This window comes from Quercus lobata, chromosome 2 (genome assembly GCF_001633185.2).
Source record: "Quercus lobata isolate SW786 chromosome 2, ValleyOak3.0 Primary Assembly, whole genome shotgun sequence".
Taxonomy (NCBI): Eukaryota; Viridiplantae; Streptophyta; class Magnoliopsida; order Fagales; family Fagaceae; genus Quercus; species Quercus lobata.
In genome coordinates this window covers 74,916,756-74,988,844 of record NC_044905.1, presented here as the reverse complement: position 1 = coordinate 74,988,844, position 72,089 = coordinate 74,916,756, and the positions used below count along the sequence as shown (strand labels likewise).

The 72,089-nt window shown below is 35.0% G+C and overlaps 2 protein-coding genes across 6 annotated transcripts; both read right to left on the bottom strand.

Annotated features, from left to right (window-relative positions):
- Positions 1-13,372: 13,372 nt before the first annotated feature.
- Positions 13,373-16,839, bottom strand: LOC115976602 (pentatricopeptide repeat-containing protein At5g40400-like). 2 transcript variants are annotated; one of them, XM_031097999.1, is made up of 3 exons: positions 14,346-16,839; positions 14,069-14,252; positions 13,373-13,964 (listed from the first exon to the last, which is right to left on the bottom strand). In XM_031097999.1, the coding sequence occupies exon 1, from the start codon at positions 16,364-16,366 to the stop codon at positions 14,453-14,455; it is 1,914 nt and encodes a 637-aa protein (XP_030953859.1). In that variant the 5' UTR covers positions 16,367-16,839; the 3' UTR covers positions 13,373-13,964; positions 14,069-14,252; positions 14,346-14,452. The 2 variants fall into 2 exon arrangements, with proteins under 2 accessions (XP_030953859.1, XP_030953857.1); XM_031097997.1 differs by having other exon boundaries at positions 13,373-14,252.
- Positions 16,840-26,163: 9,324 nt separating this feature from the next.
- Positions 26,164-50,081, bottom strand: LOC115976601 (protein RST1-like). 4 transcript variants are annotated; one of them, XM_031097995.1, is made up of 25 exons: positions 49,569-50,081; positions 48,255-48,539; positions 48,033-48,116; positions 47,552-47,831; positions 46,790-47,067; positions 46,333-46,516; positions 45,919-46,106; positions 45,692-45,792; positions 44,649-44,724; positions 44,280-44,411; positions 44,115-44,196; positions 35,044-35,116; positions 34,353-34,521; positions 34,031-34,161; positions 32,959-33,050; positions 32,462-32,553; positions 32,175-32,390; positions 31,984-32,061; positions 31,479-31,661; positions 29,533-30,432; positions 29,152-29,433; positions 27,974-28,600; positions 27,671-27,821; positions 27,318-27,436; positions 26,164-26,744 (listed from the first exon to the last, which is right to left on the bottom strand). In XM_031097995.1, exons 1-25 carry the CDS (start codon positions 49,959-49,961, stop codon positions 26,382-26,384), a joined length of 5,559 nt encoding a protein of 1,852 aa, XP_030953855.1. In that variant the 5' UTR covers positions 49,962-50,081; the 3' UTR covers positions 26,164-26,381. The 4 variants fall into 4 exon arrangements, with proteins under 4 accessions (XP_030953855.1, XP_030953854.1, XP_030953853.1 ...); XM_031097994.1 differs by having other exon boundaries at positions 32,486-32,553; positions 49,569-50,064; XM_031097993.1 differs by having other exon boundaries at positions 47,552-47,828; positions 49,569-50,064.
- Positions 50,082-72,089: the final 22,008 nt, after the last annotated feature.

Here is a 72,089-nt window from a genome sequence, read left to right as displayed (position 1 = left end):
AGGTCTAAATTTCTGGCTGAGGTTAAGTATTTCTTTTGGGATGATCCATACTTGTTTAAGTACTGTTTTGATCAAATAATTAGAAGATGCATATCTGAGAGTGACCAACAAAATGTTATATCTTTCTGTCATGATCATGCTTGTGGAGGCCACTTTAGTTCCAGAAAGACTGCTGCCAAGATTTTGCAATGTGGATTTTATTGGCCTTCCATTTTTCGTGATTCCCATGCATATTGTTCAGCCTGTGAGAGATGCCAAAAGTTGGGGAGTATTGGAAAAAGAAATATGATGCCATTGAACCCTATTTTGATTGTTGAGGTATTTGATGTTTGGGGTATTGATTTCATGGGTCATTTTCCTAATTCTTTTGATAACTTACACATCCTTGTTGCTGTTGATTATGTTTCTAAGTGGGTTGAGGCCATTGCATGTAGAACTAATGATCACAAGGTTGTAGTCAAGTTTTTGAGAGAGAATGTGTTTGCATGGTTTGGTACACCACGTGCCATTATTAGTGATGGAGGAAAGCACTTTTGCAATAGAGTTTTTGAGCATCTAATGAAGAAATATGGCATCACTCATAAGGTTTCAACACCTTATCACCCACAGACAAGTGGTCAAGTAGAGATATCTAATAGGGAAATCAAGAGAATATTGGAGAAAACAGTTAACCCTACTCGAAAAGATTGGTCTTTAAGACTCAATGATGCATTGTAGGCATACCGTACAGCATTTAAGACTCCCATTGGAATGTCTCCCTATCGAATTGTGTATGGTAAGGCTTGTCACCTCCCTGTTGAGTTAGAGCATAGAGCTTATTGGGCTATTAAGCGGTTGAATTTTGATCTTGACAAATCAGGTGCTGAAAGGAAACTCCAAATCAATGAATTGGAGGAAATTCGCAATGATGCATACAATTGTACCAAATCATATAAGGATCGAATGAAAAGGGTTCATGATAAAAACATCTTGAGAAAATCATTTGAACTTGGTCAGAAAGTTCTTCTTTATAATTCTCGTTTGCATCTCTTCCCAAGTAAGTTACGATCTTGATGGACTGGTCCGTTCATAGTTCGCACTGTTTATCCCCATGGTGCTATTGAGATTGAGAATCCTAAAAATGGTGATCTGTTTAAAGTTAATGGCCAACGTTTGAAACCTTTTTTTTTTTTTTTTTAAATAAATTTTAACTACAACTAGTAGAAGGAAAAATTCGATTAAGACCTAATTTATTTTCCTAACCAAGTCCCTGGCAACGGCGCCAAAAACTTCTTGTGAAATTTTAAAGTACTCGCAAGTGTACGAATCGTACCGAAGTATAGTTGGACAAGAACGAGGTTGAACCCACAGGGACTTGTATGAATGTAGGAAAATTAATTAAACCTTAACCAAATTAATCCTAATCTAGTTTAATAAAAATTGGTTTTTTTTTTTTTTTTTGAAATTAAATATACTAAACAAATAATAAAATTAAAAAAATAGTTAAATTAACCAAAAGATATAAAGTAATAAAAAGATGTAAACAATCAAGAGAAAGGAATTAAGGCTTTGGAATCCGCCTTGTAAGTCATATCAGCATATATTTATGATCATTAATTTTTCTCAACTTACTACATGATAATCTAGAAATCAATCTTGCTATCGTGGAATATATCATCATTTAAACCCTTATTTTAAAAATCAAAAGCATGTTCTTCTTCGCTTCTTAAGTATAAAATCAAATCATTAATTGTATCCGTAGCCAAACAAATTACAAGATATATCCAATTCTAAAAATCAAATCATAAATTGTATCCATTGACAGACAAATCACAAGCGATATCCAATTTTATAATCAAGAATTAATAAACCAAGTATTAAATTAATTAAGACGAATCCTAAATCATGAGAAAAACATGATTGAACTCATATCCAGAATTCCATCTTAATTAATTGATATGAAGCAAGAACAATTTAAATCATTAAAGAACAATTATTGTGGGAAAAATCAAATCACATAAATATTACTGATAATCCTTAACAAGGTTTCATCCTCAACTTTAATTATAAATTTAGCAACTCGTAATAATTGAAAGAAAACATAAAAATAAAATACTAATCATTAAACTAAACAAATAATATAGAGAAAGAAATAGTCACAGTGCTAGAGAAAAGCCATAGACAAAAAGAACACGTTTTGCTCCTACACACCGATCCTAGCCGCAGCCTCTATATGTTCAGTCCTCAGCCCTAGCACTAGCCTCCGCCGAATTTTGCCCTAAAGAGCCGTTAAATAGGTCAAGGAATCCTATTACAAGTTGAATTCCCGTTTGGAGAAAATCCCAGATTTTTAGGCTTCACTTAACCGACAGTTTTGGCCCATTTAGCATCAGAATTTGGACTTTTGGTAAACTACAAAGTTGTATCCCTTTAAGTTAACGTTCCAGCCCAACTTGAATCATCTTGATTGGACATCTGAGTCAAAAGTTATGCCAAAAATACTAACTGATGTGCAGTCTGGAATCCTAATCCGAATTGAACTTGGATTTGGTACAAATTTCCTTTGATTCCTTGCTCCAATTGGACTTAAATTTAATTTGGTTGGTCTTTTCTTGAATTCATGCCTGACTGGATGTAAGTTGGCTTGATTCAATTGGCCTAGCCCCACTTTGCATGTAAAGCCCTTGTTACCTACAACACAAAGATATTATATAATTAGTCACAAAATAACATAAAAGTAAGGCTAAATATGTAGATATGCGAGTACTTTATTGTATATATTTCATGCACATCAATGATCATATTATATCAACTAAAACTATGTATATAACAATAATGGTCACAACAGGATAAGACTAACATTTTTACTTATAACATATGAATAAATATATGTTTATACATTTATTTCTCTTACATTAAAACATTAGCTAAGGCTAGTTGCCAAGAGGCTAGTAGCTTATAGCTTAGTGGCATAACTTGATTTTATTGATAAATAATGATTGCATATTTACAAGATTTTGGTTCCAAGTACTATCAATAAAAGGAAAAGTGCAAGAATTTATTTTCCAGTTATATTCTAAGATGAATGCTTAAAAAAAAAAAAAAAAAAGAACTAATCTATGCCAATATTCTAACAACCAAGGCAGAAATTATAAAGTCAGAAATGCATGTGGAAAAAAGTTATAGATCTTCCAAACAAAAGAAACGATTGTATATGGGGGACGATGAAGAACGTATAATCACAAAAATACTTTTGTAACCTTCCTATCTAACTCCCACAGGTTTTCTAAATAAGCTCCTATGTACAACATTTCGACTAGAAAAGGGACTAATGGAAGTACAAACTCATTGCAACTATTATTACTTAGAAGGTAACTTGTGAAATGTGGAAAATGAGAGGCAAATATCGATTTACAACTTCAAAGATTGACATGGAAAGCTTATGGCATGGAGTGGGCCTTCATTTTGGAAGTCATGAATAGATTTTGATTTACTAAGGATTGGATAGAATGCATTTTAACTCTAACTCTCTCTATTTGAGTTCCCTCACTTGCTTTGTAAGCAAGTTAGAGTCGAACACTATCTTTCGCTATCAATTACAATTATGTTTTTATAACAACAACAACAATAATAATAATCACGACATGAGAAGATTCATATTGGTCGTCTTAACATATGCATATGCATATGTTTATTTCTTATACACTAAAGTATTAATTGAGGCTAGAAATGCAAAAAACATATCTTAATTCTTGGCTTTTGGTAGACATTTATTTTTTTAGAACCACCTACTCCAGCAACACCTAACATTTTGATTCTTTAATATATATATTCAAAGTTGAGAGAAACTCCAATTAGATTTCAAATTTGATTCTAATTTTGTGTCATGTATCCATCTAAATTTTTTAATTTTTGTGTCAATGTGAATAATGCATTAAGACCTAACGCGAAAGCTCAAAAAGAGCAAATTCTCCTCATTCACCTAAGCAAGAACATCTCACCTACACACTTTTATTGGTGGACAGTAAACTCAATAAAATCTCAAGCTCTATTAAAAAGAGACCACCATCTAACTTTTCTATTTAAAATAATTTTAAAAAGAAAAAAGAAAAAGAGAGAGAGAGTCTATAAGGCAAAGAGAGATACATGAGGGCGGCCACAATAATAGGCACTGCCCACCATTTGGCTTGTCTCTCACCAATGTTCGGCATCTCAACATCATTCAATATATATATGTTCAAGTTATACCTAGTGTAATTCTAAGTAATATTACCCCATCTAATAACTTTTTATATGATTAATATTTTAAAATCTCACCGTTAAATTATATGTTCTCCATCTTGTTAACATGCCTACTAAGTTTTGTGTTAATTAAATACTATTTACTATTCGATTTTAGAAAGACGCATCTTTTATGAATAATTTTAAATACAAAATTTTTATTATTTTTATATTTGATAGATGACATAGTTATTGATTTTAGATAGTCTTAAAATTTAGCAAGCATGTAGAGTACAAAAAGAGAATCTAATCCAATGGTGAATTTATAAAATTCACTTTGAATTAAAAAATATTAAGTAGTATAAATATTTCTCAATATTTAATCTTTTATGTTGACTATGGTCACTTGGCGTGGATGTTGACTATGGCTATGACTTGGCGTGGAGTTGCTAGGCCTTATGTCAATATTTAGCCATGGCATCAAGTCATCAATCGTTATTATAATGGTTTTTGTATCCTTGGAATGCTTCAAATGTTTAGAGCCATTGAATTTATTATTATTATTATTATTATTATTATTTTGGTGATCAAAGACTAAAATCTTTGAACCCTGTTTGGCTTCTCAGCTTGAGACTTTGGCTCAATGGTGGCTTGGCCATATTCCTTATTCCCACTTGGGAAATCATGATTTTTAAAAACACAAAAATGAAAAATAAAATCACACTAATGAGTCATCTCTTGTTGTGAAATTATAATGTACTCATAAGTGTACGAATTGTATTGAAGCATAGTTTGGCAAGAATGAGTTAAACTCACAATAACTTGTATGGATGTAGGAAAAATAATCAAACCCTAACTCAATAAATTCTAATCTAGTTCAATAAAATTTGATTACTTTGAAATTAAATAAAACTAAGAAACTGATTAATCTAAGAAAGGAGATACTAAAAAATAGTAAAAAGATTAAATAATCAAGAGAAAATAATTAAGGTTTTGAAAACTGCCTTGTTAATTCATATAAGCAAATATTTATGATCATTAATTTTTCTCAAATACTGCATGAAAATCTAGAAATTAATTTTGTTATCATCGAAAATATTCTCACTAAAATTCCTATTCTATAAATCTAAAGCATGCTCTTCTTCACTTTTTAGGTATAAAATCAAATCATCATTTGTATTTATTGACAAAAAAATCACAAGAGATATCCAATTTTAAAATTAAGAAATAATAAACCAACCATTCAATCAATTGAGATAAATCCTAAATCATGAGAAAAACATGATTGAACTCATATTAAGAATTCTATTATAGTTAATTAATATGAAGTAAGAATAATTAAATCATTAAAGAGCAACTACTATGGAAAAAAAAAAAATTAAATCTCATAAATAAAAATTGATAATCCTTAACAAAGTTTTATTCTCAAACTTAATTTAGCTACTCATGGTAATTGAAAGTAAGCATAAAAATAAAATATTAAACATTAAACTAAGCAAATAAATAAAATGGAGGAAAGCCACAGAAGCAGCTGTCACCTGCGACTATCTATTGCTCTATGCCTCTATGTTTACCTATTAAGAAACTATCAAGAAAAACAAAGATACAAAATTATTATTTCACAATGCATTACAATCATGTACCGATAATAATAATAATAATATTAATATTAACCATGATAAGTATAATTTTTTTTAAAGAGTACTATATTATTGGAGTAATGTACAGTATATGTAGGATAATTACTACATATATACTATTGTATTTTTTTTTTTTTTTTTTTTCAGTTAAACGACGAATTGTAGTAATATTATAATTTGCGGTTTGCACCTAGTTAAAGAAAAAATAAATAAAAATACAACACAGGAGGCCACGTGACCTATGAATGGGTGAAATGTGAACATAAAGATTAGTATTTTTCACTTCCCATCACTGATTACTGATCACAGTCCATAGATTTCAAAATTTGCATAGAAATTCACGGCGGATAAAACAAGGAAAATAGGGGGAGAGCAAAAAGGTGAAATAGGAAAAAATAATAAAAAGAATTAAGAAAGAAGAAAAAGAAGGAGAAATATAAACTGAGAACTGAGAAGAAGCAGTGGCTTGGTCAACCTGCAACGAAAACTACTAGTGCCTAGTGGTGAGCTAATTTTTCAAAGATTTACAAATGCCTCAACTGCTTCTTTTCTTTTTATTCTTCTTGTAAGTCCCTTCTTTCTTAGAATTTAGAAATCTATAAACCAATCCTCTCATTTCAAAAAAAAAAAAAAAAATTCAAATAAATCTAAATGCAATCGTCTACTAACAAAAACAAATACCATTGTTTTTCAATACATTACAATAAAATCATCTTTCGGTCTCTCTTAACTTGTGACTCTCTCTCTAAATTTTATTGTTTTGTTTTTAATTTGGTTTGTCGTTAATTGGTTTTCATTTTGTTAAATTTGTTTGTTTTGCTTTTTAATAAAGTTTTTGGACTAAGGACTGACATATTTGGGTTTGGGCTGGGATGGATTAATGATCTTGGAGGGGGCAAAAAACTTTGGAATAAGGGGCCCACATAAATTTATATTATTTTTGGGCTGAGATTATACCTACTTTTTTTTTTTTTTTTAAGGTCAGAGAGGCGGGGCGCACACCTAGATCCGTCCCTGATGTAAGACTATTATCACCTATAAAACAAAGATTATTTAAAATCAGTTACAAAATAGCAAAGAATTAAAGTTAAGTATGCAAATATTGTTGGGACATATGTGATTTGATGTTAGGAGCGTATATCAATATTTTATGTATTTGACCAATCTTTTAACAAAATGCATTTTACTTGTAATTAGGTAAATCTAAGATGTATTTAATACTTCAAGAAACAAGATTTCAAGTTCACGTGTTAAAGCCATGCAAGTCTGTCCAAGAATCAAGTAATGAAGTGCTAGATTTTAAAACTCGACAGCTAGCATTTATCGAGATTTAAAATCTACTGAAGCTCGTGACTCGATTTAAAATCTATCGAGGTTTATGAAATTCGGTTTTTCAGAGCTGTTTTTCATCCAATCTGTGGGTATATGTTTGAACTTTCTTTTCTTACAATCCTAAACATATATAAGGATTATTTTAAGGGCCATCAAAGTTTACACATAGTTGCAAAGTGTGGAGCAAAGTCTTGTTCATGAAAATTGTAACCAGAAACAGAATTTGTCCTAATTCATCTTTCTCTTGAAGAAGCTGCTGTGTTTGTACACCGTAGGGTTTTGTGACCAAGGAACTTCTTGATCTTCATCGTGTAATAAAATGAAGAACTTTGCAGCCAACATTCTTCTCAAGTTGGTGATTAAGTCGCGTACTAGGATTCGCGCATCTATTAGTTAGTCACGTACTGGGAGCCGTGTATCAAAATGAGAGATTATTACTACAGAACAAGTCCAATTGGGTATTGGGGTAAGGGTTCAACTGTAGGTTGGTATAAGGTACTGGGATTCATTTAGTTGTAACCGCTTGTTTTGATAATAGTGGATTCTCGGGAGTGGTAACTTTAAAATCACCCGGTGAGGTTTTTGTCATGTAGGTTTTCTCCATTCGTAAACAAATCACCTTGTCAATTTATTTTCCGCTGTATATTTAGTTTAATTGGTGATTTGTTTGTGCTACCACGCATCTTGTATGTTAATTTGATTAATTAATAAACTTGACTAATTAATCAATTAATTCATCACAATGGGTCAATATATTTTTGGCCTACCAAATATGAGAGTATTTTATTATATATATTTCTTACTCCTCGTCTCTCTCCTTAGATCTTTGATTCATGGCACTTGATGGAAGTCAGGCCTTAAAAAAGGGCATTCATTTTTTTCCTATTGGCTAATGATGGATCATATGGGATCTCATTTTTTACATAAAGGAGGAAATAAATTAAGGAACAAATAGGTTTATTGAATGAGTAAATATATCAAAGATAATAAGGAATATGCTTATAGTCTACGTACACAAGATAAGTCTTTATTCCATTGAACGCAAGACTCACATTATAAGTAATTTAGTGATGATCAGAAGTTAGAACCCCCAGTTGTACTTTGTAACTCTAATACTACCTCTGGCCTTGGAGCCTATTGATTCCAATGATTAGGCCTTTAAGAGTTTGGTTTCAGCGTGGAGAAAGTTCTAAAATGCATGGGTGAAGAAGTTATCCACATTTGATCAAAAGGAAAAGTTTGTAATTATCTTCATCTCCATACTAAAAGGAGCCAATGGGAGTCTGGTTTTTTCAAGCATCAAAATTTGGTTTTGTTGAGCACATTTGGTTTTTACACATGTTTCACATCTATCTTTTTTACATTTGTGTAAGTACACTTACAGGGATTTTTATATATCCTGATCTCAAAAATGGTAAGACTCTCATTCATAGAGAGTTACACGAGTTACTAGCACATATAATTAGAAATAAATTAAAAAGATGATTTAGGGGAGGGGAGGGGAGGGGAGGTGGAGGGGGGAGTGGGTTGGGTTTCAACCTAAGGTGTTCGCTTCAATGATTTTTGCTCTTTATCATCAGACCAAGTCACCAATCGGTTTTTGGTGTAGGTGGGGATTGAAATCTCAGATCTTTTATTCGATGATATTAAACTTTACTAGTTGACTTAATTGAAACTTGTGCTTGTGAACATGAGATTTAATTATATTGTATCATATTTTTATAGGTATACTTGTCAAAAAAATATATTTAAATAGACTTAAATTTAAATGTAAATTCATAAAATATCAAATTATTATTTGTATTTTATTGATAAAAACAAAAATCAATTAGTAGTAAAAATTCATAGATTTATGCATGGGTAAAAATTTTAGTCAAGATTTTACTATATATTGGAAAAATAAAAGTTAATCAAGTAGCTTGTGAACAAGCTTGAACTTGATTGACAAGAAAGTGAATCATGAACATGTAATCTTATTTGGTGATGAGCTCAAGATCAACTTGTGCTAAAAAAAAATATATATATATATATATATAATGAATAAGCCTAAACTTTTAATACTCAGCTTGGCTTGGCTCATTTATAGTCCTAAGAGAAATATAAACAACGATTTGAAAGAAGAAAAGAAAAGAAATGATGATGGTAGTAAGGTTTTAACAACAAAAGAGATTTTGGGATATTTTGTTAACTTCTTCAATAACTTATTCAAATCTAGCAACCTCGTAATATCTAAGGAAGTACGAAGTCTAATCTAACCATTGATAACCAATGTATAGACATACGAGGTTTCTTTGTAGGTTTATGATTATAAAGTCTATAACACAATTTGATAATTGAAGTGACTGAGTCACTTGTCAGTCTGCCAAAAAGCAAGGTAGGTAGGACAAAATGATCGACGTTTGCTAAAGAAAGCTCTAAATCTTCCAAATAAAAGAGAACAATGGCATATGATGGACATAAATTATATGGACAGGGAAATGCTTTTGTGTCTTATTCAATCTCCATTTACTTACAATATAGACTTCCACCAAATTTCCAATAAAAAAAATGGAGTAACGGGGATACTAAACCTTCACAATCATTATTGCTAGCATGAGATAACTCATGAAATGAAGAAAATGAGAAGTAAGTATCGATTTAAGACCCTAAAGATTGATATGGAGAGCTTATAACAAATTGAAGTGGTCCATCATTTGTGGAAGTCATGAATAGATTTAAATGTACTATGGATTGGATATCTATGGCAAAAGAATGCATTTCAACTCTAGCTTTCATACTACATAAGCTACAACTATTTTTTTCATATCAATAATGGTCACTATATGATAAGATTAACATTTATCCTTTTAACATATGAATAAACATTCTTCTAAAAAAAACCATATGAATATACATATGTTTATACATTTATTTCTTCTATATTAATAATTAGTTGAGTCTAGTTGCCAAGAGACTAGTAACTTAGTGGCATAACTTGATTTTATTGATATATGATGACTACATATTTATAAGGTTTTTTTTTTTTTTTTGGTCCTAAGTACTATCTATAAAAGGAAATGTGCAAGACTTTATTTCCTAGTTACATTCTAATATGAAAGTAATATATATATATATATATATATATATATATTACATGAAAAGGAAAACTAATAGAAATATACTTAATAAATCTTGCGTAAACATAATGAATCAAACAACCCTAGCACTTTGTGTCATGTGTCCCAAAATTAAATTTGCATGCTATGTATCACGGTAAGAAGATGCTATGTAGCAATCCTCCCTAGGTGAATTTAGTGTTACTTACCTACTTACCTACATAATTCCTAAATCTCTTTAATGAAAACCCTGAAGAATTCCTACCCAAAAAGGAAGTAATTAGATACAAACCCATTGCAACTGTTATTACTCAGGAGATAACTTGTAAAATGAGGAAAATATTGATTTATTACCTTAAATATGGACATGGAAAACTTAGGACAAGGAGTGACTCTTCATTTTTGAAGTCATAAATAGATTTGGATTTATCAAGGATTGGATAGAATGCATTTTAAATCCTACTTTCTCTCTATTTGATTTACGAATTTACAAAGGATTGGATAGAATTCATTTTAATTCCAACATTCTCTCTATTTAAGTCCCCTTGATAGCTTTGTAAGCAGTTTAGAATCAAAGACTGTCTTTCTATATCAACTATAATAATAATAATAATAATAATAATAAGACAAGATTCATATTGGGTCTCTTAACATATGCATTTACATATGTTTATACATTTATTTCTTCTACACTAAAGCATTAATCGAGGCTAGTAGTGCTAATTAAAAACATCATCTTGATTATTGGGGGAAATTACACTTTACCACCCCATATTACACTTTGCATCCTAAAATTTTCAAATACACGTTTTGCACCTTAAGTTATGATTCTTGTTACACTTTGCACCCTAACGTTAAGTTTGCAATTAACTTAAACATAAATTTAAAGTTTAGAGTGTAAAGTGTAATTAAGAGAATAGTTTAGGGTGGTAAAATATAATTTATCTTTTATTTTTAAAGAATCGAGAAGAGGGCAATTAAGTCTTTTTACGTGGTGCCATATTTTTCCATCCAAGTTAACAGAAAACTTGATGTCGGGTTATAAAGTGTAATAAGAATCATAGTTTAGGGAGCAAAACATGCATTCGAAAAGTTTAGAGAGCAAAATGTATTTGGGAGTATAGTTTAGGGTAGTAAAGAATAATTTCCCCCAATTCTTGACATTCGGTCCCAACACCACTTAACATTTTTCTTTAATATATCAGAGCTAATATGTATAATATTCAGATTATATTTGCATAAAACTACTAATTGAAAGATCAATCATTATACATTATTACATAGTACTATCCTAGATGATTTAAACTTGAATAAATAAAAAAATCCTGATGTTTTTTAGAATGAATAAATTTTTTCCAATGGACTCTAATTAGGATGACACCTTCACTGGTAAAGGAAAGGTGGAGTGTAAATTCAAGTTTTTTATTTTTTATAATTTGATAATTAAAATCCCTATTGAATGTCTTCATTAAAAACATTATGAAACTAAACCACAAGGCTCTTGACTAAGTGTAAATTCAAGAACTTCCTTTATAAGAGCAAGATAAAGTGTAAATTTAAGATCTACCTAATGCATATTTAATTATTTATTAACTGAAAAAAAGAGTGAATTAGACTTTTTGTTCCTAAAATTTGGTATAAGTTTGATTTTGGTTCTCAAATTTAAAAAATATCATTATCTGCTATTTGGTCCATGAAATTTAAAAAACGGAACAAGCTAATCAATGCATCTATTTTTGGGTTTACAACTTTACATGATCAACCTAAGGCACCCTATTTTTCAGGAGACCAAATCAAACCAATTACGTATGTAAGGGACCACAATCACCCTAACCTTATTTAAAGAACTAAAATCAAAGCATCCTCATTTTTAAGAGAAAAAAAAAATCCAATTAACTCCATCGACTATTCCCTTTTTGAAATTGCAGGAATTAAATCTTAACTTTTTCATATCTTAAGAACCAAAACCAAACTTATATAAAAATTCAAGAACCGAAAGTATAATCACCTAAAAAAAGAATGAAGAGTGATTGCAAATTTGCACTACTCTGCCACAGTTCCGTAAAGAATGATAGGGCATCTACATTTCCCCAATAATTGCAGTACTCTAAACAACTTGTAGTTGTAGCATATCTCAATCCAATCCCACTTGTCTGTTTTTCAATTTTGGCCTGCTTTTATAATCCCTTCACTGAAGCTACTCGAATTCGTTAATGTCAAACAAAAGTACTACTTTTTTCGTGAAAAGAAAAAAAGAAAAAAGGCTGAGATGGATTTTCAAGAAGTTTATCAATCAAGGTAACACAGGAATTTCTCAAAAAAAAAAAAAGGTAACACAGGAAAATTTATACACTTGCCAATTTGATGAATTTCTTCATTTTGTTTGTACGATTTAGGTTCAAGTTGACTTTTAATTATGCAACGTGAAAGAACTGATAATTCCTGTTCTAACATATACAACAAGTCAAACGATGCCAGATATTATTTAGTTCTCAAAATATTGAATTCGAAAGAAAGCAGATAAAGCTGAATATAATGTGAACCAGTACAAGTTTCTCAGCTATCAGTGTTTCTGCCACTATGAATGCACAAGTTTATGGTCTCCATTGGCCTTTGGCCACCTATATTTGTCAATTTTCAGCAATACATGTAATACTGGCTGCTAGCTGGTGTAACCTGTTAGATTAATATGTTTTAAATTCACTATTTCTTAATGACTTACACTTTGGGACAACCAGTAATTTATCATAGTATCAAAGCAAGTGACCTAGGTCTTATCTCCACCATTTACCATACCTCCCATTTAAAATTTTTTGCATGTGTTAGGCTTCACTTAATAAGGGCAGTTTGGGCACACAAGTGAAATGAGAGTGTTAATTTATATGATTAAATTCATCATTTCTTAATATTTAGAGCTTTCAGAATAATTGGTAATTGATCACAACCCAAGGTCGGACTTCGTCTTTAAGATATAAATCTTGCATGTAGCTACTTCAACATATTTGCATCTTGATCTCCAAATTTGTTTAGTAAGTTGGTGATTCTGAATCCTGAATGTGTTTTGTGAATTGGGACATAGTGATCATGATAAGGACACAGATAAGCTAAAATAGAAATCAAAATAATTTATTCTGGATTTATAGGAGTGGCAAGTACAAGCAATTCCTTAGAACTAAGGTAAGACACCAGATACCACTAAAACACTTGACCGGAAAAATAAATGAAAAAGAAACACACCCACAAATAACAAAACCATTTCCATGGACAATCATGAAATCAGAACTAGTAAATTCTAACTGAGATATTTTTCTTATCGCTATCCTTTGAGCTATCATCATCGCTTTTGAGATCTTCTTCATCATCATCTCAATCCTTTGAGCTATCATCATTGCTTTTGGTATCTTCATCATCATCACAATTGGAGAATGATTCTCTACTTTCTTCATCTTGTGTTCTTCCTTGTTTGCCTTGCACTTCTTTTTCCCTAACACCATCTAGAGCTCGAATCAGGCTTTGCAGCGTCACCATCCAGTCTTTGGCATCAAACTTTTCAGCAGCATCTGCAGAAGTCATATTCACCTCTTCCAACAAGTGGCGGTCTTTTAAGTGGGTGCAAATGTCCAAATAGTTCTTAGCCAACACTTTAAAAGCTTCATATTTGCAACACGATCACTCAATGTGCTTGTACATCCTTCCTCTTGGAATGAGAACCAAGTCGAGTTTGTCAGAAGAATCTTTTGACAACATAATTATGGGCGTGTGTGTGAGAGAGAAATGCAAAGACATGTTTCCATCACATACCACCATGTAGAACACAATGTTAGGAAGGAATCAGAAGTCCATTCTTAGATTTCAACCACACAGAGAGAAATTCTGATGGTCATCAGAATTCTGTACAACCAGAAATATTTCTTGCACCAATGATGTAAAATTTGGCTGACAAACAGGGCTTTGAAAGTAGCGGACCTCTGATATAGCAAGGTTCCTGTTCAGCAAACAAATAAAATTTGTCTGTATGCATAACCAAATAAGAATAAGGAAATCAGAGAAAAAAATCCAGTAAAAAACAGCAAAGTACCTTTTGCTCATAATCAGTCTGCATTGTGGAGGTTAGATGATTTATATACAAAATCCCAGATCATCTAGTTAGGGAACACAAGGCATTTTCCGCTGTAATTCCAATTCCTACATGCATTCCAGATTAAGCTTGTTCTTGTCCAGTGTCGTAGCTTTCCATAATCCATCAATCACAAACTTGCATGTTAGGTTATTTGGTGCAAAGCCTACTTTTTGCATCCTATCCTGAAGTTCCATCAAAGTAGCCACATCAGCATTCTCAGAGAGGACTTTCACAAGTGCATTGTAACTTTCAGTATCAAAGATTTGAAATTCCCTGGCAAAGAAGCCCAATAGTGATTCAGCTCTATTGATATCCATTTCCTTGCAATATCCATTTATTAATGCCTTGCATATTGCCGTATCAGGTGGCACACCAAATTTAACCATTTCTTTCATTACATATTCACCCTCCATACTTTTGTCTATTTTACACAAGCAGTCTATAAGAGCTCTATATGTAACAATATTGGGTTTTATGTTTTTATTCACCATCTCAGCTTTCAAAGCTAATGCCTCTGCCACATAATTACATTTGCAAAGGGATAGAAGCAGCTCATTATAGACATCAATATCAGGCACATAACCATACTGAGAGATTCTTTCCAGAAGACTTTTAGCGGCAAATGGCCGATTCTCTTCACACAGTTTGACCACTAGATATTCATAAATGTCAGGAGAAATAGGAATTTCGAATCTCTCAAGCTCTGACAGCAAATTCAAAGCTGAAAGCAACTTACTCTCCTTTCCATATCCTTCCACAACAACTCGACAAGTAAAACTATCTGGGCGAACCCCATTTCCTATCATCTCATACAACAATGACCTTGACTCTTTCATTTTTCCCTCCTTGCAATAACCACAAATAAGAGTATTATAAGACATAGTGTCTGGACTTAACCCTCTGTGAACCATTCGATGAAAAAGCTGATGAGCCTCCCTAACCTTCCCTTCTTTACAAAGTCCATTCATCAAGGCAGTATATGAAAACAAATCCGGCAATGCACCCCTCCTATACATAATCTTATACAAATAAAATGCATCCCCCAACCTTCCTTTCCTACAATAACTATTAATCAATGTATTGTACGTCACCACATCAGGATCAAACCCTTCCTCTTCCATCTTCTCTATGAATTCATTCACCTTATCCACATCTTGATCCTTGCATAAAACATTAATCAACATGTTAAACGTATAAGCATTCGGGTGTATCCCAATTCTCCCCATTTCTTCATATACCTCCCAACACCGATCAACACATCTCAGCTTCACCAACCCATTCAAAAGATAATTACAAGCAACTACACTAGGAACAAAACCAACCTCCACAGACCTCCTAAAAGTCCCAAAACCTTGTTCAATCATGTTGGCTTTCACATAAGCCTTAATAAGCATATCAAAGACAACTGGATCCCAATTACAATCTTCACCGCACAAAACCAAACTTCCAAAAACATCACCATCATCTGGTGAAACAACCTTAACCATTTCTATCAATTCACACAACAAGTTCATGGCTTGAGAAAATTTTCTAGACCAAGTCAGAATATGAACAATAATACTATAATTCTGGATAGTGGGTCTGAGACTTAAATCATTCTTGACCCAATTGAAGAAAGTGAGAGCTGATGAGGAATCAGATTGAAACCTCAACAGAACTCTTGAAATTTCATGAGAACCCAGATGAGGAAGAAGCCCTTTAAGCTCATTTTGAAAAAGAGGTAAATGGGTATTTTGTTTAAGGTTTGAACAAATGAGATTGACAATGTTGTTGGGGTTTTGGGTTTGTGGGAGCAAATGGTAAAGTGGGTTTGAGATGGATTTGGATTCTGAATCCTGTATGGTCTGTAGTGATGAAGAAGAGAAAGTTGAAATGGGTATGAAATTATTAAGGTTGAGGAATGGTTTTGAATGAAAGGCAGAGTTTTTGTGTGATAAAATGAGGATTTGGTTAATGGAATATATTGAAGTTCGAGGCATCACTAACAGACACAGTAAGCTATAAATATCGAAAAAAGCATTCTTTTGGTGATTCTGAAGCTTATTCTTTTGGATTATTTTCTTTGTAATCCCTTTTCAAGCAAAAGAATGAAGTGAGGTTTGGACAAAGAAATTTTACCGTTTGGCAGAGGAATTCATGGAAGATGCACCAACGTTCAACCATGAAAGAATGAAGGTCCTGGACTCCAAATTAAATCTTTTTTTTTTTTTTTTTTTTAATTTCACTCTCTGTCTCTCACTCATATTAACACAGTGAACTCTCTGGCAAAGCTCATCACCTGATGATTGATCTGTGTGGACTCAAAGGGAGGAGGAAAGTAGCGGAGCTACAGCGGCGGAGCGTCAAAGGCGTAGCCATCACGGCGGAGCTATCGGTGAGGCTTTGGGTTTATCTGAGTTGCGCGATGTGGATTGATTTGGGGAAGGAGAGTGAAGGGTAAAAAAAACATACTAGTTTTGTTGTGAGGCTTTGCTTTTTATTTTATTTTTTTGGGGTAAATTTAAAGAATGAGATTATTTAGATTTTAAAAAATTTTCAAAAACAATTTGGAGTTTTATTTAGGGGTGTTTGGATTTTATAATACTAAAATTTGGAAATATTTAAATTTTACACTCTAATTTCATAATTTGGAGTGTAAAATCCAAACATCTTCAAACTCTAAGGAGTAAAATTCAAATTCTGTGGTGGACAATGATAATAATGCTTGAGAGTTGAGAGTGCCTCTTGATTCAAAGTTCATACTCTCATATTATAACTTCCTTTCTTCACAGGGATACTATCAATGGAGTGTGAGTTTGCGTCTCGTGAGTGGTTTGGTGAAGAGGATCCGGAGTTACAGCGCAGTACAAAAAAAAGTTAAGGAGGATCAGCCTCTCGAATCCTCGCAAAGGGGTGGAGGTGTTGGCGGGACTTCATCCTATAAAGCCAAACTAGTTGGAGACATCCCTAGTGCCTATGCCCAAGCTTTTAAGTTTCATGTTGATGAAGAAGAGGAGCCCTACTCTGATGAAGAGGTGGACGACCCCCCTGAGGGCACCGTTGCCATTAAGCTATCCAAAAGGACCAAGATGAACATCCGGGCTAAATGGAATCACCCCCTTATTGTGAAAGTCTTCGGGAGAATTGTAGGCTTCCATTTCCTACACTCCAAGATCATGCAAATCTGGAAATTAGCGGGGAGACTTGATTGTATCGACTTGGAAAATGACTTCTACTTAATCAAGTTTGGGTTGGTGGAGGATTTTGAGAAAGTCCTAAAGGGGGGACTGTGGTTTATAGGAGAACATTATCTCACTATACGTGCATGGGAACCATACTTTAAACCCACAACGGTGGCATGCTCCAAGGTCGCCATTTGGGCTCGCCTTCCTGGACTTCTGATTGAGCTGTATGAATTGGAGGTTTTAAAGGATATCAGACAAGCCATAGGACCAGTGCTTTGGATTAATGCCAATATGGCAGCGGGCACAAGAGGTCGCTACACTCGGCTCTGTGTTCAGGTAGATTTGGATTCGCCACTTCCAAGAAACATTCTTATTGGAAGATTCAAACAAGACATTTTATATGAGGGCTTTGGTGCTCTTTGTTTTTCCTGCGGCGGATTGGGTCACTGGAAAAGTCACTATCCTTACACAGTCAAGGGGTTGGTGGTGGATACTGATAATGCCGGCGAGAGTGACCAAGGTGGAAAAGATGTTGAGGTAGAAGCTATCTCCAATCTCTAGGAGATCGAGGCGGGAAAAGATAGAGGAGATTATGGCCCTTGGATGCTTGTGGAGCGTAAGAAACACGCTTCCAAAACTCGGGCAGCCCATCCTCACACTCTTAAGCCAAACCTGGAGCAAATCCCTGCATTAAATGCAAAAAGATTTGGGCCGACTAAGAAGGCTTATTCTTGAAGCCAAGCCACCAACTAGTCCTCCTACTGTGTCACCAGATGGGAAGCGCAAAAGCAGGAGATTTGACAACATAGACCATTTGGACCCCACCTGTCCATTTAGCCATGATCCAACGGCCCGTAAGGTAGCCTAAAACGCGCTGCCCAAGGCAAACCACAGGCTTTTGGCTCAGAAGATAAGTGACCCCATAGGTAATGTCCTTTCACCAATTTCAAATTCATATAGGACTGAAGCTCCCACGTCTACCCAAAAAACAAATAGCAAGTCCAAGTCCAAGCCTGGTTTTTATCAGGGAAGCCATGGAAGACAGAATGAAAAGGCAATGGGCAATAAGCCTCTAAGGAAAAATCATGCCCTTGTCCCTATCGTTAATCCAGTAGATCTGAGCATCCCCCACCATGATCTAGGGGTGGTTCGACCTGGAGCAAATGCAAGCATGGAGTCATATTTTTCCTCTAACTCCAGAGAGTCAAAAACTAGGTTTTCTTCCGCTGGCCAACCCAACATGGATAGAATGGGACAACCCCTGGTGAAGATTCCCAACGGACGCTCCAACAATGGCAGAAGGGAAGATAATGGGGTGAAGAGCACTATCGCTAACTTCGTTAGACGTCTTTTGCCCAAATCAAACCTCTTGGAGGAGGTCCAAATAAGGAAAATCTCAGTGGACAGTCCATCAACAACAAGTTTAATGGCGTCTTCAGAAGCAATCAAGTTGATTCAGATTTACAGGAGTTACCCACAAATAAATCTGCTGATCAGCTCGAGGGAGTAGCTATTAGGGATTTTGGAGCATGCGATATGCATCTCAAAGAACAAGGAGATATCAAAGTTCAAGCTAAGGGAGCTGGGTTGGAATTTGTTGAACTAAGTTAGGAATCGGTTTTAGGTCAGTAGGGACCCACCTTTTATCCACCCAATGTCCATGAATATTATTTGCTGGAACTGTAGGGGACTCTAAACCCTCGATTTTGAAATACCTTGGATAGTCTGATGAGTAAGTTTAATCCTTCAATTGTCATTGTGACGAAGACCTGCATTGGTGGCCTGAGGGCAAAAGACATCACTGATAGACTCCCTTTCGACAGAGCCATTCACATAGATACTATTGGGTATGTAAGAGACCTCTGGCTACTCTGGAATTGAGATGTTGTGGAAGTCACCCAATTGGCAAAGACAAAATGGGAAATTCACGTCATTGTTAAGGTACTTTCCTCAAACCTATCTTGGATTCTTTCTTGTATATATGCTAGCCTTAGATTTGCTACGAAGATTACTTTGGGAGAACTTAGCTAAAGTGGCTGGGCTGCACAATTTAGCTTGGACTATGCTAGGGGATTTTAATGAGATTTTATCTAGTGAGGATAAGTGTGGTGGCAACCCAATTAATTTGAGAAGAGCCTAGATTTTTAAGGATTGTTTAGATGCATGCAATTTGATTGACCTAGGGTTCCAAGGCTCGAAATACACTTGGGTCAATAAACAGGACATTGGTCACTCATCCAAGAATGCCTGGACAAAGCTTTTGCAAACCAGGAGTGGATTAATCTTTATCTAGAGGCATCAGTTCCTCACCTCACAAGGGTGCATTCAAATCGCTGCCCCATTCTTCTTAGTCTTAACAAGGCTCCTTCACTTAGGCTGACCAGACCATTCAAGTTCCAGCCAGTCTGGATGTCTCACCTCCTTTTTGTAAATGTGCTTGCTCACAATTAGGCTAGTGTTCTCAGGCTCAGCACAAACATCTTAAAATTTATTGAGGCAATTAAACTTTGGAATAATGAGGTTTTTGGGAATATTTTCCATAGGAAGAGGAGGGTGGAGGCTCAGCTTGCAGGCATCCAAAATGCCCTGGCCAATGGGCCAAATGCCCACCTTTTAGCTTTGGAGAGAGAGCTGAGGGACGATTTTTGGGTAATAAACTAGCAGGAAGAGGATTTCTAGTCGGTAAAATCCAGGTATAACTGGCTGATTCAGGGAGATAGAAATACAAATTTTTTCCATACCTCAACTCTGATCAAAAGAAAAAGAAATAGGATACCGTGCTTCAAGGATAGCTCGTGAAATTTGATACACAATGAGGAGGTTATTGCGTCAATTATTAGAGAGGGCTACATTTCCTTGTTCACAACAAGCAAGAATTGTGCTCCTATCTCTTTCTGGAATGTCACAAGCTAGCCTAATAGATTATCTAGAGCGGAAGGTGAGTTGCTTAATTGCCCAGTCACAGAGAATGAGGTAAAAGATGGGCTTTGGAGAATGAAGCCTTTCAAGGTTCCTGGCTAGGATGGTATGCATACGGGTTTCTATCAGAGAAATTGGAATACTGTGTAGGAGGTGGTGGTGAGGGAAGTGTGCTCAATCTTTAACTCTGGGGTCATGCCGAGCAATCTGAACTAGACACTGATTACCCTTATATCTAAATGTCCAGGAGCTGATTGCCTCAACTTATTCAGACCAATTAGCCTTTGCAACACTATTTACAAGATCGTGACAAAAATCATAGTCCAGAGATTTCGACCTCTCCTAGATAAATTGGTTTCTTCCTTGCAGACAGCTTTTGTTCCAGGTAGGAAAGGGCTTGATAATATGATCATTGTGTAAGAGCTCATTCACACTATGAGCACAAAGAAAGGCAGCCAAGGGTATATGGCAATAAAAATAGATCTTGAGAAAGCTTATGATAGACTTGAGTGGCATTTTATTAAAGATGTGCTCAACCTCTACAACCTCTCTCAGGACACGGTAAAGCTTATAATGACCTGCATTTCCGGCTCTTCCATTTCAGTCCTATTTAATGTTGGTAAACTTGATTTGTTCCTACCTTCAAGGGGATTCAGATAGGGCAACTTGCTATCTCCCTATCTATTTATCTTGTGCGTGGAAGTTTTGGGGTTTCTGATTGATGATCAGTGCTCTTCCCACCTTTGGGACCCGCTCAAATCCTCCCAAAGTGGGCCATCTTTCTCGCATCTCTTCTTTGCGGACAACCTGGTCCTATTTGCCAAAGCAGATATGAAGAACTGCCAGAGCATTCGTGACACTCTTGATACCTTTTGTGAGCTATCGGGTCTGAAAGTCAATATGACCAAGTCGAAGGTTTTCTTTTCACCAAATGTTGGCTATGAGGCCCGTGACTCTCTTTGCAATACCCTTGGATTCAGATCAACTCCTAACTTGGGAAAATATCTTGGATTCCCATTCAGCACAAGAGATCTTCTTCTCGAGACTTTGACTTCATCCTGGAAAGAGTTTTGAATAAACTCCAGGGGTAGAAAGCAAATCTGCTTTCCATGGCTAGTAGATTAACTCTTACTAAAGCAGTGCTATCGGCCATTCCTTCCTACACCATGCAAGGGTGCATTTTGCCAAGTAGAATCCATGCAAATTTGGATAAAGTGTGCAGGAATTTCTTATGGGGGTCCACTGATGAGAAGAAAAAACTCAATATGGTAGGTTGGAATAAAGTTACTAAGCTAAAGAACAGAGGAGGGTTAGGTTTACATGCTGCTAAGGAGAGGAATACCACTCTAGCAGCCAAACTTTGCTGGAGAATGAAGGAAGAGAGTGATGAGCTCTGGTCTAGAGTGCTGAAATTCAAATACAAAAGGAGGGCAATTGGGAGTAAGGCTCCTAAATCTAGATCCTGGAAGGCTATTCTCCAGGGTGTAGCTGTTTGTGAACAGGGCTCAAAATGGTCTATTGGCAATAATAGTCAACTGTCCTTTTGGGATGACAAGTGATTGGACTTGGGTACAGTAAGGGAATGCATTGAGGGCCCACTTCAGAAGGGTGAGACTAATATTTCGAGTTTGTAACATTCACACAAACGGCATGTGGGAGCTGCATAAGTTATCTTTTGTCTCTCCTCCCACTCTTAGCCAATCCATCAAGGCCACACTGATAAGGACAGCCTCTTCCAGCCAGGACCATTTATCCTGGATTGCTAGCCCGAGAGGGGAGTTTGATCCCAAAAGCGCCTACCTCATTGCTTGTGGAGCAAATACCAGTGATGGATGTTTTCAGGGTGCCTGGATTTGGAAACTTAAAATTCTGCCCAAAATCCACATGTTTTTGTGGAAATGCTATCACAATAGCATACCTGTCAAGAACATCCTAGCTTAGAGAGGCATTCAGATACCACCATATTGTGACATGTGCCACGATAAGCCAGAAACCATTGGTCATGTTTTAAGGGACTGCACGGTAACTCAGGAGTTTTGGGCTGAGTCTAATCGGCTTGATGAAATGCACTACACTTTGGGTATGGAAGTTCTAGACTGGATTAAAGAGAATGCCCGCTGTAAGGTGCTTGCAAAGGGGAAAAGCGACTCCTGGGCACATTTCTTCCTTTTTGGCATTTGGCACTTATGGCTTAGTAGGAATAAAAGGTTGTTTCAACCCCCTCAAACCCCTTGGAGCTTGTTTAAAATTGTGGAGGCTCAGGTCTATGAGTTTTGGTTTTGTGTTCTGGATCATATAAGTTCCCGGTCAACTTCTATTGTTGCTGTTGGTTGGGTGAAACCCCCTGTGAGTTGGGTAAAACTGAACATGGACAGCTTGGCACAAGGAAACTCGGGATTGGCAAGGTGTGGTGGACTTCTAAGATGATCGGGTTTTGCAAGGGCAATTGGTCTCACTTCGAGCTTAGCTGCGGAACTTTAGGCTATACGGGATGGCTTAACTTGGTGTTGTGCTCTATCACTTGAGGCGGTGCAAGTGGAGGTTGATGCCTTGGTAGTGATATCATTATTATCGCAAGCTAGCCATACTAATGGGGAGTTTTCTTCTCTTGTTGATGACTACAGGAATCTAATGATGAACATCCCTCAGGTCTGGCTAATTCACTACTTTAGGGAGGCAAATCGATGTGCGGACGCCCTCACAAATTTTGGAACAAACATGGAGGATGACTTTACTGTATTTGAGTCTCCTCCTCCTTTTATTGTTAATCTTTTGCTTTCAGACAAGTTGGGCTTGACTTTACTGTATTTGAGTCTCCTCCTCCTTTTATTGTTAATCTTTTGCTTTCGCACAAGTTGGGCTTGACCCAAGACTGTATTTGTAATATTGTTGTGAATACCACTTAGTTTGTTTAATATACTATCCAATTTACCAAAAAAAAAAATTTTCAAATTTTGTAACGTCAATGTGTAAAATCCAAACAATCCCAACTTTAAGAATGTAATTTACAATTTACCATTTTTTTTAATTAGAAATTAAATATTAAAATAAATATTAAAAATTAAAATTAGGCCAAAACGGCAACGTTTTTGGCCTAATAATGAAAACTATAAATAAAAAAACAGCCGACTAAGCACGACTATATTATATATCGTTAGAGATATAATCATGGGTGTGACCAATTAATTAACCATACACTGAGTAGAAAACAAAAACCATAGCAAGCTAATCATTCTATTGTTCTTAATGCAAATTACAAAAAACCCTAAGCAAATGAAGTAGAGTATCTAATTAAATAATTGAAAGTTCGCACAAGAATCCTAGCCAGTAAACTTTACATTCTTCAAGTAAGTGTAGGTGTGAACCAAATTGGATCTTCCAGATTAGCCATTCGAGGTGGCAATGATTTAATGCTTCCATCTTTGAGTGAAAAAACAACTTTGTAATGACCAAAGTAGGAGCCACTACAATATATATGATTCCCTTTTAGTCCCGGAGGAGAATTTTGTGATGCAAGAGATAAAGAATAACCATAACCCAAAAACAACACTTGATCATGCAAATCTTTAATCTTAATGTATCGCCCTTGGCTACCATTCACTTCTAACTTGAAAACATCAAATCCAGTTTGTCTGTGTCTACTAGTCACCATCAATAAATCCCCACAAGACTCCACCAAGTATATCGATGTATCGAGGTATGTGCTGAGGCTGAATCTCGCGAAACCTATACAAAAATCAGACTCTGGCACCAAACTAACACTAAACCTGTCATAATCATTTTTTACTAAAAACACTGAAGCATGCTTGGTAATCATGGTCGATATACGTTGCATATAACTTTCCCTTGTAAAATATGATATCGTCGTAATTTATAGAAGTGGAGGTATTTCTCCATATCTGCTCTCCTACTTTGCAAATGGCCAAATTTCCCAGGCAAAAAAGCACTGCAACAAAAGTGTCTGGACCATGCAACATGATGGCTTTCTTGATTTTGCAAACATCTGGGACATATGTAAACTGAAAATGATGTGGGAGTTGAAATTGAACGTTAGATATGAGATTTAAGAGGTGCAACTCGCTGTCTTTTGTTGTGACCAACCAGCCTTTAGAGCATCCTTTGATGGACTCATGTTGTGGAAACTAGTACATCTTGTAAACCCTTTTATCTGTGAGGCTTAAAAACTCGTATGGTTCTTTATGGTTGCCTCTCCTTGTCATCAACCATGGATGCTCGGGTGCTGGGGGATAAGGTTTTTTGTTGGCTACCAGAAGCCATGACTTGCAAACTAAACCAAATCGAAGTTGATCAGTAAGGTGTATGTGTTTGTAGACAGGTTGAAGGAGTTCTGAGGGAAGTTCAGACCAGATTGGCATGATTTGGTTTTCACTGTCTTTCAATATTGATCTTTTTCCATCCTTGACAACCTTCTTTTACCTTAGAAAAAGAGAGATATCCTATTCACTGACATAAAAGAAGGGGAAAACTTTTAAGAATATTAGAAATCAACCGATGGAATGGCCAAAAGAGGGCTTAGAAGCCTTGTTTTATAGTCATTCTTCATGCTTGTCCGAGTCCAATTCGGTAAGGAAGTGAAAACCATATGAATTTCTAACAAAATAACAAACTTTAAAACATTGTAGAGTCATATTTTTAAAAGACTTCTTTATAACACGTAAGACACAAATCAATTCCTTTTTTCTTTTTCTATTTTTAAAATTTAGGGGAAAAAAAAAAGAGATATATAATTACGTTCAGGTAATTCTCCAAAAAAAAAAAAAAAATCACGTTTAGGTGATTTAAGAATGAGATTACTTTTTGTATTTTCATTGAAACAAAACACATTTAAAAAATTTTTTAAAAAAAAAACCCAAAACCAACTACTAGTCTCCAACAAGAAGTCTATAAGGACTAAAAGTTTCTTATCTTTAGATCCCCAATTCACTCTTATCACTTGGCCGACTCTTTAAATAAATAAATAAATAATGCTCGATCACCTAAAGCTTCCCTCTTAATTAATTAAGGTGAGAAAAACATTGACTTTTAATTTGAAAACCCTAAATTCAATTTTATTGATATTTGGCGGACTCCATCACTAAATCCCCATCCCCAAAAACTACTTGAAATATATCCTCATGCACAAGATACATGATAATCATGCCCAAGGTGAGGAAATAATGCTCATTGATTAAGAAAAATAATAATAATTCGAGGACACTGGACTGCAATTCAATTTTGGTCACATAACTAACATGTTTGAAAAATTAGTGTAACGGGCAAAAAACCCCGATGTCAAAATCTAAATGGAACTTTACAAAATAGTCTGTCTTCTGTCATGGATGTTTTTGGCTTGAATCTTGATGAGCTAGAGATGTCCGAGTCAAAGTCTAATTGACTTTTACTCTATATATATAATTCTAAGTGGTTTCCATTATTTTTTTAATTTAAATTTTAGGTTTTATATATTGTTCAATACCAGACTTTGTAGCATTACTCATTCAACAATACACTTTTTCTCATTTTTCCTAAGCGCAAACCTAACCTAAGCTAACCTACTACTTTGAGGCCGTGGATGTAGCTTTAATTTGTCATCCAATGAATCCAAACAGGACTTGTTCATGATTTTTTGAAAAGTTACGATGTAAAGATCATTATGGTCCAATTCCAAACTCTTCCAAACTCAGGCAGACCTATTAAAAGAGAATGGAGGAAGATATGGCTGTCCGTTCGTCCTATGAATATATGCAAGATTTTTCATTATCATTATCTGAAATTTACAATGTTGAAGTTAAAAAAGAATTTAAATGCAAATTTAGCAGGCCTCAACTGACCATCTCATGAGAAACCATAAATTGTCTTATAGATTTTCATACTAACCATCTGAATGCGCCATTGCAGAGACAAGTGCTTGTTAGTTGACAACCATGTTTGCAAGCTTCAGCTGCTTCTCTAGAGGCAAATGATCTTTCAAAGATACACAGGCACGATGCATCACACGCAATAGGAAAGCACCCATATCATTCTCACTTTCATCAATAGGTTGAATGCCTGGTGTATCATCACTGCTTACGTTTAGAGTAGCCCAATTGTAAATGCGTTCCGTTGATACCCAAAGATAAGAAACAATGGATTCTGCTACAACTTCCCAACTGGGGTCTGACATAAGAGAAGTCAGGGTAACTGGTAGATCGCTCAACACGGTAAGACGGTCCAGAATTAGAAGAGGCATGTATTTGCAGCTGATACCGCATAGCAGACCAAGAAACTGCAGTGCCTGGATTCAGTAAAAAGAAAGGGCACAAAGAAATGTAAGTTAGCAATAAAAAATTCTCCCCTTTAATGTTTCATTTAATCCCCAGTTCTGGCAAGCCACTACACTGTCCAGAAGAACATGCAAATCACTTCACCAGCCGAGAGGAATCCTAAAATACAATAGCCCTTCACCAAAATGACTTTAAGACACACTGTTTTAAGGCAAAAGGAAGGACCATAGGACAAGTAAACAGGCTCCAAGATGTCAACGTTAACAGCATTTAAATTAAATAAACTGTGACACTGCCATTGAACTGAATGTCAAACAAAATGGTTTCTCATATAGCAGGCCCTACCAACAAAATTATGTGGAATCTTCGTCCACACAGATTTCTATTCTTTTCTTTTTCTTTTTCTTTTTTTTAATTTTTGGGGTTACCTCATTTCTACTAACATAGGTCAGCAATAACATGGATTTTTGTCTTCCATTCCCATACAGGTGCAGGGGAGGATTATATCTGTTTTAATAATGGTCCCATATATAATTCTTATCCTAATCATTCAACATTAAAGTAATTTCATGCCTAGTCCCTACCGTGGAAGGATAACTTGATATACAGCTAATTTCCAATGCATCAACAACCCACTGTCTTCTAACACTTCCCTCTGCATGTTGTAGAGTTGCTACAACTTCAATGAGCAAATCCCAGACACCTACAAATAAAAAAGTTTATATGTCACAAGATTTAGACGCTTTGAAGTAAAAGCACTGCACAGTACTACTCATTCTTTTTTTTTTTTGATAGGTAACGTAAAATATTATTAAAAATTATAGCCAATCTCTGTTTAGCATTGTGGCAAAATACTATCGTTCTAAAAAATTTAATTTTACTGACTCATAAATATCTACCCAAACTTTTTTTATTGTCTTTGTGTATAGAAACTAACCACGTGATTCGGAGTTCAGTATGTAAGCTTTGAGTCTTCCCAGCTCAGTCAATGGGAGGGAACCAATCCTGACTAGCTTGGCTTTCACTTGAATCTTTTTTACTACATCAATAAACTGACCAGCTCCATGGACTAGGTCTTCCTGTGAAACCTGTGAGGTGCACAAGGCAATTAAAGGTATAGAGCATATAGTGTAGTCAAAGGTTCTCATGCCATATGTGTATCTTAATAAAATTCAATGTAAATGAATATTTATTCACAAGTTAATGGTGTCAATCATGAGGACAAGAATTTAAGGTATACCTGCAAAAAATCCAATAACCAACCCCGCCGAGCCTTTCCTAAGCATTTAATAGCCTCAGACCACTCCTCTACAAAACTTAGCTGATCCACTTCCATGACGGAGGCAGATTGCATTGGCAACAAAGAAAATAGCACCTCCATGCACTTCTCAATGTGGTATATGTAGTCTACAGAGTCGAGAGAAGCTTCATCTAGGCACTGATACAGACCTTTCCAGCATGAAATTCGTAATATTGAAGTAACTGAAGACAAGTAATGAGTTATGTCATTGAGCAGTTTCTCAACCCTGGAACCTGAGAATACTTTTATCAGGTCTGCCAGATGAATGAGCAGACATGTTTGTAAATTCAGCTCAAGTGTCTTAAATCTGGACAGGTCAGAGAGCTCATCAAGGAAAGTTAGGAGCGGATCAAATTGGTTTGCATGAGATATAGAAAACTGCACACATTCCTCCCTGAGGATTCCTTTCTTGAGAGCTGAATCTGGTGGCAATAACTCAGCAACTTGATCCTCGTATCTCATGCAGCGTCTTATGATTGCACCCCAATCCATGACTGGCAACCTAGAAGCACGTGAAAGGCACCTTAACACAGTGGCTACAGTGCCAACATGTGCAATGATACCTTTCTGAAGTTAAGAAAGTTAAGAAATTAGAAATTTTGATCAGAAGAATGCGTGCATGTTTGTGTGTGTGAGAGAGAGAGAGGGAAACTCAAGGATTGGTTTATATGTATATATATATATATATATATTCGAACATGTCATACTTGATTGCTCAACCTTTTTCGCAAGACTCATTTCTTTCATGTAAGTAAATATACTATGCAGCATAAATGAGCCTGGCACCCTATGGGGGGAGGGGGGAACCAAAAGATTTTGCATGAACATACAATACTAAATACTTTATGTCCACCACCCAACTGAAGTACCAAAGAGATTTTATCAACATAAATCAAGATAAATGAGAAAAAATATGTAATAATCATAACAAGGATGAATACAAAAATGGCACTTTTGATAAGCATACTGTATCAAAACGCATCTTATTTTCAGAGAAAGTACCTGAGAAAAATAAGCTATGGAATAACATCAATGCATTGTCTAGACACACAAGTTAGCCCCCCAAAAAAAAAAATCAATTCATTGTGAAACCACAGAACTTGTAGTAACAGACCTACCTCAGAAACACTCAGATGCATTAACCACAAACAAAGCCTCATAATTACAGTGTCATCAGGAAAACTATGAGAGACAGATTTTGAACCAGTCATATCATCACTGTCAAGGACTTCCTTGGACCACATATGATGTCGAAGAAATGAAACAGCCCATGCTGCATATTGTTGCAGCTGATGCTCATCGGAATTCTGTGCAACCAGAAATATATCTTGCATCAATGATGTCAAATCTGGCAGACAAACAGGACTTGAAAGTAGAGGACCCCTGAGATAGCGAGACTCCTGTGCAGAAAACAAAGAATATTTAATTGTATATACACATGCAAATAGGAAAAAGGAAATCAGAACTAAAAGGACCTAACAAGAACAGCAAAAAAGTACCTTTTGCTCATAACCAGTCTGCATTGAGGAGGTTAGATGATTTATATGAACCAAAATCCCAGCACTAGCTCCCATAGCATTAACAACCCCAAGCATCCCACCCAAATGAATGAGAGGAGGGTAAGGATCAGAATAACATTTTCTAAACAATTCTAGTAAACCTTTGACACATTCAACTTCAATAGAATGCACCCCTTCATTCAAAATACAGGCAAGAAGGCTTCCGGCTCCAATGCATGATGCCATTAACAAACTCTGATGAAAGCTGCCAGATTTTTTAACAGAAACTAATTCAGAAATGAGCTCCATATAGCCATTCAATAGATGATCTAGCTCATTATCATCCATCAATTCTACTCTCTGGCAGAATGTCACTACAATGGGAAGTGCAAGACAGGATCCTACGGACATAAGAATCTCAGCTCCTTCACTGCAAGAACCATAATTTTGAACTAACGAATTGACATGTGGAATCCATGATAGGATTAAGCCTTTTATCTTGAGCACAGCATCATGTGCCCCAGCTCGGTATATTGCACCAACAGAGCTCGCCAAACCAAGAACAAGTCCCGCAACACCCCAGATATCTTCCTCCAAGTCATCACTGTTCTCACATGGCAGGTTAGCAGTTCTAATACTATCAAGATCATACATGTCTGGTGTGAAATACGCAGAAAGACTTTCCACAATATCAGATGAAGATTGAGTAAGCTGACATATCATCAGAGATAAGGTCCTCACAATATTTCCAAGCAGGTGCTCTTCCTGAATCTTGCTAGTTTCTTTGTCCAAGTCAGAGTTATCAGCAACTTCAACCCTGGTAAGAAGATCTTGGCAAGAAAATCCCAAGCCAACCCCACAGGCTCCTTTGACAAGGGTGCTTTTGCTACCGCATAAAACCTGAAAGCAAGCAGAGAAATCAGAAAACCTTTTTTAATGCATATTAAGTAGGTACAAAATTAATGGTGTTCCGTGTTCAAATTTCATCCATGCATACATATATAGATAAGGTTGTACCCAATGCACAAAGCACCCACTTCTGTGAGGTCTAGGAGTGATAATTGGTAGGCAACCTTACCCTCCCTCACCCCCCCCTCTCTCTCTCTCTCTCTCTCTCTCTCTCTCTCTTTTGAAGAGGCTGTGTGTGTGTGTGTGTGTAGGTCAACTCCTTCTTCAATGAGTTTTAACTCTCATGAAATCTCCTATTCTTGTAAGAACAAGATGAAGCCATTTAGGGACATGTCTGATGTAAGGGGAAAAACTAGAACCTTGACCATAATTTAAGGGCAAAAATAAAACCTTAAAACTATATTCTTTTCATCCTAGAATTGCAGTCTAGGTTCAATTTTTGTCCTTAAAACATATATTACGTTAGACACACTGGCAAAAAACTTAATGAAAGTGGATGGAAGTACAAAAAGAGGGACATATAAATTTTGAAGGACAGAAATAAAACTATATTTCAAGGACGAAAATAGTGTTTTTACCTAAAATTAAAAAGAGCAGGTCCTTCACCAGAGTGGTACTAGTACATTTAACCGTTTTAGTTAAGAAGAGGGAACATTAAGTAAATTGCATAAGAAAATATAAATTAACAGTATCTGGGAATTCCTCCTTAAGGATTTAAGGCAATAAGTAGGCATCTAATTGAAACCATATGGTGAGACAAAGTGAAAAATGACACCAAAATTAATTAAAATGTCCAACACATGTAACATAAGATCATAACTACTTGCTTATCTTAAGTAAAAATATGACAAATTATTTCGCTCTATACAAGGCACCTGGAGGGTCTTGAACCCATGACCTCACCCTCCATCTTTCTCTTACCAGGGGAGAATGTGTCATTTGAGTTAGAGGCCTTAGAAATATTTGAAATATGCTACGCTATTTAATTAAAAGTTAAAAAATAAATCCAAAACAGTCAAAACCAGAACTGTGCCCACCTCAACAAGTCCCGTGATATTCTCATATTTCTGCTTATGATCGGTTACATGTAGGCAACTTGAGATCAATCCAAGGGAAATTGCAGCCGACCATTGGCGGTGTTCATGTTCATGCTGAAACAACCAATTAAGCAGGAACTTTGAAGCTGTTGATTTAACAGTGTGGGCAGATGGAGGCAAGACCTGACAAAAGCAATCAAAGCCCCTTGAGACCCTTGAGAGGATCAATTGGAGAACTAAAGATATTAAGGAAGAGGTATGCTAAGATACTTTGAAAAAGTGGGAAATGCCAACTGACACATCTATACTGCAAAAATGACCACAATTGAGGCCTATGAGGCAGTGTTTATTCCCACAATAAAGATATTAATACCAGATGTTATAAATAGGATTGAAATATCTAACAACGGTTCCATTGATCTATGTATTTTTCCTTTCACTGTTAACTAAAAATATGCACAGATTATGAATTCTAGAGAACTTTACAATCACACAAAACTCTTACCAAACAAAGTGCACCAATGGCTAGAGCAACATTTTCCGAAGATCTAGGGATAGCTTCTTCTGCTATTCGTATCATACTCTGCATGATAAAATTAAAAAGGAATTACAACACCAAATAATCTCTTTGAAATTGATGCAGCCAAATACTAGAGTGTGAAAGGAGTATTATGAAAGCCAAAGGTGATAGACAACCTTCAGAATATCATTAGCAGCTTTGGAAGATTTGTCCAGGATGATGGTTGATGATTTAGCATCAAAATACAAGATATCAGCTCTTATCCAACGTCGCATGAAGGGTTTCCATGACTGCAGTGCAAGAAGTGCAACAAAAATATTTCTTGAGAGCTGGAGAGATGCTGCTATTTCCACCATTGCATTCTCATATTCAGCATGTGGATCTCGTAATCCCTGTACAACATAAAGTCAGAGTAAATCCTACAGAGGGAAAAAGAAGATCTTGTCAATTATGATTATCTTACTCTTGAAGCCCCTTGGTTGCTCACATCTTTAGGAGTAAATGAAAGACATAAAAGAGCTGCACCAGGTAAATCTCTAGCCTTACTTCTTTCCCCTGCGAATGTAACTCTTAGAAGGTCAGAACAAAAACCTGGGGGAAAAAGAGAGAGGAGGATATGCTGTCACAGAAAATAAAGGGAATTCATACAGTAAAAAATTTTTGACTAATTATCATCAATAAAATCCACCATTATCACTCTACTAAAGAACTAATCTTTTGCAACATGTCACTTTATACCCATACCTTTCTCTTATTTTTCAAAAGAACTTGTAATAATAGTAGAATAATTTGGATAGTTTGGTATGCCGCACAGGTGGGAGTAGTTAAACAGTTTCTCACAACTTGGTAGAAAGAATAATCATTCAGACCTTTTATTTTTAATCAACAAGCAGGAATAAAAAGTAACTCACAATTGTTTAGGTCACAAGCAACACTATATGGACACTAAGTTCATGATACCTGAAGAGAAGACAACCTGAGGAAATACATCCAGAAGCTTCTCAATCTTACTTCCTACAACTCTTTTCTCCTTGACCAGTCTTCGCCGATTGCTGAAGCATATTGACAAAAGCTAATTGGTATAATATGCATATCATGTACAAAAAGATCATAAGGGTGTATCAAAAGTGCTCATAAATCATAATGCATAGATGCATATCGTAGAATCCTATGTATCATATGATACATAGGCACGAGGATTTAAAATGAGTTTTTTCTTAAAAAATTCTCTTTTATTTGAGTCTTGTTAAACTTGTTTTTAACACACAATTATTGGGTTACTTAATTGAGCCCAATAAAATAACATGTCCATGAATTTTTATTCTATTTTCTCCCCTCTTTTTCTACAAAATTTGGACTACACAAAAAATCACCTTCATATTTGCTAATTTCTTTTCTATACCATGAATAAGGTATTAAATGACTATAATTAGTTTCTTTTTTTGTTATTATTTTTTTAATTCTAAGAAGCTAGAATCCCAAGAAGAAATAGAGGAAACTATTAAAATAAAAGAACTAGAAAAGATAGTAAATGTTGATGATGATGAAGAAAATGTCAATGAATAAATAATTTTGCAAGATAATGGACATGATAACAACATTGGCTTAGATGTAATTGATTTCGCAAGATGATGAATATGATGAAAAGAAATTATTATTTGGGCTCATATGTCATGTATAATCACTTTTGAGTTTAATCAATTTGAATGTGTATTTTATAAACATATGTTAATTTGATTTATTTAGTTAGCTCTATTAAATTTTATTACATAAAGTGATGATTACTTAGTCATTAGTTGAATATATTATGAATTTATAATGAAATACCTTTTATGAACATATATTTATAATTTTATATATATATATATTTGATTAAGTGTTTGTGTATCTTACAATACACGATACGATACAATAGAAGATACAAAAAAATCAAAGATCAATTCACGATACGATTCATGTTTTGACAACTATGATCATATATATCTCCAGCATGTGCAGTAGTAAAAAAGTTAAAAGCAAATTCATGCTTTACATGTGCTCATATGTTAAGATCTTGACTTGAAATTCTTCCATGGCCTTGAGTACATTAGGGTTTGACTCAGAAAAAAGCAATTCCGTGCTCCTTTTCTTGAAATCTGGAGTATTCTTTTCAATATGTGATACCTGGGCAAATATTATTTAAAAGAATAATTAAGACAACTACATCAAAAAGAAAGTAATTAAATGGCAAGAAATCAGACAATGTCACCAGCCAAAAAAATAATAATAATGCAGGATTTATTATAGTGCACCAATTAGAGGCATAAAGTAACGAAAATTGGGGGAAGATTACTGCAACCATTTTTAGATGTTACCTCATATTGGGTCAATGCCTCAAAAGCAGAAGTCCTTGCCATTGCCCATTGTAACCCATGACTAGGGTGGACACAGGTAACAATGCCCCACAAAATCTGTAAAACATTCTCTGAAGCTTCTGGGTATGCTTCAGCGTCCATTGCACCCCACCTTAGCAGAAGGCAAATGCTGCCAAGAAGCAAAATTAAGAGGTACTTAAGTATCCCTGGATTGAAAGACATGAAAACAAAATTTGATATGAAATATCAGAACAATTGAACAAATGCTGTATTGAAGAAGCGACTCTCATGTTAAATAAAAATGCCAAAGAGAATGTTGCAGAAAGCCGCAGATAACTGAACAACAGAAAGGCTAAAAGTAATCAACTTTAATAATTCCAGTGAGCAGAGGTGTATGGAGACATGTCCCTAAAATTACATGGAGGATTTCCAGCAACATTCGGCATGTTATCAAATCACTCCATGACCCAAGTTATTTTCTTCAAATTTATTTTATTTTTCCAGGAAGACGTCACCTACTATTAATGATAGTTGTTAGTTCCCATAGGTTGTGAATGGCAAGGGATTCCACAATAACTTGAATCCAACCTGACCCAACTTTCTAGAAAATTTTTCCAGCATTAATAAGGTATCAGTGCCAGTTGAACAGATAAATAATCCAAAATAGAGGATCATACTCAGAAATACTTACCTGTGTGCAAGAATTGGGTCAGCAGAGTAATCCAACACATGCTTTGCAATGACATCCCAGGCTGTATAAAAATCTGGACACAAACAATTTATTGAATATACTTTCAAAAAATGCTTCAAATATGTGAAATAAGCTAGTAAAAATTCATATGAGTGACAGAAAATATTAGAATATAAATTTCTTAGAATCAATTACAACAATAGCATTGAGAAAAGTCAACATATCCTTAAACAATGATACTGTCTTTCCCAAATAACTTTTCTTTTCTTTTCTTTTATTTTTTCTTTTTTTTTCTTTTATATATATATATATATATATATATATATTTGAAGTATCACTTCAGGTCGCACAAATATTGTCAAGAGTTATTATCAAAGGCACTTGAACAGGTCTGGCTCTTAGGCTGTTGCCTAGGGTCCCCTATTATTAAAAGACCCCCAAAAGTTAGGTTAATAATTAGTTTTACTTGAAAAAATAATTTAAAAAAAACCTAGATGGGTTGTGTGCTCTCTTCCCCACTCCAATATGGGGCCCAAAATTGCATGCCAATAGAATTCCAGCTGAATTGAAACTATAAAATTTTTGTGCCAAATCATCATTGATGATCAATTTTCCATAACAACTCGAGGTTTCAATTTTTGTAACCAAATATCCCACCCAATACACAGTAGATTGTCAACTTTAGTCACCCGATCGCCCATATAGCCACACACCAAACAATGTTTTTGCTCTTATCACCAAAATCAAAATCAGAAATTAGATTTTAGCTTTCCTTCATCAAAATTAGAACAAATGATTCACCTTACCCCCCAAAGTAAATTAAAACTCTTTTCTACAATTAAATTTTTTTTTTTCTTTTTTGTTGAATTTTACATTGAACCATAATATTTGGTTTTCATATAAATTAACCTAGGTGTTGACGATATTAATTCATACAGATATATGTTAAATCCGAATTTGTTCAGGCAGGTTGACAATGTTGGGATATTCTTTGATAAATTAGATTCTATTATTCTACACTTTAAAATTTAGTTTATTCTTGTCATATTATAGTTTTATATTGTAGATAGTGTTTCTTTTTATTTGAAATTTTTTAACAATAATAATAATAATGCTTAAAATATCATAATTGATATGAAAAATATAAGAAAAAATGATAGAAGTATAGGAAAATTAACTGAATCCCTTGAAAAAGATATTACTAGGGAAAAAAAATATATATATATATATATATATATGAAATCGCATAATTCAACAAGAAATTCATTAAAAAGACTTAGGAAAATAAAGAGATATTTAGGTTGCGTTTGGGATAAGCTTATATTGGGCAGCTTTTTTTACCATCTAGCTTATTTTTGGTACTATTCATGAGTCCCATTGCACTTTTTAGTACTATTCATGGATTCCACTATACTATTTCAGCTAACTTTTAGCTTTATCTACAATACTTTCAACAAAAAGTTTTCAGTTTTAACTAAATAAGTTGTTCCCAAATTGATCCTTATTATTATTGTTTAACGTCACGAGTTCAATTCTCACAACAGCCCTATCTCTTTTACCTATCAAAAAAATAAAATAAAGACTTAGAAAAAAATGAAATAAAACAAAGGAAAGATAACAAGGAAAATAATCAGAATAATGTTCAAAACATTTTTTTTTTTTTTGATAAGTAAAAGATATATTGATAAAAAAGGGGACACCCTAGTGCACAGGGAGTGTACAAGGGAAAAGAAATCAAATACAAAAATTACAAGAGTCTAGGAAATCAATAAAAGAGGGGAAAGATTTATCTTGCAAAGCAAACAACCAATCCCTTAAAGTTCTAAAAAAGAGAAGCTTGAGGTCAGGAATAGATTTCTCAGTATCTTCAAAACATCTACTATTCCTTTCCCTCCAAAGACACCACAATAAGCAATGAGGAATGATGGACCAAATATAACCATTTCGATGACGACCAAAGCTGCCTTGCCAACACCATAACAGCCCCAAAACAGAGTGCGGCATAACCCAAGAAACTCCAAAAAGGCCCAAAACCATAGACCATAGATCCGAAGCAAAAGGACAATGAAGAAATAGATGGTCAACCGATTCACCATTTCTCTTACACATGTAGCACCAATCCAGAATCCACACTTTCCTTTTACGTAAATTATCAATCGTCAAGCATTTCCCTAAAGCAGCAGTCCAAACAAAGAAAGCTACTCTAGAGGGAATCTTTTGCTTCCAAATACTTTTCCAAGGAAACCCAATGGAAGCGGTGCCAGCTAAAATTCTATAATAACCACTAACCAAGAAACCCTTAACTTTGTTAGGAATCCAACACATTTTATCCTCACCTCGCCCCCTTATATGCGAACCATAAATAGATGCCAAGAAGTCGGACATAGACTCTAGATCCCGAGCATGCACACTCCTAATGAATCTCACATCCCAAAAGAGGACACCATGAGCGGACATCATAAGCTCAGCCACACTGGCATCCTTATTCCTACAAAATCTGAACAAGTCTGGAAATCTAACAGCAAGAGAAGTCTCTCCACACCACCGGTCTTGCCAAAACTTCACTCTAGATCCATCACCAATATCATACAGAATATGGTGAGAGAAAGAAGGCCATCCCTGACTGATATTTTTCCATAAACCAACACCATAAGGGCCAATCACAGCTCTGGAAAACCAGCCCCCCCACATACAACCATACTTTGTCTCTATCACTTGCCTCCAAAGGGCATCTTCCTCAACCCCAAATCTCCAAAGCCACTTTCCAAGTAAAGCTTCATTGAAAAGTCTAATCTTCCTTATCCCTAAGCCACCCGAAGAAATAGGAGGACAAACAGTAGCCCATTTAACCAAATGGATTTTAGGATCATCTCCAAGACTACCCCACAAGAAATTCCGCTGGAGCTTCTCAATTCGGTTAGCCACACTAGCAGGAATAGGAAATAAAGAAAGAAAATAAGTGGGAAGATTAGATAGGGTGCTTTTGATAAGGGTGACTCTACCTCCCTTGGATAAGTATAAACGTTTCCAACCCACCAATCTCCTCTCCATTTTCTCTAGAATAGGATTCCATATAGACTTATCCTTGAATTTAGCTCCCAAAGGAAGACCTAGATATTTCATAGGGAGACAGCCCTGCTTGCAGCCAAGAACAACCAAGAAAAGGTCAAAATCATTGACTACCCCAACCGGAACCAATTCTGACTTGCCCAAGTTGATCTTAAGGCCAGACACCGCCTCAAACCAAATAAGAATCATGCGAAGGATCAAAATCTGATCTAAATCAGCCTTACAGAAAATAAGCGTGTCATCTGCAAAGAGGAGATGAGACACCGCCATGGATCTTCCCTCCAAGTTACCTACACTAAAGCCCGACATGCGACCTTCAAGAACTGCTTTGTCCAACATTCGACCAAGAGCTTCCATCACCAAAACAAACAACAAAGGAGACAACGGATCACCTTGCCTCAAGCCTCTGGTGCTACCAAAAAAACCACAAGGAGAGCCATTGATCAAGATGGAGAAGCAGACAGTAGAAAGACAAAAGCGAATCTATTGTCTCCATTTGGTAGAGAATCCACTTCTTTCTAACATCTGTAGCAGAAAATTCCAGTTTACATGGTCAAAAGCCTTCTCAACATCCAGCTTACAAATCAGCCCCGGCAACCCAGACTTCAATCTACTGTCAAGGCATTCATTAGCAATAAGAACAAGGTCAAGGATTTGTCTGCCCCTCACAAAAGCATTCTGAGATGCTGAGATTATATCCCCCATCACCAAGTGGAGACGATTAGCCAAAACTTTAGCAATAATTTTGTAAACCCCCCCAACCAAGCTAATGGGCCGAAAATCTCCAATCTCATTAGCTGCATGTTTTTTAGGAATAAGAGTAACAAAAGTTGTGTTTAAGCTTTTCTCAAACTGACCATTGGCAAAAAAATGATGAAAAACAGCCATGAGATCCGGCTTAACAATCCCCCAGCAAGCTTGGAAAAAAGCCATAGGGAAGCCATCAGGACCAGGGGATTTATCACCATGAAAACTTTGAATAACATCAAAGATTTCTGCCTCTTCAAAAGGCCTCTCTAACCAATCCGCATTCTCCCCAGATATCATTGGAAAAACCAACGAATCCGGAAACGTCCGCTCAACCTGCTGCTCAGAGTACAAATTCATGAAGAAATGAGAAACGTAGTCTGCAATTATACCCTGATCCGACGACAAAGTACCATTAACCATAAGGCTTTCGATGGCATTATTTTTCCTGTTGGAATTAGCCATTCTATGAAAGAATTTGGTATTGGCATCCCCTTCTTTCAAATGCAACACCCTAGACTTTTGTCTCCAACTTGTCTCTTCCATAAGAGTCAACTTTTCAATATCTGAACGAAGATTAGTTTGAGCTAACTTCTCCTCAGCAGATAGACTATGAATCTCCTCTTTAGCATCCAAATCAATCAACTTACTCCAAAGGACCTGTTTCTTAAAAGTGACATTGCCAGACTCAGTTTCATTCCACTTTTTTAAGTCCGACTTCAATGCAGCCAACTTCTTAGCAAGAATAAAACTAGGGGTACCATGGAACAAATAGGAAGCCCACCACTCCTTCACTTTGTCTACAAAGTTATCCACCCTTAACCACATATTTTCAAAACGGAAGGGAATTCTGCCTCTTCGCTGACACCCACCCTCCAACGAAATAGGAAAATGGTCAGAAAGAACTCTAGGCATCCTTTTTTGGGTGAACTGAGAGAAGTGATCAGCCAAAAGAGGGGAGAAAAGGAACCGGTCAAGCCTAGAAGCTGAGGAAGTATTAGACCAGGTATAAAGGCCCCCTTCCATATGAATATCCAACAACCCATGCAAAGAAACAAAGTCAGAAAATCCAAACATAGCCCTGGAGAAGCTGGCAGCCCCCAAACGCTCAGAAGGAAAGCGGATAATATTAAAGTCCCCTCCAAGGCACCAAGGCAAATCCCACCAACTGATCAGCCCGGTTAGTTCCTCCCACATCAACCTACGCCTATTGTTCAAATTAGGCCCATATACACCTGTGAAAGCCCACTCAAATTGGTCGCCTACATTTTTAAACTTGCAAGAAACTGAAAAATGCCCCACCGCTTTCTCCACCTTTTCCACAACCCGGCTATCCCACATCAATAAAATTCCTCCAGAAGCACCTTCAGAGCCCAGGTACAACCAATTGACATAAGGACAACTCCAAATACTTCGAACAGTACCTCTAGTAATCCACTCTAGTTTGGTCTCTTGCAAACACACAATATCAGCCTTCCAGGATTGCAACAAGTTACGAATCTAAAGCCTCTTGTCAACTTCATTCAGACCTCTGACATTCCAGGAAATAAGCTTTAAATTCATTGAGCAACGGAAAGAACCCGATTCCTATTAATACCACATCGCCTAGCAGATGAAGAGCCATAATTAATGGAACTAAACAACCCTTTCAACTCTCTTAAACCTTTCACCCCCGAACCTTTTGAACCACACGATTTCTTGTTCACCTCAGCCCTCCGATATAATTCAACTTCAATAGCCAATAAAAATTCTGTTGCTTGATCTTCTAAACCCACAAGTGACGTGCCAAGGAAGCTATCAAAGTTATTGAATCTCTTTTGAAACCAATCGGAGTAAGGTTCCTGACTCCTTGAAGTGTCCACACCCATAACACTATCCTCATCTACAAGAGACTGCTTCTCCTTGGCCAAGGGTAGAGAAAAAGCAATTGGATCAACAACTAGGGGCTGATTAGCTTCCTCCGAGAAGGAATCCGAAGCCCAATCCTCCACCAATACATCATCTTCTTCGAAAAGAGCCAATGACATGTTCGTGACTTCAGAAAATTCCAATGTAACAAGCTGTTGTTGCTTTTCCAAAACCTCTGTAGCTTCACAAGGAGGCAAAGCAATCTGCACCGAAACCGCAACCCTCCTCCCATCGCATAATTCAAGAACCCACTGCTCCGAGTTTCCCCATTTCTTGTCAAAATTGCCGGAATGCTCCTGGAGAAACAGTCGGGGGTCAAGCACTAAGCTCTCATCGTGAATTGTGGAGCAAGCCGACCCATTCCTGGCCTCCTCGGGCTCGTCGGAGCTCAGACTCGGCTACATCGGAAACTAGATTCGAGTCCGTCGTCGCCGGTGACTCTTAAAATTGCTGACTCTCCTTTCTCGCTAGAAGTTTCTTTACATTTGGTACATGGGCTGAATGGCAAGTGGGACATTAAGTGTTCAAACATTAAGGAAGTGGGCTGTTCTGGTGTTGGGCCCTTGAAAGATGTCTTTAAGCCCAATGCTCTTGCTGAAGCCCCCCCAGTTAACCCACCTCATGTTCCCAAACTTAAGCCCAAGCTTTCGTTGGTCTGGCAGCCCAAAAGAACAGCTTGTAAAGAACTGAGTCACCTGACCACCACGAGTTGCCCGTCGTGAGAGACCCATTCTCCAGGTTTGTTAAGTCCAGGCGCGAGACTTTGACTCTGAGGTCGTCGGTGGCGCCTGGACTTAACAAACCTGGAGAATGGGTCTCTCGCGACGGGCAACTCGTGGTGGTCAGGTGACTCAGTTCTTTACAAGCTGTTCTTTTGGGCTGCCAGACCAACAAAAGCTTGGGCTTAAGTTTGGGAACATGAGGTGGGTTAAGTGGGGGGGCTTCAGCAAGAGCATTGGGCTTAAAGACATCTTTCAAGGGCCCAACACCAGAACAACCCACTTCCTTAATGTTTGAACACTTAATGTCCCACTTGCCATTCAGCCCACGTACCAAATGTAAAGAAACTTCTAGCGAGAAAGGAGAGTCAGCAATTTTAAGATCGTCATCCTGAAGTTCAAGCGTGACTTCAGCCTCAGGAACCGTGCTTACCTGCCCAGCACCCCTATCGCGCAAATCCAAGCTCTGAGACTTCTGACTGCTCAATCTAGACTTGGGAGCTAGATTTGATTTGATAGAATTTTGAATATTGGGCATTGCAAGCTTTCCTGTTCTACTACCACCATAGGATTTCCGATCACCTTCCACCGCTGCCGCCAGAAAGGACTTATGATTTCTTAACTTTTGCATTAACGGAAACAGGGCAGAATGAGATGGCGATTTGACGCTAGGAGAGACGGGAGCAATGGCCTTGCGAAGATGAAAGCCAAAACCTCTCCACACACTACCCAGCTTTCCTTCTGGAACAATGATGAGGCCCTTCCGACGACCATGAAGAAGCTCAGAGATCATAAGAAAGCTTCCATGTGCATTGAATCCCATTTGCAAAATCAAAACCTTATTACCATCCCTGAAGGTTCTAGCAAAGTTATCAGGACGGGTATTTGACAAGTGATCCTCAATATACGTAAGCAACCGTAAAGCACTCTCTTTTCCCATGAAAACCGATCGGAGAGAATCCTTATATCTTTCAAAAATGCGTAACAAGAAGAAAGTACCACCCTCTTCCACAGAAAATTCAAACGATTTGGATTCGAGAAAAACGAAAATGGAACCACCCATAGTTTCAGTTCTCTAATACAGATGATCACAAAGAAAGAGTTTGATAACACATGCAGTCTAAAATTTCTCTAAGCAGAACAAGCAAAACAAAACATGGTGAGCAAAACAGAGCGTGATTTCATTGTCATATGATCAATTGATGAGAAAGTGTAAGAACGAAGGGTATGTGTGTGTGTTAAGGATATGTACATCTTTGACAGCCTGTAACCTATAGAGTTTACCAGATTTCCAGATAGGACCTTCTGCCTTAAACGCCAGCTTTATTTGGGGGCCTTTTTTGACATATGTTCAAAACATAATGTAACAAATATTAATTATATAAAAAGACTAAATTATTTTCTTCTTTTCTAAATATATGTATCTCTTACAAATTTTTACCAACAATCTTGTTACAGAGGTTATTGCAAAAAGAAGTTTCTCGAAATTAAAATTATAAAAAATAATATATCCTACTTATTATCAATTATGTCATGAGAGCGTTAAGTGAACTAGTCATATTATCAATTGAAAAGTAGATAAACCTAAATGCAAAACTTAATTGGTAATTTTGCATCTCAAAAAACAAGAAAAATGAGTTTTAAACTACACACACATATATATGGATTTTTCTTTTTTTTGGGGGGGGGGGGGGGGGGGGGTGTGGGGGGGAGGGGGGAGAGTCCCACTTAAAATTGTTGTTTAGGCCTCAAGCTATATCGAACCAGGCTTGCACTTGAAGTGCTTCTACACTTTAAGTAAAGATGCCACAACGTCAATTATGCAATTATAGAACACCTTATGTCCAACCACACATGCATGCATGTGATGCACATAGTTTCACATATTCTGAAGCAAGCATTTGGGCAAGCTACACAAGTTAACATTGGCAGGCACCCTCTTCCAAACAGATTTAGAAACCCTTAAGAAAAGAAAATTTGACCATAATATTGATAATTATGGATGGACAACCACGGCTATTTGTTTATAATGCTTGATTTATAAATGATTCTCTTAAGGATTCCACATAAGCAATCTGTGCAGTGAAAACAACACTCCAACCAACTAGTAGTAGTAGATGAACCGAAATTAGCGCATGCTAGTGCACTCAGGAGAGTGCCTGCTTGATGCCAAGTAAATCTGGCAATCAAGGATTATAGGACCCCGGCACCTTTCTTTTTTTCCATAGGGCCAAGCTTAGAGTTGAGACAACCATGACATGTGAACTGCCTTAATGATTTTTTTTTTTCCTTAAAAAAAATTAAGAGAAAAACTAACACACATATAGTTCACATGAAAATTTTCAAATTAAAAACCAAGTAGTATTCTATGTCAGATTAATTTTTTATAACACAAAAAATCATAATTTATTAGTATATCTTGACCAGTCACAGTAAACATTAGAAAGATCAACTTAGAGAGATCTCACTTTTTATAATGTTCTCCATAGTTGCTGAAGGTTGCTGAAGATATGATGAGGTTTTCAGACATTCAGAAATATGAAGAAACCACATTTTTAAATTTAAGCTTCTTAAGGAATAAATGGGAAATAGAAAAAATATTTTAAGTTTAAACACAATTAAGATTACCGATTACATCAGCTTCACAAAGATGGGCAAGACTTTGAAGACCAATAGCTTGAATTACAGGATCTCGGCTCTCAATGCAAGCCTGTCGATCCAAAGATAAAGAATTGAATTTAGAACTGCATGCATAGGACAGAGTAAAGACAAAACAGCTTTTAAAACCCATACCGAAACAGACAAGATAAGGTCCACACCCCTATCAGGGTTTTTTCTGCAAACATCCTGAATGGAAGCAGCAATACTGATGCAAATATTTCTCTCAGACATGAATTCAGTGAACCCTTTTGGGAGTAGTACACCCTAAATGTTGAGAAGAAGCAATGGAGAATTAAAAGAGAACAAATTAGCAATAATAACTAAGAAAATGGCAAGCACACAGCATAAGAGGTAGTGCTCAGGGGATTGGCCTGTCTGCAATCACCATATTATCAGCATTTTGTTCCATACTTAGTTTAACTGCCCTGAATTTTTCTTTTAAAAGAGAAAAAGACCATATGCCATCAGGCAACAAAGAAAGAAGCACAAGAAAAATCTTACTTGCAAACTCCCAAAGGCACGTTCATTGACCTCCCAGGTTTGACAAAGCAAACGAGTGGCTGTAGCATATAATGTTCTGTGTATAAAATAAAAAACGTTGAAATAGGCTTAAAAAAATGTAAGCAAACTATTAATTGTACATGTTACATTCAAATGATAACAAACAACATGAGTGAAACCTAAAGTCCCTAGGTAAGCCCCATGTGAATTTAATATAATCAGCAGTTCAACACATAATGTTGATGAACAGATCAGGTGAAATGAACCACTACAGACAACGATGCCATGAAACAAGAAATTGTCAGACAGCCACACATCCAAAAAGGAAACAAGAAGCCCCTACCGAGCCACACAAGCCAGCCCCCACAGAGCAAGACAACAATTTAATATAGAAGTAGATATTGATCAAAACTCCATATATTGGGTATATTGAGTACAATTCTGGTATAGATATAGAATGGACAAGATAAAGCAACCCATGGTTCCCTAAATGACAAACCCATGATCCTATCACATGAGAATTATGTGTTTTTCATTCTTGTACAAGTGTTCTGGTGGTATAATAATAATGTCAGATTAATTTGCCAAATCATAGTACAATCAAGCATGTATATGTGTGTCCAGTGCACCCGTGTGTAGGACAACAAGCCAGGTTATGCATTCAAGATTGTATCATTCACCACAAATCAGAATATGGTCATTCATACAAAGAAGGTATGTATGCCCAGAAAAGAATACTTTGGGATACTGTAAAAAAAATATAAATAAATAAACAAACAACAAAAAAACAAAACAAAAGACATGAAGAATGATCCCATTCACTCTTCAAGTTATGGCCTTCCTTAATAATGAAATTTGTAAGGGGAAAAAATTCAGAAGAATTTATAAGTAATTATCAACATCTAATACAGGGGGTTGGATGAACCCCCTCCATGACATAGCAATAATTGCCACAAAACATGCCATGATAAGGTAAGGCCACTAAAATAATCATAAGAGAATGAAATGAAAGACTTCAAGGATATTTTGTTCAAAGGACGTACGGTTTGGCATCCTTGTGAAGCATAGGCAGGATAGTTTGGACTATGAGTGGAATCATCATGGAATGCGAAGCAAGTGATGGAAGCACTCCCAAAACTTTTAACTGCAAGAACGGTTGGGAAAGAGGAATATCAAGATATAGTGATAGATAACAGAGCCAAAAGGCAAAGCTAACACGCCCATCATTAAGTACAAGAGAAACAAACCAGCATATAAAAGGAGAGCTTACCAACATATTATGGCTTATAGTATCCTTCATAGTGAATATGTTACTATAAAATAGAACTGCTAGCAATAAAGGAACTCCCATTCTAGGATCCATAACACCAATAGCAGCCAAAGAATCTAGAGCAGCATTCCCCAGTGACTGATGCATCACCAAAACACCAGCAACAGCACTGAGCAACACGGGCATTTCTACAAGGTACAATAGTGGGGCAATCTAAATTTGATGCAAATGAACCTTTGGCCAGTTTGGATGGAGAGGGAGTAGAGTAGAGTTGGCTAGAAAATGGCAATTTCTGGCAATTTCCAGCCAACTTTACTCTACTCTCCCTCCATCCAAACTAGCCATAAGCTTTAAAAAATTATACCAAACCAAACCAATCCCGTTTATTGCATGATAAGGAACACAACCAATTACCAGTTACAAATAATTCTTGAGATTGAGAGAGAGGCAGGGACGATTTTCGTCTGTCAATGATCCATAAAGAGTATTCCCTTAGTTGAGAAGCCCAAGATTTTGGTAAGTTAAGCATTTCTTTGCCATCAGCTTTACAACTAGAAGCAAAATTTAAAAAGAAGAAACCAGATAATGAAAACTGATCCTGAAAAAAAAAAAACAAAAAGAAATTTTATATAGCTGGCAAGACTTGCATATCTATATTATTATATTTCTAATATTGATTGTTAGGCTTCCTCTTGTTATGAGAAGGAGTTATATAAAATTCATTCCGAATGAATATCATGAATTTGAAACAGAGGCCACATTAAAGCCCTTAAGCACTCTTTTCAACATCTACTTAGCACTAAAACAAATATAAAAATCAAATAACATTTCAAAGAAATAAACAATCCAGATATAAGATACAAAAAGAAACCTGAAACCATAAATGCTGCAACAGTCTAAAAGCAATAGATCCAGGTGTGCTGAGATATGGAAATCCCCCTTTCATAGCTAGCTCATTTAATCCCCCTTTCATTCCTAGTTCATTCACTGGTGCTACCAACGTTTTCACTAAGAGCTTTTCTAATGTGACAAGCATATCAGTTGCTGCTCCTTTGACGCATTTAGAAGGAGACGACAAAAGGCTGATGACAGGAAATATGAATAAAAGCTCTTCACTCGGACCACAGGCAGCTTTGCCACTATCATATTCTGCAAAGGCAAATAATATAAAAGCAAAAAAAAAAAAAAAAAGGATGAATTAAATAATTAGTAACTCATCCAAGTAAACAGAGAAACACAATCAGAACAGACCAAGTAATATGTACAGTGAGATCACTGCTTATTAAAAAATATAAACTGATTAAATGGGATCATTCACTACATTCATTATAAAGAAAAACATAAATTAGAGGAGAAAGTTCATAATCATTAGCAGATGATAGGAACAACACAATAGACTATAATAGAACGGAAACCAAATGGATTCCCAGGTGCCCAAGGCATACAAAAAGATTGAGCAAATGTAACGCCCTCTATAAGTGTATGGATATTGTCAATGAGTGTCTGGCTATTGTCAATGAGTGTCATGGACTCACATTGACAGAAACCTATAAACTTAAAATACAGATATTATAGTTTTAACAATGTGTATTTTGATTGACAGAATATCTATAAACTCATCAAGTTAACGTACCATTTTCACATTTCCACTTTAAGAGGAAATGGAAAATTTTCAATATAGAAAGTTGTTCATGTTCAAGCTCTGACTCTGTGAGGATAACAAACATAGATAGCACAACAGATGATAATTCAGGTACATATTGCAACCCAAGATCTTTTTGGACAAACAATAACCGCTTTGCCAGTTCCACTATGAGCTCATTCCCACCAGAATGCCTGCAATGACACGTACATAAAGAAAGAATAGTCTCTAACAGTTGGACACCACATAGTTGAGCTTCAGCAATCAACTGCTAACATGGACAGAGAGAAAAAGAAGGGAAAATATTAATAACTAGAAGTGAACCCACAAACAAGGTAGTACGGTACAAACTTCCTAACTATAAACTCAATATAAGTAGACATTCCCATGATAGCAGATTGAAGACAGAACAAACAAGAAGAATTCTTTTAAAAGTCCAAGGGTACACTGAAGTAAAGCTATAAGAGCATACCAATTTCCTTCCGGACAAATTTCTCAATACTACTATATACGCATCCACCACACACTCCACAAAGTACATAAAATTCCTAAAGTCCTGCAAATTATCATGAAGTAAGAACATAATTAGCATAAAGCTACATGGGAAACAATAGACTCCCTACTTAAACTAATCACCTTAACAGAATCAAATGAAGCCAGTATAGACAATACTTTCACTAACATGCATACTTACTTCAGAATTTTTGCACGGAAGAAATTTGATGCATTCCATGAGCAACTTAAAAACTGGCATTGCCTCTAGAGGGAACGAGCAACAAAGAGATGCCATCGATGATATTATATGCCTCGCAAACAAAGACGAAGACGAATCCGAAACAGGTATCCTCAAAATAAAATAATTAAAAAATGGTCTCAAGAATTCGCAAACTTCCACCATTCCCAACTGCTTATTCTGTGCCATAAACAATAACACTTGCTGCACAAGCTCAGTCTGAACCTCTGGTCGGCACGAGAGGACCTGCAAACCATTACCAAAAAAGTAATAATAAAACGCAAAAACTACTTTAAGCCTCAAATTCTACAATTATTTGGCCACACTGATCACCAATATTCAAAATTTCCAAAAAGTAAGACTGGGTTTTGTTTTATCCAACTTGTACATAAAAGGGTCCATTTGGATGAGCTCATTTCCATTAGCTTATTTTGCTTATTCCTTGGTACAATTTTTAAAAGCCTCATTTTATTCTAGCTTATTCTAGTTCTAGGTACAACTATACGTTTACACAATAAACAAAATAAGAATCGGATAAGACACAATTGGCTACCATATACTATTGGCCCTTACAATTTGGGGTTGTTTTTCATTTTGGCCCTTCATATTTGATTTCACTTTCATTTTGGTCTTGTCGTCCATTTCCATTAGTAATCAGTTGACACTTGTCATTATATGGGTAATGTGCCTTCATGGACAACACTTATATGGCACTTACCAGTCAAATTACTATCAGAAATGAATGACATGACCAACATGAAAATGCTCTTAAACATGAATGGCCAAATAAAAATTTAGAAACATAAAGAGCCAAAATGAAACAACCCCAATCTTAAAAGGCCCAAAGTGTAGTTTAGTCATACACATACAGCTTTTTAGCTTTAGGTTCTGTTTGGAAGGGCTCATTTTCACTCTTTTTTTTTTTTAATAAAAAAAATAAGGTGTGTAAAAGTACCATGGTATCTGGCAAAATAAAATGCTAAAATTTCTATCAATTTTACTACAAAATGTTACAAACAATGAATGTGGTTGGTGCTATTTCAAAATTACAACAAATAAATATTTGAATTACTTTTTGTGATCGATGACACATTGCATCACTCTGAACAAAATAAGCTAAAACAAACAAAGCCTAACGACCAATAATTTGCAAATAATCAAGAATTTCTGTATAAAGCTAAAAATAACGGTCCCAAATCCAATGCAATGAGAAATTAAAATTTTATTCTGCGCAACCAAACAGGGACTTAAGCTCGTATCTTTTCTCTCACTCACCTTAACAAGCGGGTGAGTCTCAGCGGAACTGAATCTCCACGCGCCATTGCTCCTCTGGAACTCGAACCGAACGAGGAACCCGATTGCTTTGACGAAGAGGTTGACGAGATTCGGGTCGGATCCTTCGAGCGCGGACTGGAGCTCCAGCAAGGCGCGAGAGACGCCGTAGTTGGCCTCGGTGACGAGGCGGCATAGCTCGCGAACCGATTGGTCGACGACGGGCGGGGAAGCCGAGTGGAGGCACTGGGATATGGCGTCTCTGCCGGGTTCGGATTCGGAGTCTAGGTGCTTCGGGGCGGACCGGAGCTTCGAGAAGATTGAGATTACAGCGAATTTTTGCAGCGAAGGTTGGGGCACTTTGGTCCTTTCAAGTAACGGAAAGTACGAATCCATTGTTAGAGAGAGAGTTACAGTTAGTACTGAGTAGCAGAGAGCGAAGAAGAAGACTAAGATTGGCGGTAACAAAACGACGCCGTATTTTTTTTTTTTTTTTTTTGTTTTTCTTGCTAAATTAGCAGCAGAGTACAGAGCTCTAGCGGTCTAACCACAAAGTAGTTGTGTTGAGGTGGCTTGAGACCTTGGTCAAGTCGGATTCGCACGACCGCAGTTTTAAATTTATTAATTAACTTTTTAAAAGTGAGAGATTGTGGATTTTCTTCAATTTTTTTTGTTAATTTGATTTTTTTTTTTAATCATGATAATTTGATATTTGGGAGTGAGGGATTTAAATTTTCTTTTTCTTTTTTTTTTTTAAATAATAGAATGTGCTAACTAATTAAACTATAAAATTCTTAGCAATTTTCTATTCATTTTATATCGAAATTGTGTTTCGGATATCAATATTTACATCATATCATATCATATATTATATAATGTGAGTTGGACTTTAAAACCGTGGTTGTGTGGCTACACCAAATTACAAAAAATTTTATAGATTTAAAAAAAAAAAAAAAGCATCATTATTTGTTATATTTTTTCAAATTAAAAAAAAAAAAATATATATATATATATATATATATATAGAACAAAAGATACAAGTTTTTTGTTCATATTTGCACTAAGTGGCTGCACCAAATTGCATAAATTTTTATAATTTTTTTTTAAAAAAAAAAAGCAACAATATTTGTTTATATTTTTTCTACTAACTATATAAAAAGTGTCAATAGCTTTTCTACAGGGATTTGGTTTATTCAATTTTTGTCTTTTTTTGGGTTTTTGGTTTTGTTGTGAAAAAGCAAAAGTTGTTGTTTTAGTGAGAGACCAAATTTTGTGAGCAAAAACTCACCATTTCAAGTGACTTGGCTTTTTCTTTTTGGTCTAATAATCACCATTCACGCCAGTATGCTTTGAGCTTGTTTCCATTTTTATTTTTTAAAATATTTTATATGTGGTGATAGATTTTTTTGGTTTTAGTTGTTATACCTACACAATAAATTGTCATAATATTTTACAATTGTTGAGATATCAGTTTCTTACCGATCAAAATAAAATATAATAAACTATCAGACCAAGACTAACCACAACTAAAAATAAAACTCTTGTGAAAATATTATGACATTTTGGTGTTGTTACAATATTTTTTACAATTACTAAGGTATCAGTTGCATATAAATCAAAATAAAATATAACAAAAATTACCATATCTAGATGTACCACAACTTAAAATAAAGGAATTGTGAAAATGTGACATTTTGTTATTGTCATAATATTTTCACATTGTAAGTTTTTCAAAGCATTCACATCAGTTAATACAAAATGGCATAAGTGCAAATTTTTACCCAACCAACCCCAAGTTTATGCATTTATTATGCAAAATGCATTTTAGCTATGGTTTTTGTGCAAATATGCACAAGCACTATTGTTGTGCATTCAGTTTTTATTATTTCTTTGTGTTTCCCAACAATGAAGGAAAATAGTAGTTGGTGATTTTGTTATTATTACAATATTTTCACAACTGCTGAGGTGTAAGTTTTTTATAGGTCATAATACAATAAAAAATTATCAAATTGGGACCCACCACAACTATAAATAAATGTATTGTGAAAATGTTGTGACATTTTATTGTTGTCACATATTTTCAAAACGACTGTGGTGTAAGTTTTTACTTTTTATATGTCAAAAATAAAATAATACACTATCAAACTAAGATTGACCACAACTAAAATTAAAGTTATTTTTGAAAATATTGACATTTTGTTATGTCCCTAAATGTTTTTGGTTTAGACAACTTTGGTAAGTATGTTTCACTCATAGTTTTCTTAGGCTGACCTTTTGTTTTATTTTATTAAGCACCAACACAATTTTACTCAAAAAATCCACTTTCCCCCTTTACATTTGGGTTAGTTCACAATTTTCCTCCTAAACTTTAAAATCGAGCAATTTCTCTCTTTATATTTTGGAAACAAGCAAATACCCTTTATGGTTACTCTTTCAATTAAACCCTAGCAGAATGTTATAATTTCCAGTGTGTAATGTCTAAACTACTCTCACTAAATTTTCATATTCCGAAATTTTCCTTCACATTTTTTCGTTTTATATGATAGTCTAAACTACCCTGAACTACCCCTACTATATAGGGTGTTCTATTTGTTACCTAGAGAACATTGATTTAGTAGATTTAATTGTCTAAATTTATAATTTTATATTATTCGACGACACATATGGCTTTTGTTATCTTTTTCTTTTTATAATTTATTTCTTGCTTAAAATGGTGTTTATTAAAAACTAAATAAGCTAAGCAATGTAATTACATGCATAAAATGTAAGTTAATAAAGAAGGAAGTATGAATAAAGATCCCCATTGTGGATAGTTGTAGATATTTGATGAAGAGTTTCAATTTTCTACTTAATATAATTCATTACGAAAATTCAAATATTATGACAATATCTTAACAAAACACAGTTGCTTATTGTTAGAAGATGATATTTGCTATCATTCTTAAAATTTTTTTGTCAAATAGCTTTTAAGAAACTATCATATTAAAAAAGATATTCATATGTTAAATAGTTACACTAAGTTTGTATGTAATCAAAATTCTTATATGATGTGCATGAAATATATACAATAAAGTACCATCAGATTTGTATAGTTAGCCTTACTTTTATATTATTTTGTGACTAATTATATATTATATTTATTTTATGGAAAATAAAGGCTACTCATGTTGAGAGGCTGAACAAGTTACAAGTTGTATGCTACGTGGGCCAAGCTGATTATAAAGCTAACTTAAGAGAAGAGAGCTTTCCATGAAATAAAGATTCAGCCCAAAGAAGAAGAACACCAAGCCCAGGCGTGTATTCAAGAAGAAGTCTAGATGCAATCCAACATGGATGAAGTTTGCTAGGAAAAAAACTCTTACAATCAAGCAATGAGGTGTCCGTATCACAAAAGAAATACAAGTCAGCGTGTAAAGCTAGGCCACAGAGTCCCTTGCATGTGCGTGGCTTGGAAATATGAATTCCTTATTCTGATTGTATTAGAAATATAGTATAGTGTAAGGTGGCTATTTTCATATATAAAGCCTCTAGGTTATTTTGCTTAAGAGGACGGCTGGGGCTGAACATATAGAGCGCGCTACCTTTTTGGTTTTCTTCCATGACAATTAGTTTTATTTTATTTGTCTAGTTTAATGTTTAGTATTTTATTTTTCTTTCAATTACTATGAGTAGCTAAATTTATAACTAAGGTTGAGAATGAAACCTTGTTAAGGATTATCAGTATGTTTATGTGATTTGATTTTTCCCAGTTATTCTTTAATGATTTAAATTATTCTTGCTTCATATCAATTGGTTAAAATGGGATTCTAGATATGAGTTCAATCATGTTTTTCTAATTATTTAGGATTTATCTTAATTAATTGAATGCTTGGTTGATTATTTCTTGATTATAAAATTGGATATCTCTTGTGATTTGTTTGTCAATGGATACAATTGATGATTTGATTTTATACTTAATAAGTGAAGAAGAGTATGCTTTAGATATTAAATAGAAGTTTTAATAATAATATTTTCCATGATAGCAAGATTGATTTCTAAATTATCATGTAATAGTTGGGAAAAATTAATGATCATAAATATATGCTGATATGACTTACAAGGTAGATTTCAAAACTTTAATTCTTTTTTCTAGATTGTTTACATCTCTTTACTGCTTTATATTATGTCTTTGCTTAGTTTAATTATTTGCTTACATTTAATTTCAAACAACCAATTTTTATCAAACTGGATTAGGATTAATTTGGTTAAGATTTGATTAATTTTCCTAAATTCATTCAAGTCCCTATGAGTTTGACCTCGTTCTTGTCAAACTATACTTTGGTATGGTTCATACAGCATTATATGAATGATATTAGCAATGCATGACATGCATTTTTTAGTGCATGGTTTTATTCTTCTTCAAATAGAAACTTTATCATAAATTTTTTACTCAAGGGGTAGCATGTGCAAACTAGTAGATTTTTAAAAATAGACCAAAAGATAACAAGTTATTTGTTCAAACCGATTTACCAAAAAAAATTGGATAAAAAAAAAATTGTAAATAATGTAATAAGTATTTGAGTTTAAGGAAACAGCTTCTCTTTTATATGGTACCAATCAACTTCTATACAGCTTAAAATTCTACATATAATGCTTCTAAAAGAAAAAACTATATTTATAAAGATGGAGTATACATATATACATATACGTTACTAAGTAGTAAGTGTATCAACGTTTCTGCTTCTTAAAAAAAAAAAAAAAAAAGTATATCAATGTTTCTTTTCTTTTTTTCCTATTCGTATGACCTTTTTGTATTCTCCTTTTTTATAGGATTTATGGGATAGAAACAAGCACAATGATTTAAATTCAATAGGATTTAAATTCTATATCAAATGAAACTCTACTTTTTTTTTTTTTTTTTTTAGTTTTATTTGAGAAACACACACACATATATAGGGGAAGAGGGATGAGATAAGAGAATACACTCACACGCCAACACCAAAATTGCATGCAGCAGTTAGTGTCGCGGAATAAGTGATAAACCCCTTCTCAATATCATACCTTACCGATGTAGAATGACTCGACAACACTGAGTATCTTTTTTTATTTGAGAAACACACACACGAATGCACATATATATAGGGGAAGGGGGATGAGATAAGAGAATACATTCACACGCCAACACCAAAAATGCATGCGGGAGTTAGTGTCATGGATCAAGTGATAAACCTCTTCTCAATATCATACCTTACTGATGTGGGATGACTTGACAACACTGAGTATCTAGAAAATTTTGGAATTACACATGATATGAGTGGGGTTGGTAGGAGTAGAACCACCCTACAAAAGCTTTTTGCATAATTGCATTCACCCCAATGTTTATATTTATATTTGAAAAATAACCTTTTATATATACATTAACTTAATAATTTCTTATCAACTTTAATATTTCGAGATTAAAAAATATATAATATTTAGAAATTATGGAGAAATCTTTAGATTAATTGTTTTTAATTATTGAATTGAGGTTTAAGCTTAACTTTGTTTCAATTGTTTTATGGATTATTTCTAAATATTGAATTCAGTTTTTTTTTTTTTTTTTTTTTTCATGCATATACACACACAAACATGTAAGGTGATTTTTATTTTCAATTATGTAATAATAATTCTTTTAACTTTAAAAAAAAAAAATTATATGTTTTATGAGTTTATACTCAAAATCATGCATCTCATAGGACTTGCACTAGTTTAAAATAAAAATACAATTTTATTCATGTTATGTAGAAATCATATCTCAAAAACATAATTTCAATTCTACATATCTAGATTTGGAAATCTCTAAGAAAAAAGTTAAAATAATATTTATTTTATACCAAAATTGTGTCTTAGAAATACTATTTTAGTTCACATTTGAGTTTGGACATCAAACATCCACCTTTAGAGCAAAAAAAACTCTTATTCATATTATGTAAAAATCGCACCTTAAAGACATGATTTCAATTCTACATGTCAATTTGGATATTGACATCCACCTTTAAGACAAAGATATTCAATCGTTCACCCTTAAGGCATAAATACAATCTTATTCGTGTTTTATATAAATTGTGTCCTAAAAACAAAATTTTAGTTTTACATATCAGTTTGGATATCTCTAAGAAAAAAAAATTTAAATAGTATTCATTTTATACCAAATCGTGTCTTAGAAACACTATTTCAACTTGACCCTTTGAGGAACGAGAGAGTTGTGTCTTTGCCTAAGCCAACCTCTTCCATTGCCATTGGATCCTACTAGTGCTCTTTAAGAACATAACCAACCTCCATTACCCATGCTCAAGGCTAGCTCAAGGTGTTGTGGGGCTTAAGGTGACTACTTTAAATAGGGCATATTTGAATATTAATAAAAGATTTATTTAACTTTTGGTATTTATTTTTAATTTAAAATCTATTTTTTTAGTTGCAAGATTACAAATTGAAACAAATCAATCGTATTACTCAATGACTACACAACTAAAATATATAGTAAATACTATTTATTGAGAGAAGCAACCAAATACTAAAAAATTATGATTGAAAATTTTAATAAAATTATATATATTTAATATCTCTAAATAAAATTTTAGTATAAATTTATTTACTATAGAAGATTAATGAGTTCTTTCAGCATTTATATGTGAGAGATTAATAAGTTCTACACTCTAAAACTGAGAAAAACAAACAATAACATCCAATGAAAAAAACGACATTTTTTTTTTTTTTTACTTTTTATTTATTGGTGAATAATTAAGACTTAATTAATACTCTCATAGGTACAAGGATATCTCTATTAGTAAAAATTTGAGGTTTTTTTTTCATTAGGAACTTTAGGTGGTTGCCTAATTGCGTCATGCATTGAGCTGGCAGTGCCCGTGCTCTTCAAGAACTATTTGGGAACTTGAGAGAGAGAATGAACTTGAGGCATGCTAGTAAGTGTTTGGTTATTTGATTGGCTTATTCCTGGATAATACGAAGAATGCTTATTTGGAATTAGGATAGCTTTACTATTTTATTTAGCCTAGTGTCACAGAACTAGCTAGAATAGAGGCGGCAAAAAATCAAAGCATTTCACATTTCTCTTCGTTCCAAGTCTCCAAGAAACACAAACTCTCTGTAACCCATTCTTTCTTTCAGCTATGTTTTTTGAAAACGTAATGGAGTTTCATTTAAGCCCAAGGTCCTTCACTTCGTTCGCTGAAGCCATGAAGCATATGAGTATGCTACAAACCAAGCAAAATCAAGAAGGAAAAGATGGCCAGAACAGAGAACTTACAATGGAAATCTTTGAAGCAAAGAAAGAAAATCTCACAACTAATGAGATTATTGTTTCCTCTGGTTCTGAAAGTACAGAGAAAGAACCTATCTTCTATAATTTTATTCCTATTCCAGAGATTGATCAACTCCAAGTCAGTCAAGAAAACGTGTTTGCAACAAAAACCCATCAAGAATTTGAAGAGGTTTCAACAGAATTGAAGCTGGGTTATGGTTCTTGCATCACCAATAAGAGGAAAGCAAGTGAAAAGTTAGCCATATCTTCTCTTTCATGTACAGCTTGTGGAATCAAAAGAATGAAACTTGGTGCTCACTGGACTTTCGGAAAAGAAGCAGGGCCTAACGTTGTGTCATTAGACTTGAAGCTTGGCTTTGACCCTTGGGTTATCAAGAAGAAGATTGCGTTAAGTGATATTTCCCAACTCTTGTTACCAGAAGACTTGGTTAAGAAGCATATTTTGCCGCAATGGGATGCAAGACTCATTGAAAGCGTTAATAATGGGGTACGAGTTGCTGTTTGGGATTGTGATACCAAGTCCGAACATCCTTTGATCTTCAAGAACTTTTGTGGGGGTTACGTCCTTATTAGAAAATGGAATAAGAGATTTGTGACGAGGGGGGGCCTGAACAAAGGTGATGAGATTGGACTTTATTGGGATCAAAGCAATTCAAGATTCAGTTTTAGCATTCTCAAGCGGGCTTCTAGTAATTAATCCTCTCTCTACTAGTTTTCTTTTGCAGTTCCTTTATTGTTAAAGTAGAATTCTTTTGGTAATTGTCTAATACCTAGGAAGTGGAAGCTTGAAATATTGTAACTTCTAAGCTAATCTGAGTAGTGTAGCTTGTACATCTTGGGGTATTACAGTATAGGAGAAATGGAGGACAATGAATTACCTATTCCATTCTTTTTAAAATCAGTTTCAAATCCTTTGTTCTTATCATGTCGGCCAGTTTTACAAGCTTTGATCACTGTCTTAATTCATGAACAATAGAATTAGCCTAATGTGGAGCTTTTGTATTGCTTTGATCATACTGATATTTACTGCATGTACTCATCTAGTTACTGCTTGATACAATTGAATTGAGTAAAACCTATTTTTGTTTAAAATACAAATTGCTTCTCTCTACATACTATGTAATGTTTTGCCAAACAATAAAGCTAAATTTTCCACAATGGGATGCAAGGCGCATTGAAAGCATCAAGAACATCAGTTGATCTTCAAACAGTGGCCAAGTAATGGGAGTTATGTCCTCATTGAAAAATGGACTAATGAATTTGTGTGGAAGAGGGGCCCGAACAAAGGTGATGAGATTGGACTTTATTGGGATCAAAGCAATTCAAGATTCAGTTTTAGCATTCTCAAGCGGGCTTCGAGCAATTAATCCTCTCTCTATTAGTTTTCTAGTTTTCTTTTTGCAATTCATCTATGTTATAAGAGAATTCTTTGCTAAGTGTCTAATACTTCTGGTATAATTTTATACGTATTTTTACACACTTTTTTATCCACATGTATTTATAAAAAATACAAACAATATTACTAGAACAACATTACCAAACGGGCCCTCACTTCTAAGATAGTTTTTCTTTTTATTTTATTTTTCCCTATGATATAGCTTGTACATCTTGGGGCATTACAGTTGAGGACAAATGAAGAATGGTGAATTACTTGTTCCATTCTTTTTATTTTATTTTTTAATTTTAATTCAGTTTCAGTTCCCTCATTCTTATCCTGTTGCCTGTTGGTTAGCTTTGGAAGCTGTGGTAGTGTCTGCTTAATTTCTGAACAATAGAATTAGCCCAGTGTGAAGCTTTTGTTTAGCTTTGATCGAGTAAATTCCTATTTTTGTTTAAACATACCTTAGATGGTTTGAAATTAAAAATTTTAAAAAAAGGATGGTTGGGTTCATTAAGTAGTTTTTACATCATGTTATTCCTTACAAATGCAGGCAATCTAAACAGTTTTATATCACAGTAACAGAGTTGATCTCCATTGTATCACTTGCTTTGCTTTTCTCATGTACCTCCCTCCTTATTTCTCATGGTCCTTTTTCATCATAAGCTTGTTAAAGAGTGCTAGATTCCAACTGTTATGCAACTGATTTAAGATTTATAATTTTGACATTATCTGCGAAATGGAGGAGAGAGGGTGAATGTATTCATGTCTAAGTGAGATTTTTACTATAGTAAGGCTTGTTTAGTGAATTGAAACATTCAAGTATATTCTGAAGGTGAAGATCTGCTCATAGAAAGTTCCATTATAGATGATTCTAAAACATGCCCAGGGAACTTGCTAGTTGCAATCATTCAATCTGGCATCTCATGGGGTTGATTGTGAAACTTTTACTGTTCATTAAATTCTGTCCAAGCCTTTAGCAAACCGTCAAGTTTGACTCGTGTGTGTGTGTGTGCACATTCTTGGGGCCTATGTCTGTACATTCATTGGCACACTGTCTATGGCTGCATACATGGTACATGGATCTTGTCAATCAAAGGCTGGAATGCAGCAATATCTTAATCTTGTGTTATGTAAATGTTAGTTAACTTGATATTATCTGCTATCTTTCTGACTAAGTACTTTGTGAGCAAGGACAAGATTCTTGTCAACCAAAAACTCCAACATATAAATGCATGTATTATAATATTATCTGCTTCGAGCAATTAATCCTCTCTCTACTAGACATGACATTTCAATTATTTACTATCACAATTTTTCTATCATAGTAACAAAGTTGATCTCGTGTGGTACATATATATGACCATTTATGTATTACATGTTTTTCTCATGTAACTCTCATTATTTCTTATATGATCCTTTTCATCATAAGATTCTTAAGAATTGCTGGATTTGAAATTTTATGCAACTAAATTAAAATTTTTAGTTTTGACAGTATCTGTGAAAAGGAAAAGAGAAGTTGAATATATTATTGTCTAGATGAGGTTTTTACAATAGTAACTAGTAAGAGATGTGAATTCATTTCTTCATGCGTGTTTAATAATTGATTTATAATTTTATGTGCTTCTAAGGTAAAGGTATGCTCAGCAGACAAATTTCATGGACTAACAGTGTATTTGACCTTAATTTTAAATGATTCTTTTAGAGAGAGAGAGAGAGATTCTTCAAATTTTGTCCTTAATGCTTATGATACCCCATTTTGAAATTGAACTAAATATAATTTTTTTTTTTTAAAATTCACTTTTTAAAGAGCATTTCCTCCGGGAATGCAAAAAATGCAAAATCCATTCCCAACTTGCTATTTGGTTCAAATTGACGGTAGCATTGGGTTCAGATCAGCGGTGGGGTGGGTCTTGGCATTGTGTCACGGTGGGTCATGGTGTACGATGGTAGTGACAGCGGTGAGTTTGGTTGTGAGTTGTTGCTAGTATTATTGCTGTTAATATGGCTAGCTAGAAAGTGGATTATTTTAATAGGATGAATTGCAAAATAAAGAATAAAATGTATGGTGTATTTGTTAAATGATGATCAAGATCTAGTTATAGTAATATTTAAATTATGTTACTGTGATAGAAAATTGTGATCAAGATTTCAGTTTACTGGGCATGACATTTCAATTATTTGTAACCGTAAATATAACACTGCTCTTATTTTGCTAACATGATATTTTAAGAAATTGTATTATAGAAAATATTATCTTTCTTTTCTCAACACAGAGGTTTGAATCCTAACTGTATTATTATTATTATTATTATTTTGAAGAAACATCTTTGAATTCTAACTTGTTAGCCAAAAAAAAAAAGAGGTTTGAAAATTATAAAACACCGGCTCTACGAGTTGCCAATAACAATAAGTCCTAATTTTTTAATGAAATTGGAAGCCACATCAACAATCAAGACCACTTTTTTTTTCCTATGGGAAGACAAAGACTTTTATTTACACTTAAAAGTCAAAAGTTTGCCATGGAGAAGAGCTTGTTCTTAGAAATAAGGACTTTTTTCGATCAAAGTAGAAAAAATTTTCAATGCCTAAGGGCCGTTTAGTAAAAGATTTCTATTAATATTGTTTAAGTGTTGTAGAAATACGTGAGTTAAAAAGCCTTGTAAAAAGATGTATTGTGGTGTTTAAACACTGAAAATTATTGTTTAAATAACAATACCAAACGAACTCTAAACATGTTAACTAGCAAATGTGCAGGTTTATTACCCTGCCTACAAACATAGAAAATCTCAACTCCAAGGAAATCAAGGATATGGTATACATCATTTTTTTTTTCTTTTTTTTATGGAAGGATATGGTATACAACATTAATTCCATAAACAACCTGAGCCCCAGAGGAAGGGGGAGGGGACTGCTAGCTTAGAGCATTGGAAATAACTAGAGAATCACCCTCTAAACTGAACTCATGGATCCCCACATCATGTGCAAACTGCAAGCCCACTTCAAAATCACCCTATACTCCTCTAGATACTGGTAGCACCAACTAGCCTCTCCATGTCTGACTTCTTCCTATTCGTCCATGTAGCCCATGCAACTGTGACAACACTTCTCTATTTGTAATATATTCTACAACATTAACGACAAATCTTCTGCTTTGAAAAAAATATAAATAAAAAGAGCATTTGGCATAATATCAAATAGTTCACAACTATCTATTACCAAATAACACCTTTCATATTAGATATACTATGTCCTCAAAAATTTCATAACACTTTTACAACAAAACTTAGGTGAAAAATTATTACTAATTGTGACTAGTAAATAAAAAAAATTAATTTTACTCATAAGTTCAAATTAGAATGAGTAACAATTTATCATTTATGATTTATTGTAAAAATGTTTTGAAAATATTATAGACAAAGTACTCCTCTTAATATTATTGCCAATTGGATAGTGTAGATATGATGACATCTTAATCATTCAGGTATAGCAAGCATCAGTGTTGCCTAGGTTTAACATAGCTATTACATTAGTAGGTTTAACATAACTATCAAGGGCAGCTTCACTAATGCTTCCAGGAATTCAAATGAACCCGCTAACTTGATAAAAAAAATTAAATGTATAAAATATTATTTTATTAGTTTAATTTACCTTTAAAATGTTTATGTACACCTTGACTTAAATCTTGCACACTTTAACATAGATCAATTCAACCCAAAACTAAACAACACAAAACAATCCATATATCCCAAAACCAACCAATAAAATAAATCACAGATCTCTCTCTCTCTCATGAATCTCTTTTTATCTATCTGACTATTGGTATCTTTGACTTTAAGAGTAAATAGTGAGTGTTTGTGAGTTGTAAGTGTATCTCTTTTTATTATAAATTTATATATTATTTGTGTGCGTGTATGTTTGTGTGTCTGATATTGATTGTGTGCGTTATTTATTTATTGGCAAAAATGCACTTTTATTTCCTACATTTTGGGTCAATTCCCATTTTGGTCCCAAAATTGATTTCGTTACTAATGTAGTCCCTAAAAAAAGAAAATTGTTTTTAAAATGGTCCCTACCGTCAACTTACTAACAGAAACCTCCTACGTGGCAGATGGAGTGTCTTGCTTGCTGATGTGGCCATTAAAATATTATTAAAAATAATTATCTGGCATTTTTAAATATACCACGTCAGCGCCACGTTAGTTTTCTCAATTTTAATTTTATTAAAAATATTATTAAAAATATAAAGCTAGACTTCTCAATTTTAATTTTAATTAAAAAAACAAAAAAAAATTATTTTTTTAAGCTATAAAGATTGAAGCTCAAGCTCCACTGTGTTCTCATTCAGAGAAAAAAAAAAAAAAAAAAAGAAGAAGAAGAAGAAGCTCTCATCGTGTTCTCATCTCTCACTCTCTCACACACATTAAACTTGAGCTCTCCCATCCATACTTAACAAGAACACCTCTCTCGATCTCAAGAGCCAAACAACATGACCACTCAATGTTAGGACATATGTGATTTAATGTTAGGAACATATGTCAAATTAGAATTGGCTAATCCTTTGACAAAATACACTTTACTTGTAATTGGGTAGATATATGATTTGTTTAACGCTTCAAGGAATAAGGTTTCAAGAATAAGTGTTAAAACCATGCAAGTCTGTCCAAGAAACAAGTGAAGAAGTGTTGGATTTTAAAGCTCAACAGCTAGTATCTATCGAGGTTTAAAAGCTACTAAAGCCCGATACTCAGCTATTTCTATAGATAAGCTATCTATCGAGGTTTATGAAAAACAGATTTTTAGCTTTGATTTTCATCTAATCCGTGTGTATATGGTTGGACTTTCTTTTCTTACAACCTTAAACATATACAAGGATTATTTTAAGGGCTGTCAAAGGTTGCGCAAGTGTGAAGCGAAATTGTGTTCATACAAATTGTGACCAGAGACAGAATTTGTCCTAGTTCATCTTTCACTTGAAGAAGCTGCTGTGTTTGTACACCGTAGGGTTTTGTAACCAGTGAGTTTTGTGATCTTCATCGTGTTGATGAATTGAAGAACTTTGCAGCCAACATCTTTCTCAAGTTGGTGAGTAAGCCGCATACTGGGATCCGCGCATCGAATTGGTTAGTCACATATTGAGAGCCGTGCATTGAAAATGAGAGATTGTCACTACAGAACAAGTCCAATTGGGTATTGGGGGTAAAGATTCAACTGTAGGTTGGTATAAGATATTGAGATTCCTTCACTTGTAACCGCTTGTTATGATAATAGTGAATTGTCAAGAGTAGTGACCTTAAAATCACCTGGTGGAGTTTTTGTCGTGTAGGTTTTCTCCATTTGTAAACAAATCACCATCTTAATTTATTTTTTCCGTTGCATTTAGTTAATTGGTGATTTGTTTGTGCTACCACGCGTATTGCATTCTAATTGAATTAATTAATTAACTTGGCTAATTAATTTGTTAATTCATCACAAGGGGTCAATACATTCTTGGCCTATCAAGTGGTATCAGAGCAGACATACTCTGATTAGGTTTTAATATTTGCTGTGTGATCCGTTGACCCCTGTTTGTTATAGATAGAGGACAGTCTCTTATTATACCTCATTTATTTGATGGCACTAACTATGCATACTGGAAAGTACGCATAAGAGCTTTCTTGCAATCATTAGATGAAAATGTGTGGCAAGCTGTGGAGATAGGCTAGGCCAAGCCTACGGAAGCACCGGCCAACTAGGATGATGCTAAGATTAAGGTAGCAAACTTCAATAGCAGGGTATTGAATGCGTTATTCAATGCAGTCACAAATGAGGAATTCAAGAAGATTTCCTCTACTGAAACTGTTAAGGAAGCATGGACCATTCTCTAGACAACCTATGAAGGAACCAAGGCTGTCAAGGATTCAAAACTTCAGAGGCTTACTACAAGTTTTGAAGAGATTAAGATAGAGGAGGATGAGTCATTTGATGAATTCTATGCCAAGTTTAAGGACATAGTGAACTCAGCTTTTAATTTTAGGGAAACCATTTTCAAACCCAAGATTGTTAGAAAGGTGCTTAGATCTCTACCTGAGAAATTTCATGCCAAGATCACCGCAATTGAGGAATTGAAGGATATTGACAAAATTCCTTTGACAGAGCTGGTTGGCAATCCGCAAACCTATGAGTTGGGTTTGACAAGGATAGGGAAATCGGGTAAGAGCAAGAGCATGGCACTGAAGGCTAAGAGCAGTGACATGGATGAGTCTTCAGAGGATGAAGATTCTAAAATGAAGTCCTACATTACAAGGCAATTTAAGAGGTTCATGAAGAATGCCAATGGGAAGGGCTTCGACAAGGACCGTAAGCAAATCTAGTTCCTCACAGTTCAAGAGCTAAGATAAGGGGAAGAAGGATGCTAGGAACGGCAATCAATACATTGTTTTCTTAGGACCAAAGTGCTTTGGGTGTCAAAACTTCGGTCACATGAAACAAAAGTCCCCTATTTATCTCAAGACCATCAGAAAAAGCAAGGCACTTGCTGCAACCTTGAGTGACACCAAGCCTGAGGATGACTCTGATAATGAGGATGATGGAATCCTAAATACCTTCACTACTACCATAAATCCTACTGAGGGGATTGTTGAAGATTTGGATGAAGAAGAAGACTTGGTGGAGTCTAAGTTTGAAAAGATGGATGAGCAAGATGACATCCACACAGCCTATGCAAAGTTATACAAGGTTTCGAAAAAGCATGAGAAGCTGTATAAGTTAGCCACCAAAAAGCTCAGTGAAGTGGAGCATGAACGAGAAGAAATCTCGACAAAGTTTGATAAAGCCAATCAGATCATTGGAGCACTGAGATTTAAGAATAACTTATTGGCTGAGAAGACTAAGAAGCTTGAGGTAGAATTGTTCCAAGTCAAAGCTAAGCTAAAGAGGACTTTAAGTGCAAAGCTTGACGAGATGCTTAGTCTTCAAAAATTTGCTTCCGATCGAACCGGTTTAGGATATGATTTCTCTTCTCCTAGTATTGCTTCTTTTAGTACTACTACTTTTGTTCCTCTTGCTAATAATGTTGAATCTGAGAACAATGATATTAAAAATGAATTAACTAGTGAAAACATAGATAAGGGTAAATCTATCTTAGGAGCACTCTCTAAGCTTGATAAGAAAGAAAATAAAAACCCTAAGGCAAAAAAGGGTAAAAATCAAAAGTCTACACAGAAGAAGTAGCATCTCTGTCATCACTGTGGAGTAGCTAGACATACTCGACTTAATTGCTATAAGTGGTTAGCCACTCAACAGAGCAACAGCATGATCTCATCGGGAAACCTGAATTAGTTTCCATCCTACTTTGCTCCTCTTGGAGATCTTTTCAAAGCTCTCATGTTCCTTTCGAACTTGAACAATTTCAATTCTTTCCCTTCACCGCCGAATCAAGGGTTTGCTAAACAGAAAGGTTCTTCCAAGGCGTGGAAGGAAAAAGACTCCAAGTGATTTGGTCACTTTTTTTCTCTCTCCCTTTTTTTTTTTTTTTTGTTTTGTTTTGCATTACTTGTGTGTTTTGCTTTCGTGTTTTGAGTCATCTAGTTTTATGCATTGCTTTGTTTAACATGTTTTATTTATTTGTTTTTCAGTTTTGGTTTTTTTTTTTTTTCATATAAAAATAAAAAAAAAATTGAAAAAAAACTACAAAAATAGTGTGTTTGTGTACTTTTGTACTTGTGTACCTTAGATGGCCATTAAAACAAAATTTTCTAAAATTTGTATCTTTTGTAGTTTAGACGAGCATCTCTATGCACAACTAAGCAAGTAAGCTTTGTGGCTCGTATTTGTGATGAGTAAGGTCAATTAATCTCTTGTACTTGACACTTATATCACTCTTTTTGACGGGAATGACTAGAAAATCCTAAGAGAAAGACATAAATAACCATCTTACCACTGTTACCCGCCAATCATGAAATGACATTTGTATGCTTCAGCATAACAAAAGTGGAATGTCAAATGCTTAACATCATTGAGTATTTCTTTTCTATCTCTTATATGCCCATGCATAGTTTGCTAAAAAAAAATATGCAAAGAAAAATAAAAGCAAAAAGAATCAAAGTGTTTTATATATGATTGCAAACGTATATTCTAGAAGATGTGAGAGTTATAGGATGTATCTCAAAGGTGATAGTCCCCATCAAACAGTTATGATTGTGTGTGAGTTAAAGTGATTTTCTCATATCTCAGATCGTCATAATATGTAGACACTTATGCAATCTTTCGATATTTTTCACACACAACACGCAATATTCTTTGCTACTTTTGATACATGTGCAGGTACAATGTGATATTAGCCATCACAAGGAATACATGTGTTAATGTATGCTCACTAAACTGTCTTAACTTGTTTTTGAAATATAAAATTGGTTAGACTTATTTAGTGTGTGTGTGTTTTGTATCTATGTGCTTAACATTTTTCTTGTTGAAAGATGATTTTGAGAGCTTAAAATGTTGTTTGGATTTTTGGTTGTGTAGCATACTTGATTGCATTCATGTCTGTGTTTTTCTTATCTTGAAAAGCTGTTTTTAAGCAATCTTAAGAGCTGCTGGATACCTCTTGACAGCTAGGCTATCTATCGAGACCCTTCAGCTTCTTTTTATCTCATTCTTGATAGCTTTTCAATAGCTACTTCGATCCATCGAAAAACTTTCTGGATGCTCGATAGCTACCTTGATCCATCGAGATCCTTTAGTTGTGGACACCTCTCAATAGATTCTGGACAGCTCTTTGACAGCTTTTTCATGCGTTTTAAATCTCGACACCTCTTGATCTATTGAGCTCTATGACTTTGGATCTACGCGATTTCTATCTCATTTCTTCCCGATCTCTTTCGACAGAAAAGGTTCTCACTCTCTCCCAAAAACCTCAAACTCAATCTTTTCAACTTCCTCACTCTTTCTTCAGTCTCTTCCTTGCATTCTTCAGTTGGTATGATGCTTTCTCACTCTTTATCATACATTTCATGCATTTTTTACCTAACTTTTGGGGTTGTTGAACATTTTTGGGGTTTTTTAAAATTGATGAGTTTATCTCGAATCTTTGGGATGGGTATTTGTTTAAATGATTTAATATCATCAAGCATTGCATCTCATGAACATTTTAACTATATTTTCATGCATTATAGATGTGTGCTATATATGTTAAATTGTTGTGTGCTGTTAGGTTTGAATTGGACTAAGCCCATAATGTATTTAAGTTTGCATGTCACATGTTCATGCATTTTCATGCATACGTACCTTCAATTTTGTATATTCATCTATTTTGCCTTGTTGGTACTTTTCTGATTGTCTCTCTCTCTCTCTCTCTCTCTCTCTCTCTCTCTCTCTCTCTTTCTTGCGTTAGTTTGCACTATGGCACCCAAACGCAAATCCACTCCGTCCCAAAACCCTCTTCATTCTGGGGCATCCTCTTCTTCTTCTGACCCTACACCTTCTCATGTACGGTTCTGTGATGACAAAGCCCGAAAGGACTTTTTAGAGTGACAAGGCATTCATTCGGAACGCCAAGTCATCTTATTGGATTTTTTCGATACTAACCTACCCACTATCATTTACAGTAGGGGTTAGAGGTCACTATGTGACATCCCGGTCACTTGTCTCTCCGTGATCATATAGAAGTTTTACTCCAATATGCACGAATTCAACACTTTTGTACCTCATTTCTTCTCTCACGTTTGAGGTACGCGTATAGTAGTTACTCCGGATATTGTATTCGAGGTACTACACGTTTCTAGGGTAGCGCATCTTGACTACCCTGGCTGCGATCATCTGAGGACTATGTCCAAAGACAAACTCTCGTCTCTCTTCTGTAAGACAACTTCTATCGCTCCATCCACCTCCGCTTCTTCGTCTTCTGCGGGTGGAGTGACACTTGAGGCCTTCATGGCACAGCTTGTGAGCATGGATGCTTGCCTTGACACATTCAATGATAAGTTGTGTCTCCTTTCCCAAGTCTCCTCACTTCACGGTTATGAGTGCCATAGATGTAGTTACCATTCAACGGAGTAAGGCACAGCTCAGACCGAGACAACCCCGGACAGAGATGGCGACTCCTCCAGCTTCTACCTCTCTATCCACCTTCGCTCCTTTATCTTTTGCAGGTGGAGTGACACTTGAGGCTATCATGGCACAGCTTATGCACATGGATGCTCGTCTTAACACACTCAATGATGAGTTGTGTCAAGTGAACACCCGTGTTGGTCGTATCGCACAACGACAGGCTGTCATGGGTGGTTTCACTGTTGCTTCTTCTCCATCTCCATCGGTTCCGAGGATGAGAGTGACGACGGCTCCGGTAGTGATGATGCTGATGAGGACGATGGTGCTAGCTCGCCTAGTGATGATGAGATGTCTACTTGAGATACTTATCTTTTGTCACTCATGACAAAAATGAAAAGTAGTTTTGATATGAGAGTAGTCATATACATAAGGGAAGGATTAGCATAGGAGATTTTTGTGATAAGGGGAGTGTTTATGAGGGATGTAGTGATAAATTTTTGTATCTTTTCTTTTCTTTCTCTTTTAGATACATTGTTTTTGTACATCGGTTTTGTGACCACTTAGTGATAGCAAACCTTGTACTTATGTTGATATATATATATATATATATATATATATTGAGGTTGTTATTACTTTCTTTCACCTATCTTTACATGTGTTGTTTCTTTTCTCCCTTTATGCATATGATTCTTATATACTGTATGCAATCTATTATTTCTGTTTCACACTAAGATGCCGTGATGAGTTTTGTTTAAAGTGTTTCAGAAATACAGGTTGTCAAAGTCTTCTTTTCATAAACTCTCTTTTTGCAAAGTTTTCAAGAGTTTATGTTAAGATAGATTTTATTGTAATTCAACAAGTGAGTATGAGTTGAATGATTTATGACTTCTCTCATATGTTCATTTGTTTGTTGTGGTTTTGTCACGAATTGCCAAAGAGAGAGATTGTTAAGACATATGTGATTTAATGTTAAGAACATATGTCAAATTATAATTGGCTAATCCTTTGACAAAACACACTTTACTTGTAATTGGGTAGATCTAGGATGTGTTTAATGCTTCAAGGAACAAGGTTTCAGGAATAAGTGTTAAAGTCATGTAAGTCTGTCCAAGAAACAAGTGAAGAAGTGCTAGATTTTAAAACTCGACAACTAGTATCTATCGAGGTTTAAAAGTTGCTGAAACCCGATACTCGACAACTATCTCGACAGATAAGTTATCAATCGAGGTTTATGAAAAACAGATTTTCAACTCTGATTTTCATCCAATCTGTGTGTATATATTTGGACTTTCTTTTCTCACAACCCTAAACTTATATAAGGATTATGTTAAGGGCTGTCAAAGGTTGCGCGAGTGTGAAGCAAAGTTGTGTTCATGCAAATTGTGATCGAAGACAGAATTTGCCCTTGTTCATCATTCTCTTGAAGAAGTTGTTGTGTTTCTACATCGTAGGGTTTTGTAACCAAGGAACTTCGTGATCTTCATCATATTGATGAACTGAAGAACTTTGCAGCTAACATCTTCCTCAAGTTGGTGAGTAAGCCATGTACTGGGATCCGCGCATCAAATCGGTTAGTCATGTATTGGGAGCTGTGCATTGAAAATGAGAGATTATCACTACAAAACAAGTCCAATTGGGTATTGGGGTAAGGATTCAACTGTAGGTTGGTATAAGGTACTGTGATTCCTTTACTTGTAACCGCTTGTTGTGATAATAGTGAATTCTTAGGAGTGGTGACCTTAAAATCACCCAGTGGGGTTTTTGTCGTATAGGTTTTCCCTATTCGATAACAAAATCGCCGTGTCAATTTATTTTTTTCACTGCATTTAGTTAATTGGTGATTTATTTATACTACCACGCGTATTGCATGCTAATTGAATTAATTAATTAACTTGGCTAATTAATTTGTTAATTCATTATAAGGAGTCAATACATTCTTGGTCTATCACTCAAAAATAAAGATCAAGATCAAGAGAACCCACAATCTCATGATCCCTAATCTGACAAACCCTAATCCTTTAAATTGAAGACCCACAAAACCTATCCCATGATCAAACCCCAGCAACCCAAGATGGATCAAGTCGGTTCGTGTTAATCTCAACCGTGCCGATCTAGCTCGAGCGTTGAGGTTGCCTTTTCCAGTGAAGAAGAGCACTACAACTTTGGTGGTTTTGGTGAACTCGCTAGGTTTGGCGAAGGAGATTGGGTTTGTGAATGATTTGGAGACAAATTCTTCTCCACCACGCACTGCCGATTTGACCCCAATCTCTCTAATCTCAAAATCTCATCTCCGTTCAAAACCTTACACTTAAATATTGACCAACGACGAGCAGATCAAGAGGCTGATCTTCGAGGATTTGATCATGGAGGCCATGGGGACTTGATGTCGTGAAAACAATGGGAAAATTTTGGAGTCTTGCATGTGGGTGTTGTGAACATGGATCGGTGGTTGGGTCCGCCAATGATTTTGGTTTGGGTTGTGATCTAGGTTTCATTTGTGTTTGATCTCTATTTGTGATCTGGGTCTGTGTTTGTGTTTGATCTCTCTCTCTCTTTTTTTTTTTTTTTTTCTTTTTTTCATTTGTGTTTTGATCTGGGTTTAAGTTATTGGTTGTTGGGTTTGTGTTCTTGTAATCTGGGTTTGAGTTCTTCGTTGTTGGGTTTGATTGGGAAGAACACGAAGAACAAGTTGTAATGTTTTTATGAAAATTAATAATGATAAGTAATAATTTTTTTAATTAAATTAGATTTAAGGTTTTTTTTAAAAAAATTAATTTATTTTTTTAATATAAATTTTCTGACGTGGCTTTGTTTAAAAAAATTAAAATGCTAACGTGGTATTTAAAAAAGCCAAATAATTATTTTTAATAATATTTTAATAGCCATGTCAGCATTACGTCAGCAAGTAGGACACTCCGTTTGCCACATAGGAGGTTTATATTAGTGAGTTGGCGGCAGGAACCATTTTAAAAACGATTTTCTTTTTTTAGGGACTACGTTAGTAACAAAATCAATTTTAACCAAAATGGGAATTGACCTAAAATGTAGAAACCGAAAGTGTATTTTCGCCTTATTTATTTTTGTTATAATGTTATTTGTGTGAATGTATCCGTATATAGTATAAATATAATATAATTTAATAATTAGGAAATATAGATGGTTTGCTACATGTGTGTGTGTTGTTATTATGTTATAATTAAGGGTAAAATACTATTTTGGTTCCTAAACTTTACTAAAAGTTTGATTTTCATCCTTAATCTTTAAGAAGTTCATTTTCTGTCTCTAAACTATTGAAAATGTTTTATTTATGTCCGTAAATTTTACTAAAAATTTGTTTTTTTTTTCATCCCTAAAATATTAAAAATTTTCTTTTTTCATCCCTATTTTTGTCTCTAAACTATTGAAAAAATTCTTTACAAAGTTTAAGGATGAAAAAAAAAACTTTTTAAAATTTAAGGACCAAAATAATATTTTACCCTATAATTAATAACATTTTTTTTTTTATAAAGTTAGTGATTAAAAAATATAGTAAAGCTAGTGATTTTTCTAACATTTGATTGGTTAAGTAGACACATGTTGTATTATTTATATATGTATGGAATGGTATGGCTCTTTGGGTCAATAATTAATACAATGCACGTGGGTTAAGTTTTGTCATTCAGTTTAAAATATCTTTATAAAAACAATTAATGACAAATAAATAATGACAATTGCATAAAAATACAAATTAAATATTATACAAATTATACAAAATAAAATGATTACACCCACCCACATTGATAACAGATAATGAAAAGTCGTAATGATGTTAAAATATGAA

What these genes read in the sequence shown, in the direction of transcription:
- LOC115976601 (XM_031097995.1), bottom strand. Translation starts at nt 49,961, where the DNA reads ATGGATTCGTACTTTCCGTTACTTGAAAGGACCAAAGTGCCCCAACCT. An exon ending in TCAAGAATTATTTGTAACTG is followed by an intron (nt 46,107 to 46,332) that starts GTAATTGGTTGT and finishes TGTACCTTGTAG; the next exon opens with AAATGCCCGTGTTGCTCAGT. An exon ending in TATCAAGTTATCCTTCCACG is followed by an intron (nt 26,745 to 27,317) that starts GTAGGGACTAGG and finishes TACTGAATCCAG; the next exon opens with GCACTGCAGTTTCTTGGTCT.
- LOC115976602 (XM_031097997.1), bottom strand. Translation starts at nt 16,366, where the DNA reads ATGCCTCGAACTTCAATATATTCCATTAACCAAATCCTCATTTTATCA.